A 72,089-nucleotide genomic window follows, 5' to 3' on the forward strand; every position below is an offset into this window, starting at 1 on the left:
CATAGCATCCTTTTAGATACCTGCAAATATTTTTTAACTGTGCTAAAAATATTTTTCATATAAATACAAAACCTACTTAAGATAATTGTTTTCTCTATCGATTCCTTACAAGAGATGCAGTTTATTTTACCACTATCTTATGAAGTACCTAGGTATAGTCAACACCTTTTTGCGTTTGCAAGAAAGCCAAAACGAGACATAACCTTGGTACTACCTTCTTTTCTCAAGACTTGATTTATTGGACTACGAAACTAACTGTTGTACTGTATTCCTGTATGTATTAATATTCCTAATTCACTCAAATACTGCTTTGCTTGATGTTGCATCCTCAGTATATATGAAAAAAAAAAAACATAAAGCAGCTACAGCCATTTACATTAAGACCTCTAATATATTTTACTCTTCAATGATGCATGACTGATGCCACAGACCGACGTTAATAATAAATTTTGAAGCGGATGATGTCAGAGACTTAGATTTAGAATTCATGATCAGAATAACTGCTGATATTTATAACATGTTTATTTATAAACATATCTATAAGTTTTTCAGTTTGTCTATTTCGAGCATTCATATGTCGGATAGTGAGCTGCAAATTATGGATGGCTATGTAAAAATTTACAAGAGTAAACAAATCTACAAATATAATTTGCAGAAACAATCAATTGTTTTCTTCTAACAGCCCCAACAAAAATAAGATAATTTTCAATTTCGATTAATTTTTCAATTCTTCATAATAGATAAGCACATAGCGAAGCAAAGTCATGGATATTATAAACGTCCTTAAGAACTTGACACTTCTTTATCGACAGACTTCGCAGCCGAGATAAGCACATAGGCAAACTGCAAATAAGTGCTTACTCAACAATCTTTTTTTAACATTACCTTATTCATTTTTAGTATGGCATACTTAGAAGGAAAAAGAAGTCAAACTCATTAGTAGATCAAACTAAAATCCACTCTAGTGTCAGATTAACAGTGAAAAATGCGGTACGTTGCATTAAATGATTATCACAGTAGTCTAAATAGTCATAAAAGGGGCAATATTTCTAACAAAAATTAACCCAGACTGTTTCCTGTGGGTTAATTAGACTTTAATTTGCAACATGCGGTACACCACACGACTTGTATTTGGATTCTACTTTAATCAATTAATTTATCAATCAGAACCAATTAATCAGAACCGATATATTGCATTTACATACTTTATTTTTGATGGTTTTTCTTTTTTAATCTTTGGTAATAACTCTCAACTGTAAAAAGACGGTTTAGTTTTGTTGTAATCTCAAGAGTATTGCGGCATTTAAACCTGCTTTAATAGCTCGAATCATTGCTGTGAGCACAGTGGTACACTAATGTGTTATTGATAGTGCATCAAACAGTACTGCTTGGATTCCAATGTTTGTCATTGCAGGTCAGATTTATTTACAAGAAAAACAAAATTTATAACACAAAAGCTAAAAAAACGGTAATTTTTCAAGGTGTACGAATAATCATGCTAGAACAGTCTTTGGTTAAGCAAAAATTAAAACAACACCCACGGAGTTTCTGCACGGTATATCGAGTTGTCGTATGATACTTTCCTTGTAGCATGGCAGTAATAGCCGACAAGAAAAGACAACACGGACGAAAATAGAGATGCCGTAAATCGGTTGGGCCAAGGCCCTGGAGACCGCGTTTGGTTGGGAGTTGGCGATGATTCTAGACTTAATATGCTTTCTTTGCGCCTTGTACTGTGACAAGATTTACGATATATGTACCTACTCTGATTTTAATTTCTTCTCACGTCAACTCCACTTTTGGTAGGTATATGCAAACACATCATCATTTGACCTAGTTTGCGTACACCGACACAGCACAGCCTGTTGGTAACATACGAGTTGGTGAAAACTTTAACCTCCAATTCGTGGTATTGAATATTTCACTGACTCTTATATCGTGTCACTTAACTTTTTCAATCGAATTCTAAATGTCTTGTTTTAACCTCAATAAGTTATCATCACCACAGAAAGCGATAACTTTTTATCATCGCACCCTTGAGTTAATACACACAACCCGGCCTTCCAGCAGTACAAATGATAATGCTTTATGTAAGTATACTAATTGGTTTAGGGTTTAGCACTTTTTATTACAAGATGACTAACCCGCTTTGCCACTCTAAATTTCCGAAAATTCAGTTCACATTACCAGTAAACACGTCATTTTTTGAACGGACGAGATACAACTGCTTGATGGTAGGACCCTCGTTGGGCCTGTTCTCTACTGTGAAAATTATACTGCCAAAAGAAACACACACCCAGCTTTTCTCTTGCCATGTCTACTGTTATTTGCACCACATTGTACACCAATCATACACATAAATAGAAGCGGTGATTCGACAATGAATGTTTAATTCAAAAACTAATTGTCAATACTCTTATATTCAAATTTTATTTAATTATATTAGATTAAATGGTTTCAAGTTTTATACGCAGAATTGTTAATTCAAAAATTACACCCAATCTTCAATTTTTTTTACTTTTTCAAAGGGATTTAAAACTAAATTTATAAGTAGGTATTCCTCAATGTGAAGCTTTCTGAAATTTTTTAATTAGATTATAAAAGTGCACGTGGCTCTTTGTTGCAATAGGTTTTACAATTTTCCAAATTTGTTATAATATTGCTAATTTGCGCACCGAAGCATGTATATGTACTCTACCATTCGCACAAGTGTTGAGCTAAGCGTTGAGCGGTATCACAAACTTCAAAAAATAAAATCACGACACACGCAGCGAACGAAAGAAAATACAGAAAATTCCTGTGCACACAAACGCCCCCGTCCCACTGACTTGCGGCGTAAAGTTCACTTGTTTTCTTGATTGAATTGAGTAATATTAGCACAGATAATAATGCCAAACTGAACACCGACCATACCTGCATAGTAAACACTCAAAACATACAACAATTTTAACACCTAAACTTTTAAAACGAACTCAAAACAGGATAAGTTTAATTTTAGTGTATTACGATCAATCCAAAAAAGGCAATGATCAAGTTGGGCTTGCCCGATGTGGCAAAAGCGACGATTGTGTTGGTATATTGCTTTCTGAAGGATGAAACGTTAAATGTAGTTCAATAATTCATCGTCCAGAGTGCACTGTGAAGCAGACATGATGACAGAATAGTCGGGTCATAAACCCATGCATAAACCTGTGTAGTTATAATTTTTCACAGCAAACGCTTGATAAAGCGGTGTTTTGAATGGACGGTTACCGTTATAACCAACCGGGTGTCATTAGAAATACTCAGAGGTGAGAGATACAAGGAAGCAGCCATCTTGGGAGCCAATCGAGCAGCGAGAATTGCCAAAAGGAAGCCAATCGAACACGCATACTGTTTGCTTAAATGTTTGATTAACAAGTATTGAAATAATTATGAAATCTACTTAAGCTATTGTCACGCACCTTGAATATTATACTCGGACACAGTGTGTATAAAGCTTTGCAATGCATTTTACACTGATTAAGTTGAAAGGTATATCGCTCTATAGTGCAAAATTGATGTAAATAAAACTGAAGCGGATTATGTTGAAAACAATCAAGTCACACTGCTACAGCATTTTGCTCCGCAGCAAGTGCTGGCAGTTTTTGTACACTGCTGCCAAATCGTTGGCTTTAGTTTCCGCGTATCTCTTACTGTGAGTATTTCTAGGTGTCATCTATCCAGCTTTTTACGAGCCATAATGGCGGACGTGTTCGTAATATTTGAACAGCATTTTTGACAATTCCCTAATACATCGCACGTTTTCTTTCCGCGCGTTCACCGTAAAACTAAAGGAATGTACGGAAAGAAAACGTGCGATGTATTAAGGAAATGTCAAAAATGCTGTTCACATATTACGAACCCGTCCGCCATTATGGCTTGTAAAAAGCTGGATAAGGTTTTGCACGGACGAGCATAACCTCGCTTTTTTGACGTCTATCAGTGGTTTGTTTACATCGACTTAGAATGCGGGTTTGATTTGATTTGTCTTTATTGATGTGTAGGCTTTGCCCGTTATCAGACTTTAAAAAAATATAAATACATACAAAAAATGACTTATCAACATTACATGGAATTGTTAAAATATTCCCTAAGACTAGATTTTAATTGAACACTAGACATATTAACAGAAACGACGGGATGAAGATTATTGTAAACACCCATTATCCGATACATGGGCTCGTTCCGGGCGTAATTCTGCGACCTGTTTGATAGGTGAAACGGCCTAACTCTTCTTAGGTTGGTTCTACCTTCGTAGTTCGTCACCTGGCTGCACAAATATGGAGCACTGTATTTTCCAGAAACAACGTCTTTGAGAAACAACACATCTATCAAAATTCTTCGATCGCTGAGACTGTTGATTCCTACTAGTAAGCATAGCGATCGGTAGTCCGGCATTTCGTCTCTCCAACCAAGATTACGCACAGCATATCGCACAAATTTTTTCTGTACCCGCTCAATTCGATTGATGTATACGTTATAAATTGGTCGCCACACCACGCTTGCGTACTCGATGGTCGTGCGAACCAAACCATTGTATATAGCGATTATCGTGTACGGATCATCTAGTTCGTGGCTGTATCGCTTCACCATGCCAAATAACGAGTTCGCTTTCGTTACAATTTTCTCGACATGTTTACTAAAGGTCAGTTCACTGTCCATTTCCACGCCTAAATCGCAATGGCACGTTTTCCTTGGGACTAAATCCGCACCGAGATGGTATTCATACTCAATTTTGTTAGAATTGCGACCGAATGAAATCACGTTACACTTGGCAACGTTCACTTTTAACCCAAACAGTTCAGAAAAGTGGAGAAAACGATTTAAATTCTCTTGAAGAATCGTACAATCTTTCAAGCCGCGCACTGGTATAAATATTTTTACGTCGTCAGCATAAATTAACACGAATACATCCACTAACGTATCTGGGAGTTCATTCATGACAACCACGAATAATAGAGGTCCCAAATGACTCCCTTGAGGTACTCCTGAACTTGTTACAAACACTTTGGAATCAGTGTTGTGTAGCCTTACATACTGCAAACGGTTAGTCAAGTATGAATGCATCCATTCTAAACAGACCCCATCAACTCCATATTTTCGCAAAACCGCAATCATTGCATTTATGTTGACCAAATCAAACGCCTTGGACATATCTGTATAAATAGTGTCCACTTGGTAACCAGCCGACATCCATTGCACAGTTCTGGAAACAAATTCTGTTAAATTTGTCACTGTTGAGCGTTTTTTAACAAATCCGTGTTGACAGTTTAGGATTAGAGGCTCGATCCACGTATACACATAATCATAAACAATGCTTTCAAACATTAAAATGGTTTGGGTTAAAATGATTAAAGTGAATATTGTTAAAGGCGTCTGCGGCAGGTCAGAAAAGCACAAAAACTGCCATTCCGAGTAGTTTAGAGGGCGACACTGCTGAACAATACGCTTTTAAAACGTTTAACTTTAGTTTATGCATATTGTGTTTGCCTAACAAATAGTAAACAAACCACGAGTGGATGTCAAATGGATGAATTGCGTTCATTCGTGACGTCACCTTGCAAAACCTTATTGTCTACTGCACCCCATCGACATCTCTATATCGAGCTGCAGTAAACGTCAGCGACAACATGTCCGGGGCTCAAAATTTGACAGCCGGCCCAAATCAGACTGCTCGCAGTTGAGTGAAACGCAGTGCTGACATGCTATCTCATTTTCGCACACACAAGATGTTGGCGGCGAAAACATAGTTGTCTGCCGATGGGGTGGTCTACTGTCTTACCTGACCTTTACAAGGTTTTGCAGGGGCGAGCATAACCTCACTTCTTTGACGTCTATCAGTGGTTTGTTTACATGGACTTGGAACATGGGCTAACAAGTTGAAACTGAATATTGCTTAAGGCCTTAACGGCAAGTCAGAAAAGCACAAAAACTGCCATTCCGAGTAGTTTGGAGGGCGACACTGTTGGATAATACGCTTTTAAAACGTTTAACTCCAATTTATGCATATCGCGTTCGCCTAACAGTAGTAAGTAAACAAACCACGAGTGGATGTCAAATGGGTGAATTGCGTTCGTTCCGGTTCATTCGTGACGTCACCTTGCAAAACCTATAGTGACTATATACAGAGTGGCGACATGTCATCCCAAATGTATGCAATGCGGTTTTTCCAAGGTTTTTCTTTCTCTTTCCTGCATACGCGTTGGATAGGTCGTCTGCTCGATTGGAATGACACTGACTGATAATTCTAGATAGAATTAACAAAAGGGCGAATGTCGCAAATGTAAACAAATCGGGCGAGAGCTAAAATAGTTTTTAATCTGAACACTTTTTAATTTGAACCCCGCTGGTTTGCACGATGTGCAAATTAAAAATGGTTCAAATGTCATTCTCAATATGGCATCATTTGCTAGGGTTGCCCAGTCTGAAAATTACAAAAACCGGCCGGTCGATCCTGCCTTCAAAAAATGCGGGGGGGGGGGGGGTAGTGGCAGCATGTAACGTGCGTTAGACAGTTTCCTGTGTAAATTATTGAAAATAGCTAGTTTTTGAGTGACAACTGCTTGCTTCTGGCGCTAGTGGACAATTTAATGTGTATTACCGCCAGAAGCAAGGTATTATCACTGCAAAACTAGCTATCTTCAATGATCCAATGTTCAGGATTGGTAATAAATTTATCAGAAAATTTAACAAACCAGGCAAAATGTACAAATCCGGCTTCATACGTCAGCGGTCAGTACGACCGGCCACCGGCTTTGCAAGTGAAAAACCGGCCACTTGGCAACCCTATCATTTGCCTTCGCGTTCGCAGACAATGCACATAAACACGATTTGTTTGTACTGAACTAGCGTGTTTGTTTAATCCTAGTTTAATCAGTTTTACATTTCGTTTCCCAACGATTACGATAGAAATCCGACGAAGAATAACATATTCGCTGCTTGCAATTACCAACTAAACGACACTAAATCAAACCACCAAAACAATAACAAAGAGCAGAGCGGCCAGTTCATACAAATTTCAGCACATGTTTCACAACAAAATTATTGCGTACTACTGGCATTTGTAATATAACTTGAAAGTACATAATTTTTAGTGATCAAAATTGACAATATTTTCGATACAAGGGCGATATTTTTCAAAACCTTTCTAACAAACACGATCCCGCGAACACAACGCATAAATTCGCAGTGTGTCAGGTAACACAGTACCGTGTACCCCTGTTGGTATGACCTTCTTTAAGCGGGGTAGGCTGCTGAAAACAGCTCAAGAAAAAATCTTGCTATTTACCGGGTAGCCCCCCCGCAGAAACTACTACTCTAAACCCCCGCTAATATGAAAAACACGGCGTTCAGATTAGGTGAATTCATTTTTAATCTGAATATTTGGTAATTCGCTATGTAAGCACAAATCGATCTCTTGTACTCTCATGGAACTGCCATATGGAAAGCTTGTGAAGGTTTGGTGCAAAGTTTTGTCTATCCTTTTCACTCTTTAACAAACCTGTGCACAGACTTCACAAATAGAACAAACTTGGGAAGGTGGCAGCACCGTTTTGCTCGCATAGCGAGTTCTATTCATTTTCACATACGCACAAGGCGCGCACCCTATGAACTTGTTGTTTTGGTTTGACGAAAACAAACGTTTCGAAATCATTTTTAGGTGCTGAAGAGACGTAAGTTGCATATGAGCTGTATTGCCAAAGCTGCTGAGCAAGAGGGAACGCATTAACTTTTTTTGCTTTTTTTTTTTCAATTTGCCCGGTCAACTTAACCGCCAATTGTGTGTGACGCTTGAGCAATTTTTAATGTGAACGCATTCATACCTGCGGGGTACAGATTAAAAATGTTCAGATTAAAGAAGTCATTCCAGGTTTACTGACTAGTAGGGATTATCCCTTAGTTAAGCCCGAACGTGCGGTAGCGAGTAAGGACAGCGTGTACCCAACGTTTGTGGAGATTGAAGGCCGTGAATATTTTCGGCCTAATATGAAGTTTGGCCATTCGTGTTTTGGCCTTTTGTGATTCGGCCATTCGTGATTCGGCCATTAGATATAATATGCCATTTGTTATTTCGGTCATTTGTGTTTCGGCCATTCGTGATTCGGCCATTTGTGTTTCGGCCATTCGTAGGTTTTCGGATCTTTATATAACGTTTATCAATTTATTCTGTAATTTTGCTATAATGGCATCTGTAAGGGTGTGATCCAAATCCTGGTTTTGGTCCAAAATTTTTAGACCGAGCAGAAAAATGTTTCCGCACCGGTGTTGTTAATCTAATTTTATACCGCAGCGAAATTGTAAATTTTTTAGATCTCGTATAACTTTTGGTTTATTTTCAGGAACAGCGAGATAGTTGTTTTAAATTTTGCGGGTATGGGTGAAGTGATGTTTGACAGATACCTAAAAACAACAACAAAATAAGCCGAAATTTACAAAACTATTGCCATTTTTTCAACAGAGTGATTGTTAAACTTTCAAGATATGCTAACCCTTTCTTTACTTACGGGGCGAATCATACGGTGAATGCTTATGGACCAGAAGATGGCGGGTTCAATTCCCGAAAAGAGACAAGCATTTTTTAGATAGCTTACTTATAGAAATTAAAGTTATTCTAAATTGAAAATATCGCATTTCAATGCTCATGGCATAATATAAATGACGCTTTCCATTTTTTAATTTTAAAATAGATGATTTTTTGGCCGCATAAAAGCCGGTGAGGAGCCGTTGATTAAGCGACTGGAAGAGCATAGCAAAACTATTTCTCGTCCTAAAAAAAAGAATTGACAGTCTTACGCAAATAGGCTATTTAAAGGCGCGGAACAGCCTTTATGAGGCTTCATTACAGCTTCCAAAGCAGTCATTAACAAGCCCGAAGATAGATAAAAGGTGAAAAAAGGTTTTTATTTCTAAAACTAAACCCTAGTTCAGCTACAGGTTATATAAGTTTGAATAGTTATAAAAGCGTTTGATCAGCCTTGTTACTTGGGATTGGATGTGCTTTTCTGTACGGGCAATTATCAAAGTTTTTCTTAACAAAAAGTTTCCCAAGAATATCCGGCGTGCAATAAACATATACTGAAGTCGCTTTTTACGCGGTTAGTTTTTTATCCGAATTTCGGAATTTACGCTGGTTTTTACGCGATTCTCGGAATTGCTTTATGAGTTTATATTTGCTCGTAGGTTTGAAATTCACGAGATTTTTTACGCGAATTTCGGAATTTCCGCAATTTTTTTAACGCGGTTTTCATTATTTATGTTGAAAAATAATGCCTAGAATTTTTTCGAGCAGTATTGAATTGAGCCATTCGAAAAATCATCGCGGTGCAAACAAAGCTTTCTTTCCAGTCCATAAAGTTTAATGTTGACAGTTAAGCTCGAGATAGTGTGTTACTTTGTCATTTTATTGATATCACTTGTCCACTATATGATTGAAATTATTTATCGATTTTGGGTATGTTGGATAATCTATTACATTTTAAAATCTTGCTAGATTTAAAATAATTATACGAGTATGCTATATGCATGCTCTGGTTCATAGACGGATCCATTTTTGTCTCATAAACTATTATTTGCTTTAAAAATGTTTAAGGGCACATTATAAAATGTGCTGTCTATTGAATAATAATTGGGTAATTAAGTTTAAGTTTTCTATTTTAACGTAGAACTACGTTAAATTGTTTTCTATATTGGAGTGCACTTTAGAAGCTCGAGAAGTGAGCATGTAACGAAAAGTGGTTATGATTTGCACGCTTATATCTCAGCCATATTTCAATGGATTTTAGAGATATTTGCAACAATCAATCAGAAATTTTTCTAAAAATTGATTAATATAGCAAATATAAAAGTAATTTCTCAAATCACTTTTGAAAAAAGTATAAATAGTAGGCATTGTCAAAAACGAACGAATCAGCCAATCGCATGGAAGCACTCTTGCTTCCCCGCTTCCCGATACCACAATCTTATACATTTGCGATTTTGTTTATTTCGATTGTAAAACAAAAGGAACGAACCCTTACTTTCCAATAGTACAGGTATTATTCATTACCAGTAAACCTGGACCAAATTGAAATCCTGAAGGTAAACAATTTCGTAAAAACTTCGAAACTACCCTCACTCTCGATGTTATTATTTAAACATTGAACCTAGACGAATTCGATGTCCTGAAAGGAAACAAGTTTGTAAGAGTGTAATACTATCCTTTCTTTTGTCCCTTCGATCGATCTTATCATTTGAACATTAAAACTAGACAAAGTTGATATCCTGAAAGTAAACCGTTGAAGAAAACAACGCACCTACTTCTCTTCTTCAAACCGATTATGTCGATATAGGGTAGTTGATCCAATAGTTGTGGTAGTACCCATAGTTGCGCTACTATTCATTATTAATGCATATTTTCGTCACCGTAGCATATTAGATAAAACAATTACGTTCATTATATAAAACAGGCCCTTAGAAGTTGGTAGTTAGACTACACCATTTAAAATTAAAGCATTATTTGCTAAAATGCCAATTTTCCAAAATCTAACGCAACTATACGCGCAATTGGAGCGCACAACATAGGCGCTCATTTCTATAGTTTTGCTACGATGTTTTGTCACTTAGCAACCTAGCAATGTATATGGAATAACACAATTAAAGGAACACCAAACTTAATTAAGGAAACATTAGCGCATTTTTTCTTTATAAAGCTTCTCGTACAATGAAAGCAATTATCTTGCCTTCTGACAAATACTTTGTATTTGATAAATTTATATCCCATTAATATGCATTAATTAAAGCATATACCTCAATAAACAAGAAAAATGAAGTTAGATTGTGCTTAGTGGCGCGACTAATGGAGCATCTACCCTACCTACTATAAAAATATATTCTAAACTGAAGTCTTGTCTAAAAACGTGGTAGAAGGAATATTCTAGCATGTGATACGTGGCACAAATTTTCAGTGTTTATTTGAAGACTAGCCATGAAATTGTTTACAAGCTGATGATTTAATTGCTGGAAAGTATAAAAATAATTGAAAAGCAGAGTGCCAAGCAAACCTCGAATGTACTTAGAACGACAATATTAATTGAAAATCTTCCAGCTTGCGTGATTTTAACTAGCATTTTACATGTTAGTTGAAACTCAACCATCGCATTAAAAACTCACAATTGCAAAACTGAAATATATGGCACATCATTCCCAAAATCACAATATGGCACAATGAAATCAACCAAACACTTCATGAAAAATACGATCCCATATGATACGAATCATTTCTTCCTACCAACGCAAATATGCAGAGATATAGCGCTCCGCACGATAAATGCAAGGAAGGGTTGGTTGTGCATATAAACATAAAAAGTGGAAAAAATTTACCTCTCTATTTATTTTATTATTTTTTGAAGTTACCATAAATTTATATTCTAACGTCCTTTATAATACTATTATAATGCATTGGAAATGAATTGGTTTATATTTATGCTATTTTGATGAGGACGTTAGGCTCTAAACCCCTTCGATAGTTTCACCCAGTAAAATTTCTTCCTCTAACACTAATTTCAATGTCAGAATTTATCCTAGATGTCTAGATAAAGTTTCGAGGTGGCATTTAGAGTTAATTGCACCTCAACCACTCTATTAATCATGTCAACCATTTAAATAGTCTTACATTATGACATGTTCAATGAATCAAAATAAGCCCGCTTCTCGCTGAAGTTGGTGTGAACTATTGATAATCAGCACCGCGCTATATGAACTACCCTGTGAGATCTGAAGCAGAGTGCGGAGTTTCAATTGATTAATTGCTGCCGCCTAAGAGAAGATGATACCTGCCTTCAGAATCGATTTATTTTTGCACTAATAAAATAAATAAAGTATTATGGCAAATTAACTTCCATTAATAATCAAGACGACTTCTCGTACCTTGAAAATTACGTATCTGTCTATTTGAGCTTCGCCCATTCAGAATGAATAGTATCGAGGAACTTAGTCGAGCTGTCTGTTCAGCATTTCTCAGCCTGTCTGACTAAAATTTATTCTTAAACACCACCACCCTCGCCGGGCTCAGTTGATCATATTTAATATTAAGCTGGTATTACAACCACCCCTCATGGTTGTCTGTTTCTCGTCATTAGCTTTGTAACTCCTCCTGCCAACAGTAGAAGCATCATCGGTAACCTATAGGTCCAAGTACTATTTATTAAAATATCATTGACAGCGGGTGTACGGACAGTTTGGTAAGCCACTGGCAAATACTAACCAGCTAGTATATCTAACGTGCAACAATCGCTATATAAAGCTTGAAAATCACTTTAATTTTTATGCAGTGTCGAGTCGAAAACCCAGTAGTGAACAAGGAAACCGGGCAAGATTTCAGACAGCACCAAACATTATCGTACAATCAAGATGTTTAAAGTGGTAATATACATTGAACATTGAAAATTAAAAATTAGATATTGACAACGTGTGGTGTTGCATTGCGTATTACATCCATCTTATGTTATAGGTTCTCATCTCAGCTATAATTGTGGCTGCTTATTGTGCTCCCGCCGATAAATCTGGCCAGGTATAAACACTAGTCCCTCCCTTATCAAGCATGTTCATTAATAAAAATAATAGAAACGAGATGCATAATTTTCATTTATTTTTATTTGATTTTGTTTGTGAAAACAATTATATCAATCAGGATCATCTGCAACCATCTGAGACCTCGTGGAATTCAGCTTGGGCAAATCCCGCAAATCCCAACGCCGCTTGGCAGAATCCGAGCGCGTGGGGATCGCAAAACTGGAATCGATGGAATAACCCGTCTGCTGATCCTCGCTGGAATCGTTGGGGAGCTGGAGCAGAACCATGGAACCGTTGGGGATCTAATACTGGATGGAACCAGTGGAATCGAGCTGGAACATGGCCGGCGACTGCCACTACTACTGCCAATCGTGGATGGAATAATCCATGGTAAGCAGTTACAATGCATACAATAGGACAGAATAATGCCAATCCTTCTAAAACATGGCTATGGTTTATGTACATATTTTTTCTTGAATATAAATTAGTTTTTCCCAATTTTCGCTTTTAATTTATGATAATTCACAGTGTTCACGTTACGTTTGAATAGTGCGTAATTTTCACAGCTGTATTTGTGAATTTTTTCACTTGGCAGGTGAGATAAGGTTTTTCAGATTTAAATCTTAATAGTTAAACGTTGATTAGTAAACAATTAAAATTTTATCCCGATTTCTAGAAATAGCTTGATTATGAGAAAATTTTTTAATATTTAACTCTCTGGTGCTCACGGCCGCTAGATATCCGTTAGATATTTAACATCTATTGACGACAATACTAGTCTTCCATTTTTCTGGTAATGGTAAATGCCAGATTTTTGGTGTGCTTTCAGCGTTTAAAGGCATTTTTTTAACGAGGTGGGGAAATCTGCTCAGCACCTTAGAAGATACAGTACTATCAGACACCTGAGAAGATAACTCAGGGAGTGGGGTTAGGTATCCCGACCCCTCTAATGGGACGTGAGAACCCACTAAAACCCTACTCGAGTCTCCAGCCTCGATCTCCCCTGGCACCACCTTATCGGTATTACTTCAGGGAGGGGCTATTGTGCTCAACGCACTCTCTTAGATAACCACTGGACTACGGTAGTTAGGCTATTTACTCGCCGTTGATCGGCTCTTCAGCGGTTTTGTAGCTCAAGTACAATCTGGGTAGCAGCCGCATTGACCGCTCCTTAGACATCCGAGCTAGAACACATCCTTTGGACTAAGTTGTCCGGAGTAGTGTCCTGTCTGCTCATTGCCTGCATGTTGCTTTTCGCGCCAACGAAACACGGGCATATAAAGAAAACATGTTCTGCAGTTTCTTCTACATCCACGCATTCGGGACACGCAGGGGACCCCGCATGCCCGAACTTGTGCAGATACTGTCTAATACAACCATGCCCTGACAGAATCTGTGTCAGGTGGAAGTTGACATCGCCGTGGCGTCTGTTGACCCACCCGGATACTTCCGGAATAAGTCGGTGTATCCACCGGCCCTTTGTGGAATCAGTCCATGCCCGCTGCCATGTGGTCATCGAGGCAGATCTTGTGGTACTCCGTATGCCTCTAGTTCTACGTTGGTTGAAGCACTCAACGTCCTCACTGATGATGATGCCAATAGGCATCATACCCGCTAAGACGCAGATTGCATCATATGAAACTAAAAGATACGCACTCGCCACTCTCAAGCACATGAGACGATAGGTACTTTCCAGCTTACCTAGGTAGCTTTTGGTTCCTAACGCCGATGACCACACCGGTCCGTCATACCTAAGTATGGACTGCACCACGTTGGCTAAAAGCCTTCGCTTGCTGCCATATACCGCAGAGCTATTAGACATCATACGAGACAATGCCGAAATAGCTGTGAAAGCCTTCTTGCAGGCATAGTCGACGTGGCTCCCGAACTTGAGCTTGTCGTCGACCATGACTCCCAGGAGTGCGTTTAAAGGCATAAACAACATGACATAAACATTTATTATTACTTTTTAGGTGTGCAGAATTAGGAACAAGCTTTCACAAAATTAGGATACGCAAGAAAGTGCGTAGAATTAGGCACCGTGGATAAGTTTACAAAACGAAAAATATACTCAATTGTTGGTCGACTTTTAATACCCATATATTTACCAGATATTATAGACCGTAGCAGACACGTTGCTGATATGAACGTTGTTAATACAAGTCTACAATACTTATAATAGCGGGAGAATTACAAAAAAGTTCGCGATCGAGAACGAAAAAATGTCTTTCGGTGTGGAACGAATAAAATATGTCCGTTTGCAACAATAGTTTTAATAGAACTGATCTTGATATGATATAAACGGTGTTATATAATCGATTTTGATATTGTTTAGCTGTGTAAAGGGATCATTCAAAACGACGTCCATTGCTTATGGGGGGGAGGGGGGTGCCAATTTTGTGACAGGTTGTGACAAAGGGGGGGAGGGAGTCTAGGCAAATGTGACATCTGTCGAAAAAAATTGCATTTTCATCAAAAGGCAGCAAAAATATGTTTGTCAGTCATTCATCACTCATCGACTCATCGAAAGTCAGGGACAATTTGACCAAACTCGTGACTTTAGTCATGACCTTGAAATGCGGTCAGGCATATATTAATATTTTTTTTTTGAAACGATGATTCTACAATTGATGAAGGGACGGTAAGGGAAAGTAATGAAGAAGGATTTTTTTTTCGGGAATGAAGGGGAAGGGTGGAAAGGAAGGGGGGAGGGGGGTAATAGGTAGCGCTATGCTTAACAAGTTGTCGTTGTGACTCCTATCTTTTGCCCAATGCTGGAAGGTGCATGGGTCGAATCAAGCTGTAATCAGAGATGAGGGTAGCATATTTTCTATGATGAATTAGGACCCCTCTCCCTTTTTAGGAGGGGGGGGGGCTCCCATACAAATGAAATACAAATTTCCTCATAACTCGAAAAGTAATCAAGCAAATGGAACCAAATTTGGCATGTGGGGGGTTTTGGACGCCGGATTTTTTTAATGATGGTTTGAGACCCTTCACCCCTGTGGTAGGTGGATAAGGACTATCATACAAATAAAACAGAAATTTTTGCGTAACTCAAAAACTAATCGAACTCGAGAAATTTTAGACTTTTTTATAAAACGTTAATCAATAACAAGACCACTAAAAACTATCAATAGTAACATTAGATAATTCAGCGCGAGACGGCCAAAAGCCAGCGTGTGTTGCCGGTGACCTGCCGTCGGATTCACCGGCCACTGCGGGGAGACAGCCCCCCCCGTAGATATCACCTCTATCTAGGTTTATTTATTTTCCTAGATCTACTGACCTCTATTATTTTCCTTCAGTTGGGTCACCCCTGCGAAATGGTACTTTCTACGAAAAGATTTTCCGTGAAATGGTACATCCCGCGTAAGGTTTTTCGCGAAATGGTATTCTGCGAAATTCTATATTCCGCGTTATGGTCAACCGAGAATTGGTGTTCCGCAAAATGGTATTCGGCGAAATGGTTTTCTTTTCTGTGAGGAAAATTTGTATATTAAAACACCCATGAACTCCCCAGAAACTTGCAAAACTCAAGATAATGAGAAAGGTCATCCGAGATTCACGATTTATGTACAACAAAGTTTAATTTGTGGCAATACGAAGTTTGTCAGGTCAGCTAGTAACGCATAATTCCGTCTACTGCAGTTAACTGTCGCCGAAATCTATTATTGTTCTGTTAAGCGCCCTCAAACGTTTTCTCTCTTTGTGCATTCGCCCATTATTGATTTGAAATTTTGCATGTTGTTTTTTTGTTGGTTTATTAAACAAATAATTTTTTTACACTTTCGGGCACATTTCCTCTATCATAATCAGAACTTTGTTGTGATTTCAACCGTAATTTTTTAATTTAAATTTGATATTCATATGTATGTAATGAGAATGTCAATATTCATTAGATCTTTGAATTAATTTGATTTATCAATCGATTGGTAAGAATTTGTTTAATGAATTACACTACTGAATTTCAATAACTTATTCTCAAACAATCACCTTTGTTAGTATATTATACCAATCCGATAGGCTATATAATTAATTTCATTTCTTGCTGGGCTCCTCAAACATACGAAAATGCAAATAAATGTACGCTTTGTTTTAAACCCTTTTTTGTCATCTTTATTACTTTGGTACTTCAAAACAATTTGGAACAGAACCAAAATTTTATGAGTCTTTTTGCACTTTTAAGAAGTCTAATTAGAATTGAAAAGGACAAAGATTACTTAACGTTGTTTAAAAGGTATTTTTTTTAAATTTTTTTAGAGTGGTCTTAACCCAAAGGGTCATTCACCACTTAAATACGATTTATTCTAATGGGTTACATACACTTTTAGTGCTAATTTATTCCAGCTAATATTCTTTTCGAGTATGAAATGGGGAAGGCAACTAGGAAAAAGTGCCTAACATAGCTCTAGCCATCCCAAGCCCCTACCTAGCGGCTCCACATGGCCATACCTGGTAATACTTCAATTTGTATAATTGATTAGCCAAGCTAGGAGGTGCGGGGTCGTGCGGTTTTCAGTTCCTAACCTTACAGATGTAGTTTTAGGCAACCATTAAACCACTTGACTTCATTTTCAAGTAATATATGATTTAAACTAATTTTTTTGGCACACTAATCTATTTTCAGAGAGCGAAATAAGGCGCTATTTCCTTGGCCAATTGGTCTGGCTTCTGGTCTAAATGCCATTAGTTCATCCCTGAGGGTCTGGAATATCACTTAACCTTTGTTAGCAAAGATACTCCCAACGACTGTAAATAAATCATTATCTATGTATATGGAAAGCGTTTGATACGGGAGGTCCACGCTTTCTTCCTTCCCCTTGATTTCAAGGAGTTTAATGGAATTAGGTATTTTTTCTGGTTCCACTTGATTCCTTGGAATTCTCTCTGCGGTACATGCTGCGCAGTTGGCCTGGCCGTTGACAAGAAAAATGATTGATTCAAGTAATCGTCATTTTCCAGGATGCCTTCCAGAATTGGCTGCGTTAGTGTGAGATTAGATTAAATTAGATAATTTATTCCAGCTAATATTCTTTTCAAGTACAATTTTTAATTCATTTTTATAATACATAGAATGGATTCTTCCCTTGACGGTCATGTAGCTTTATGTCTAATTTATTCAGTTACTAGCTGACCCGACAAACTTCGTATTGCCACAAATTAACCCGTGTTGTACATAAATCATGAATCTCGGATGATCTTTGTCACAATCTCGAGTTTTGCAAGTTTCTGAGGAGTTCAACCTTAGATGATTCATTTTGGCAGTTACGTAACTATGAAAGCATCCCAGGTAACCAATAAGCATCACCAATGCTATTTAAATATAGGCCAATAAGCATTTAAGTCGCCTTAAATGCTATTTTGGCAAAATATACAGCAACTTTACTGATAACCTTCTTATAGTGCTGACAATGCTAATTTACAGCTAATTACCGACACGAAGAATTTGAATACAATTTTGGATGCCAATTTACAAAACCTATGCAGTCAAAAAGCTAACATACAATAACGTGCAGTATAAAATACAAGATACGCTGATTTGCTGCTTACGTTAAGGCTTATTAGTTACCTGGAATGGGTAGTTTAATATACAAATTTGCCATTTTTCCTCACAGTAAAGTAGAAAACAACTCCCCTGTCCACTCATCGCATCGCAGTGGGCGGCGCTTCCGACGGCGGGTCGCCGGCAACACTCGAGGCCGTCTCGTCCTGAATGATCTAGTGTTACTATAGATAGCTTTTGTGGTCTTGTTATTGACTAATGTTTTATGGAAGAGTCTCGAATTTCTCGAGTTGGATTAGTTTTTGAGTAGTTTCGATATCCCCCTACCACAGGGGTGAGAGGTCTCTAACTATCATAAAATAAATTCAAGACTCAAAAATCTCCTACATGCTAAATTTGGTTCCATTGGCTTGATTAGTACTCAAATTATAAGGAAATTTGTATTTCATTTGTATGGGAGCCCCCCTGTTAAAAGGGGAAGGGGTCGTAATTCACCATAGAAAAAATTTCTGCCATCTAAAACTCCCACATGCCAAATTTGGTTCCATTTGCTTGATTAGTTCTCGAGATATGAGGAAATTTGCATTTCATTTGTATGGAAGCCCACCCTCTTAAAGGGGAGATGGATCATAACTCGCTTTCTAAAGAGGAGAGGGGTCTCAATTCGCCATAGAAAAAAACTTGCCTCCTCAAATTTGGTTCCATTTGCTTGTTTAGTTCTCGAGTTATAAGGAAATTTGTTTTTCATTTGTAAAGGAGCCCCCCCTATTAAAGGGGGGAGATGTCCTAATTCACCATATAAAATATTCTTCCCTACAAAAACACCCACATGATAAATTTGGTTCCATTTGCTTGATTAGTTCTCGAGTTATGAGGAAATTTGTATTTCATTTGTATAGGAGCCTCCCCCCTAAAGTGGGGAGAGGTCCTAATTCATCATAGAAAAAAATTCTTGCCTCCAAAAACACCTACATGCCAAATTTGGTTCCATTTGCTTTTTTAGTTCTCGAGTTATGAGGAAATTTGTATTTCGTTTGTACAGGAACCCCCCCTCTTAAAGTGGGGAGGGGTCCTAATTTATCATAGAAAATTTTCTTGCCCTCGAAAACTTTCACATGCCAAATTTGGTTACATTTGCTTGATTAGTTCTCGAGTTATGAGGAAATTTGTATGGAAGCCCCCCGTCTTAAAGGTGAGAGGAGTTCTAATTCCCCTTATAAAGAGGGGAGGGGTCTCAATTTACCATGGAATAAATTCTTGTCACCGAAAACACCCATATGCCAAATTTTGTTCTATTTGCTTGATTAGTTCTCGAGTTAGGAAGAAATTTGTATTTCATTTGTTTGGGAGCTCCCCCCTCTTAATGGGGGGAGGGTTCTCTAACCATCGCTAAAACCTTTCCTGGCCCCAAAAACCTCTACTTGCAAATTTTCACGTCGATTGGTTCAGTAGTTTTCGATTCTATAAGAAACATACGGACAGACAGACAGACCGACAGACAGACAGACATAAATCCTTTTTTATAGGTATAGATTGAAACATTTGTAAACATGGATTAGAAACGCATACAACGTAGAAAGTTTCCAGTTCTGGATAGTTTCATTCATTTGATAAATGATGTGAAAAAATTAGCTTTAGATTGTTAGGCTTTTTGATAAATTGATCCCACAACGCATTATACAACGTTTGTTATTTTTTAAATTCGCTAGCCCATAAAACTGTTTATTAGCAAGAATAAAGATTCTGTTTGAATATATGTATATTGCATATCATATTAACTGTCAACTACAGCAGATGGAATTAGGCGTTTTCTAAAGCTATCGAGTTTACGTTTACAAAAAATAAATTAACAGCCAGCTTAACTGTTAAATGCTATAAATTGAAAAATCATCATTTTCCCTTTGTTTGCAATGAATATTTGGCAATAAGTTTTAGGATTCTAGAAAGATTACCATTTCTAACCAATGGTTGTAACGAACAGATGTTCTGTGAAAATCCGGCACAATTGACCATTAATCATAGTTACCCTCATCAACATGTTTGTTAGCCCAGCAACGACGCTGCTTCATACTGAATGCGACGCCGGCTGATTATAATCGCAGTAACCTAAAATATAACGTATACGATGAACGATGGGAAAAGTAAAATAACGGTTTTTTACTATTTTCCAGCTTATCACGTGGATTTTTATTATTTTTTTTGCATATAAACCTGACGCAGACCAAAACACAACAACTGAAAAAAGAATCCGTATTTCCGTCCAGCCGTTCTTGAGTTTATCCCTTACAAACAATCGCACCAACTTGGTTTTATTATATAGAATAGTGCTACCCTTTGTTATTTGAAATTAATTGAATTTGCAAAGATAAAATTATTGCAAATTAGAGAATACGCAGAAAGAAATAAATAGGTACAGTAATCTAAAACGGAGTATGATAATTGGCTCCATTAAACATTTATGAAAATCTTCTGACGATTTCATTACTGTATTGTACGTAACATCGATAGGATATCGGATTTTTCAATTAATTACTTTTAACTAGGTTCATTCAAACTTTATTAGCTTGGTTTTGTTTTTAATATCCATGTTTTTTATATCCATGACCATGACCATGTTCCTGAGAAAATTTTTAATAATCAGTTCAAAGTATTACTTCAACTCTGATGATGATATGAAAATTCATCAATTACAAATTGACTTACATGTCCGCCATCATGCTGACCATGTCCAAATCCATGACCGCCGCTCTGTCCATGTCCTCCTCCTGCGCCAAATCCTTGTTGCCCATGGCCACCTTGGCCGAATCCTTGTTGCCCATGGCCACCTTGACCGAATCCTTGTTGACCATGACCTCCTCCGTGCCCGCCAAATCCATCTTTACCATGTCCTCCACCTTGACCAAACCCTTGTTGACCATGACCTCCTAGTTTTAAAGGAAAAAATATGGAGTTTTATAAACATAAGTTAATACTTCAGCTACTACAAAACCTATCAAACAACATGAAGTTAGGTGCCTCTCATGAATATTATATTTTTAAACATCATTTTCGACTGTTAAAAGTGAATAATTCATTTCGGTTAGTGACAGTTAAAAGAAGACAGTTGATACTACGAACCTCCACCTAAACCTTTCTTCTCATAACCACTTTTACCATAGCTACCTTGGCCGAAACCGGCAGAACCTCCGTCATGATGATCAGCCATTACCACAGCCACGAGAGTGAATATCGTCAAAATCTGTAAATTAAAGTATATGTGATTGTAATACAAATTATAGCTAGATGCTCCACTGTGATTAAAGCAAGCAATCAACGTGTTTTAGCTTACTGCAAGTTTCAATTGTAAAGGTGATTTTTTTTGGAAATATTACAACCTGCTTAAGGTTAAACGACAATAACTTGTTTTAGTGGATTTGTTGCCCACTATAACGTCATTTGATTAAATCATTATCGTTATGCACAAGGATAGATAAGTACAATTTAGCGATTAACTGTGTTACCACGGTTTATCAACGTGTATCATCCATTCAAAATTAAAGATATCGCATTTACAGTTAATCACATTTTCACACTTAAGGTTCATACACGGGGCATTGATTTCTGGGATTTCAAAAGCAGTTTTTATGCTCAAAATAATAATTATGTTTGTGAAACTGTTTTCACTTCATTCTTTGTGTCTGTCAGAACACAATGATTCATTTTCGTGAACATATCTTTTGTTTTGAGTATAAAAACTGCTTTTGAAGTCCCAGAAATCAATGACGCGTATTTGAACCTTAAGGTCTTTTGAATTTATTCATCAGTGAACGAAACAATAGAAAATTCAAGATTAACAATATCTAACGTTAATCACTGATTATATTCGAGTCACTGAATTTTATCGTAAATTAGAAGTTGTGTAGCTATCACTATTTTATTTTTCTTCGGTATGACAATGCTTCAACAATTTTTTCATAATTGGTAAACAGTTATTACATCAGGCTATAAAAATGTTTATGCCTGCGATTGAATTTAATAATCAAATCGCCAAAAATGTTGCTGATTTAACCAAAACACATTTCATATGAATCACTGTAGTAGTCCAAACACTAAATCGATATATCCGAACAGTTCAAATTTTGATATCCATCGTTGCGTTGTCTTTATGTTCAATACGTTTCTGTGAATATTATGGTTGCTTGTATCGGCTACAGTTTTATCATAACTATTTTTTTTATTAATATTGACGTTAGATTTATGCAATAACTGTTTATCTTTATTATCCAGTCTCAAATTCGATAGGCTAAATTTTTCCTCACGTTAAACTACTTGCAGTTAATGTTACTTGAACATTAGACAGAATAATTACTGTACCGCGAGTTTGGCCATTCTGGTGCAATCCTCCAACAGAACGATTTTTTTTTCAAGAACAGTCCGACACGATCGAGGTTACTTTGCACTGTGATCAGGTCTGCTCGGAATGATAGTGCTTTTTATAGGAAATAATGCAATCAAATCTTGTTCCTGCAATCCGGTTAAAAATATTGGGATTTCCTTCACTAATACGAATATGCAATCTTACAGTCTACTCCTTAAGCGAATTACGATTATTACTGTTGTAATTCTTCCTCCATACAGCAGATTATATGAATATAAGAGAGTGTTGATTAAATAAACTTGTAAGTATTTTTACGATCCCGTGCCATCTTTCGATTTTCATTCCAGTTCCAGGTTATCAATTTTGGAGCCTGTGGGTAGCGAGTCTTAAATAATGTAAGGCTATTGAACTTGTATTTAATTTTATAAAACTGGTTATATAGGAAGATCGAAGAGAAAAAAATTAATTTAGCAATGTTAAATAGCAAAATATCGTGCAGCCCAATGTTTACTCGCTGTTACTGTAAACTAATGTAATCTAATCTAATGTGTGATTTGGCCGTCTTGAGCGCTACATTTTTTACTTTAGGGCTACTACCCAAAAGATATGAATATAATTTAATTTTAACATTTGGCATTCTAGTACTAATGAGTCCGCGTTTCTAACTAAATACTAAAAAGTTTCATTAGAACATTAGTTTATATGAATTTTGCGTATATGTTCAATTTTTATTTTAATTGAAATCATATAAACAAACCTTGATTTATTTTATCAATACAAGCAATTTTAATCAAACTGAGGCTGTAATTATCAGTAAAAACTATCTGGAGTTAAATCTACACGATTAACCTGCACGTATATTACTTTTGAAATTTGTTTGATGATAGCTACCAACGAGCTGTTCAATCAATTTAAAAAAATGTTTCAGTCGTTTTGGAAGCAGAAGGCCGAATTCCATCGGAATGTAACGACGACACTTTGCATTGCTTTGCTAAAGAGAATGGAGAACGGAAATTGCACCAACTGAAACAACATGCTTACTGATTTTGAGGACATCTAATCTGTAGTGCTCCGGCAGGAGAAGAGAGATGAAACAAATTCACATATCTTGGGTTTTGGTAGGCAAAGCACCGCAAAAAAGGGCTTCATTTTGCGGAGGTGGCCACGTTAGACGGAGACAAAAAGAGAAAATCGATTCCTGTTCTGTGATTTACAGTAAAACGCTGCGAATTAAGATTATTTGTAGAGTACCTTACTTTAGGAGCACCATCATTTCCGAAGGATTTGTAGGATCGGAGTGTGAACATTTGATCCGTAGTAGCAAGGGTCTTCTTGATATTGGGGATTATAGCAATCAAGCCGATCAACCTGTTTGTAGATGAGACACACTACTGCTTCCATCTATTCCTCTGGTTGTGTCTCCTCCTACCAAATCCTAGCAATTATCCAATGAAGTACTAGTAGTTCCTTGTCACACTTACAGATTTCTGCTGGTGGTCGGTTCTTTCTTTGTCAATTTTTCACTGAATCTCTTCGAGGTCAGGAGCCGGGGCGCTGCTATCGTTTATGGGGATACCAAGATGAACTTCCGTTCCGCTTCCTTGTACATATAATATCACCATTGAAAAGCTCTTCGAAGAACTATTTCCACCTGGCGACGGCGTCACTTTAGGAATTTTGAACTGTATTGAGACTATCCGAAAATGTTCATCGTGCGACACCGTGATTAAAGGTGTCTAGAATAAAAAAACTGGATCAATCAAAGCCTAAGCTGCTATTTCGAATAGTCACAATACAGCTCAAAGCTCCTAAAATAGTCACCAATTGGCATATGTTGCAAAAAATCAATAAGGTTAGGCGGGGCAAAACCGCCCACTTAAGCAAAACCACCTGTGTAAAAAAAAGTTGTAGCTCAATTTCTAATTTATCTGCTTTAAATGAACAATTGATCTATTACCTACATGTAAAAAATAAAAGCATAATTATCTGTAATGATTTTCTATTTTTTATTGCGATTTGAAAACACGTCCAAAAATAGGTTATTTTTCCATGCGGGGTGAAACACGTCCGCTAACGGGGTAAAACCGCCATAGCGTATAACTTTAACAATATTCAACCGATTTGAACGAAACTGGTGGCATTGGATTCGTGAATTTATCTAATTTGAACAAACTAAATCAGTTTGACATCAAACAATACATGGTTCCCCGAAATTCGCAATTTCGAAAGAGTGTCCGGCAACCACTCGTATTGGAAGAATATCAGTAATATAGGTACCAACAGTCTTGAAATTGATACCGTGTAGTTTCCTTAGACAACAAGATGGATCGGGTTAGGTATCCTGGAGTCAATCTTTAAGGACTAGAGAGAAGATAAAATATAACAATATGGGTATTAAAGTTCTTGCAAGACATTTTTGACATTTCAAATTGTTCTGATTGATAAACCAGATACATAGTATTTTTGCATTGCTAAGAAAATTTGCTATATTTTCATAGAATAAAAATGTTTATTCTATGATATTTGTTCCAAGAGGGAGGAATTATTGAAAAAAGCTATATCCGAGAAAACAAAGAAATGTCCATAGCGCCCGTAGGGAAAATTGGCGATTTAGATTTTTTCAAATAGTCTACCAGCTACAAGTTAAGCATATTTACATTGTTTTATGTAAGTCTGAGATTCTTTGGTCCAAACTATGCAATTATTTTAAAAATCTCCTTATCGCGTCTTGCGCCGTTCGTTGTGGGCGGTTTTACCCCCAAATAACCGATTTACACATTTCACTATTTATTTCAACAAAACTGCATGAACAGTTACCTAATTTAGGTACTGTCGGATGAAGACAGGATCAGAGATGCGATATGGGTTGGATTTACTAAAAGTTTTAACGTTTTGAATAAAATAAATCCTAAGTTCTGCGGGAAAAAAAAGTTATAAAAAACGAAACGATTATAACGAAAAATCTGTTTTTATTTATTTCTCCGATAGTTTATACGATATTACTGTACAAGGTATTGCAAAATATTGCGTACGCATTCAGTAATGTGACTGTCATCAACATTTAACACCAATTTGAGCAAGGCCCTGTAAAACCATGGAGGGCGGCTTTACCCCGGCGGGCGTTATTACCCCGTTTACCCTTACCAGGTGCGATTTATGTTCGTTTTGTAAGTGTCAGAGGTCGGACAAACACGTGCGTACCTAACCTGTAAAAGTTTAATCTATGAACGAAGCAAAAATGTTTAATGTTAAATTTTTGCTTCGGCAATTTTGGCCGTTACTTTAGATGGAAACCTTCTTATGTGCGTTGGTGCGAAGAATTTTACAACATGAATAGTTTCTGTGCTTCACAACTAATATTAGTATATGTACATACTACAGTACAAACAGTTCAAAGAGATAGGATTGTGTGATAATATTTGTTTGTTCGCAGGAAGTTTACATTCTGTTGCTTATTACCTGCTGTAACAATATCTAGCTCACGTTTTGTATTTATTGTCTTTCCGTGGCCGTCCACATGTCTTGCATATATCTATTTGTTTTGAACAGATTTTGATAACTAATTGAGTTTTATGTACCCAATGGAACATTACGTAATACAGAACAAACCATTCCTTCCTTTCAGGATTTTGTAACATATTCCAAAGCCCATCTCCCACCTCATACGTGGTTTTCTGACCGAATTATTCACGAAATCTTGTACTTGTTAGAGTGACAACGTATCTCAAAACGAACCGGTAGACTCACTGTTACCAATTAACACGGATCTATTCACAAATACGTCACAAACTCACCGATAAATTGATTAATAATAAATTTAATTTGAACGAATTAGTTTAAAATACTTTAGTTATTTATTTCTTACGTATCTATTTCTTACAACTGTGCTAAACCACCTAATGGTAATCTTTCCGAAATCTTAAAATTTATTTACAAATTATTTTTCAATTCTTAGTATTCAACAGTTGTGCCGGTTGTTATTTTATTTTTTGTTAAAGTAAGCTCGATGACTTTAGATTAGAGATGGTCGGGTAGCGGAAAATTTACCCGAAACCCGCACCCGTACCCGTACCCGCCGGGTACGGGTCGGGTTCGGGTATTGAAAAAAAATAATTTGCGGGTTCGGGTCGGGTACGGGTTTGGTTTTGAAACCGGGTACGGGTCGGGTCGGGTCTATTGACCTCGTTTAACACTAAAGATTGTCGGGTATCCGGACCCGTACCCGTGCCCGACGGGTTGCGGTCGGGTTCGGGTATCAAAAAAAATAAACTTGCGGGTTCGGGTCGGGCACGGGTTTTTATTTTTTTTCCTAATCGGGTACGGGTCGGGTTCGGGTATTCAAATTTTCATACCCGACCATCTCTACTTTAGATAACGCCTAATTGTTTGCTGCAGTTGACTTCTAAAATAATAAGCAATACCTATATAGGTATTCAAAATTTTTTGAGAACAGAATGCAATGATTCCAGCTATTCCGAAATCTATGTTTGTTCTGTTAAACAGCATCAAACATTTTCTATTTGCCTTTGTGCATTCGCCCTCTTATCAGTTGCAATTTTGTAAGTGACTATCATAAAAATTTCGCAAAAAAATAATAAAAAATAAGAAATTAAAAATAAAACTATAGGTCATTTTTTCGGAATTCATTAATTTCATGTATCTAAATAGAATTTCAATACATATATTTTCTTCGATTTTCAGTGGTAGCCCTTAAAATCTATACAATATGGTCCTACTTTGACAACATTTTTTATCTATACGTATACCTTTTTTATTTTTCAAGTAATCATTTTAGAATTTTCCTGAAATAATTCTACTTAGACCTTTGCAACGATGTACACTGAAGTAAGCGTGTATGGCGCTAAAACTCTGCATATTAGGCAGTATGAATGAAACAGTTTACTTTGCTTTTCCCGTTTAAATCGTATGGGAGCATTTGCGATAACTCTTTTATTCATTAGCATTAGTAGGAGGAAAGGCTTATCAACGTAAGGACTATTTGGCTCGCTTCATTGCACTTGATTTTTATTTTCAGATATAAATAATTCATCGATAGAAGTTAACAAATTATGGCTTTTAGCCACTATTCCCGATCAGAATGAACTAACAAAATTATAACAAGTTATGTTACCAATGGACTAGTTTGTTACCAACTTTTCTAACAACGGTTGTTATAAATTAGGTAAATAATAACAACCGTTGTTATAAATGAGCGACAGTAGTTAAAATAACAAAAATTCTAACTAAATTTATTCTAGTCAATATCTGATTCTGAACAGGCATGGATATGGGTTTATCTAAATTTTAACACATTATGTAAAGAATTATTTTTCTAAATTTCCAGATATTTCAAAAACATGACAGTAAATAAAAATATTTTAACAAATACAATAAATGTTATGCGACGAAATTTACATATAACCTGATATAACCTTGTTATGACCTCCTGATCGGGTTACCATTATGTTCAATTTATAAAAAAGGTAATTTTTTTTTCTTAATTTACCGGCAATTACCGGCTTTACAAGAAATTTTTTCGAATATCCAGGTTAATCTCATATAACCGGTGCTTACATATTGAGTATCGTTTCGTATAGCAAGAAATTAGCACCGTTTGCTTTCGTGTTTCGCTTGTTGCATATTTCCGACAGCGGTTATTTTTGGTGGTCATTTTGCATTCACTTTGGCACACTTAACAATGCCGCGTTTACAAACCGGGACTTACATTGAAGCGTTATAATCGAGATACCTTGTACATTCGAGGGCGCGCGCGTAATTTCCATTGTATGATTATCGAATATCAAAAGCTTGATAGCTTTTGTACAGCCCCCTGATAAAGTAGTCAGGTATGATAAAGTATGTTTTCTGATCGAAGGAAGTCAAAAGGTATCTCGTGCATATCAACAAATCAGCTTTGCTATTGATCATTACAATTAGGTTTCATCGCTAAAGTCGCTCGTGATTTCAATGATCCTCACTGTCTGAAGGCACTATATTGTTCATTAGTACGTCCACTCATTGAAAATGCTTGCTTGGTATGGTGCCCTTACCAGCTGGCATGGAATCTACGCATCGAACGAGTTTAAAAACGTTTTGTGAGGCTTGCGTTGAGAGATTGACCTTGGCGTGATCCAGCAAATCTACTGCCGTACCCCGATAGATGTCGTCTCCCGGGTCTCCAGACACTCGAGCATCGCAGGCAAGTTCAGCAAGCAGTGTGTGTGGCGAAGATATTAAATGACGAGATCGATTCACCGACAATCCTGTCTGTCTTAAGCCCCAAACACAATGCATACGGATTTTACTACGTTGCGGCAATTTGGCAGTTTTTCCATGGGTTTTCTGTCAAATTTCCGCAACGTAGTAAAATCGGTATGCATTGTGTCTGGGCCTTTAAACTTTCGTGCGTCGCAACGCTCACTCCGAACGACCGGATTACTGCAGCCGTGATTCCACCGGACAACGTTTGGATCTTACGAACCAATAACGGCCTGCATTCGAACTTTCTCCGCCGTTGAAAGCCTTTTTGAGTTCAACGAACCGTCGTATAAGTTTGTACAAAAATTAAATAGTGTTAGATTTTTATGACCATGACTTAGAATATTCAATAAGACATTTTTGTTAGTTGAATTTTAATTAAACAAATAAACAAAGAATTGGCTCACCAAAAAGTGCACATTGAGAATGATCTGCTACTCCCAAGCGTCATTCTGATGGCTCTTTGTGCAATTTTAGCTGATGTAGATCAATCGCAGGCAACTCACGGGCGGTCAAGCTATGTTATGCTGCTATGCTTTGCAACGATGTACACTGAAGTCATTTCTTTCGCGAGTATTTTCACATTTAGTTTTGGACTTCACGCGGTTTTTTGACGCGAGTTTTGGAACTTGATTATTTACACGATGTTCGGAATTTAAGCAGTTTATTACGGGAATTTTAGAATTCAAAATTTCAGAATTTATGCGGTTTGTTTTTACGCGTTTTTGATTTACCCGGTATGTATCTTGCGCGTAAAAAGCAACTTGAATGTATTTAGATTTACAAACTTTCTTTTCTTTTGACAACGGATAAATGAGGTAAAAGAAATTTAACATCAGGGTTTAGGCTGTTAAGTTTATCAATAAGTTGTACGTACAAACCAATATCTATTGTTCATTGATTTTCAATTGCAAACCCACAAAAATGCAAAAATAGCAAAAACATTTTGACAACTTAAATCAAAAAACACATCTTTCTAGTTTTTCGTGTAGATTTTCAATATTTTTTAGTGTGCAAACCTGAGATAAAGCAAAGCAAAACAATCGAAAAAAGAACCAATCAATTCCGTCTAGCCGTTCTTGAGTTTATCTATGACATACAAACACCATCTTGGTTTTATTATAATAGACGGGCATAAATTATTAAATAAAACAGCCATCTTATAATCAACCGCACGCCGGTTGTACTCCAAGTCATTTCATATACTGTTTATTGCAACGTTATCATGGGTAAACTTAGATTACAACTTTCATAGTTTATGCTGGTAAGGAAATAACTAGATCAAAAAATCATCTTTTCCATCGCAATCAAATTCAGGTGACTTTTACTAAGAACTTCTTCATTCAGTTAAGACATCCAATGGCGTTAACATTACATTTATTCAATTTTCATATATTTATCTAATGCCTGCCGTGCCCGTGACCATGTCCGTGACCGTGACCGTGACCATGACTTTGACCATGGCCGCCATGTCCCTGGCGTCCTCCTGTGAACAGTGTAACAGTTTTGGTTGATAAATCGCTTTCGTCTGTCTAGATTACTTACCTCCATAAGCTTGGGCTCCGTGGCTTCCGAAACCTGGGCCTACTCCACCGTGCCCACCAACTTGTCCATGTCCGAAACCACCCCCGAATCCTTGTTGTCCATGTCCATGCTGCGCGCTGGTCAGCGCAACAATTGCAACCAGGAGCGCAAGAAGCTAATGTTTTGATTGAAAGGTATTCTAAATTAATTTTATGGCAAAGTAATTGACTGCATATTGTAGAATAAATAGAATAGTTAATACGATGTTGATGATATGTATTGTGATAGCATAATATTTTTACGAGCTTTATCAGACATATATGATATATCATAATGCAAATCTTGGAGTGAGAATTACATACTTCGACACATGAATGGTTGAATACCAAACTTTGAAAACAAATATTCAATAGGAAGTTAAACATTTGAATGGCTGAAGTATACTAAATAGAAGTGAAAGAATATTTTACCTTTAGTTTTTTTTTGTTTTTTTTTTTTTGCTTGATTATAGTCACTTTAACCAGCTTGGGTCATTTGTGACATCTGCGGGGTTGAGATTTGAACCCAGGGTCCTCGGCGTGAGAGGCGTGAATGCTAACCACTACGCCGGGATCGACCCTTTTTACCTTTAGTGTCGACTTTCACAAGTGGCAATAAATATTTAATCGAGAATCATCGCAGATGAGGGAGAATTACTTTTGCTTCATAAACTCTAGTCGATTTAACTCAATAGTATGAGCGTATTTTGCATATTGTTGGTTAAATATATCAATCCAGTATGCTTCGAGAAAAACTGAAAAAAATCTAGACGGAAAAACTGGGTCTTCGATTGGTTCGGGAATCGAAATCGATTTTACTGCCGGAAGAGCTACCTGATCAATGTCGCTAAATTACCGAGCATATGTTAAAACCGTTTTATCTATTTCTTTAGTACCATTTGATATTCAAGCAATTTAGTTTCAATTGCAATTATTGAATGAATAAGCCTTAAAGGTATTCACGTGTTTAGCAAACATTTTTGGATTGAAATTTAAAGGGTTGTGAAAAACCTTAGAAAATTAATGCTATTACTATCATATCATGTAGATGTAGACTGTAGTCAAATGAAGAAATAAATAAATGTAAATGTCATTAAATCATTAAATTGAATGTTGGCAATTCTACAAATGTCCGACATACAACCTTTTCCAGTATGTTGCTTAGCTGAGTTGGTACAGTTGGTACATTATTATGTACCTAGTATTAAGAATTGAATGTCTAAAATGTTTAAAGGGTTTAAAATTGATTCACGTTTTTATTCACAAAATAGCAAGTCTTCACAAGTCAGATGTAAATTTAAAACTCTACTTTTTTCATAAAGGCACCTAGCACAATCACTGTGTAAACTATTCTTAAAATTTCTCAACGAGACCTATTGTGTCGAATAAGAATCATCTTACTCAATCAACCTCACTGTTCTGTTCTCAGATGCGGCTGAACAGGTTTGGGACTGATTGTATGTCGTCACAGAATTACTCAGATTGTGCATGCCACATAAAATAAGTTTAACACTTTTATCAAGTCATCGTCGTTTACGCAATTTCTTTGCGTATATACACCATAAACATATAATGAAGTGAATTTAAAAAATGTATGTTTCGCACCAGTATGATGCTAGAAGTTTAAAGGAAAAATTTCGTGTTTAGGCCATTTAAGTAGAATACAAAAATTATAAATAATATTGATTAAAAATTTTCTGGTTAAGTAACACGGTACACTACTTAATATAACGCAACAAAAACTAAGATTTAATTAAGATTATGCGTGATTTTGGTTTATGTTCGACTTTTAAAACAAATAACTGTTTAGATGCTGTTGCGATAAACATTTTCTTCATATTCCTACCATAATAAACTTTGCCATTGTTAGTAAATTTCCGAAAAACTACACGAAACACTTCTAATTACTGCAAATTTTAGATGCGTACTGATGCTGATTCTATGTCGGAACTCGTCTTTTATACGGCCGGCCGGCTTATTTTTCATCAACTCGGTGAATTTCGTGGTTATTCTAGTATTTGGCGCGCTGGTACGGAAGAACATCTCAATAACATGCCGTATTCGAAAAAGTACGCTGTTATTCCACTCATCGTTCCGAAATATTTTGATTGTCTTTACCCGGCTCGCCTAAAGAGTGCCGTGGTCAATAATGTTATCAAAAATTTGTCTAGCTTTGGCTACATGGCAAGTGGCTTTGGCAATGGTTGACGGCTTTGGTTCCAGTTTTTGCCGACATGCTTCGACGATGTTTTGTTTACAAACAGCCGAACTTCGTAAGATAACCCCACGTTGTTCTGCACACAAGCAAACTATGCTTCTAGCGATCATCATTGTTTGATGATTTGTCCATGATCGTCATAAAGTAAACCCCACGGTAGGTAAATATTATACTGTCACTTGAATTTTAGTTTCAGGAAGATTTCTGCTATGCACTCATTTCAGAGTGTGCATTTAGCTTCAAATCTTCAAACAAATATCTTGAAAGTCTGACTCCTGCTTGTGAACGACTTTAGAGCAAATTTAGCACACATAACACAGTAATAGTTTATCGAAGTTGGGAGTAGGTACTTAGATACTCTTCTAACAAAGTAATTGAAACACATTTTTTATGCATACAGTGATATACGAAAGAATATGACCACAAAAGTATTCAAGAAAATTTAATTTCAATCCGTTAAACATTTGCGACGTCACACGCACGTTTCTAGCGGTATGTCAGAGCGATTGTAGAAGGAACGCGAAACTTGGAACGCCGCGTTTTTTTTTCAAAACTGTTTTCTTAAAGTCGGCGAGCAAGATTTCTCGAAAACGGCTGAACCGATTCACTTTAACTTTTAACATAAACTTTTTAATATTTTTTTCTTAAATTTTATCGTATGTTTTTCTCCACCGATAGAAATTTTTCCTTTTATTTTTTGACAATTTAGTTCATGTCAAAAATAAACTTTTTGTATTTGACAAGCTGCTATTCGGTCAAAAATTATTATTTCGCTAATTCCTTCGATCAATTAGGGTAAGGGCACTATAATTCGACCTATGAAACCAACGCATGGCTAACAAAATGCAATATATCGAGGGTTGTTTAAATTGATGAATTTAATGCAAAAAAAAAAAATAACTGCAACATTTCTGTAATATAAATTGGTATTATTTTTTTATTAAACTAAACCGTAAACCTTTTTTGTAGACTATTTCAATTACGCTTCTCCTTTGAATGAATAGATGGAAAATGTTTGAAACGCAATCTTGGAAAACGCCTGAAATCATACAATTACTTTCGGGTCTGGTTCAGGTATCAGGTATCAGCATCTTTGGCTCGAGCAGCACGTTCCTCCCAATCATGTGGAAGATTTGTGCCTTGCCCATCTTGCCCGTGTCATCATTTACCTGATGAGGACGGGAAGGAAAACAGAAGGAATAGGAAGGGGTGGATGAGGAATTTGGACAAACACAAACATATATATACCGAGAGATTTTTGTACCCCCGAAGGGATACTGCAATCCTTGGTAGTTAACTTATCAATAGTACACCCCCTGGGGGGTATACTCATGATAAATAAGAGCTTATAGCTCAATACCGCTTTCGGTAAGGAACATCAAAATGTCTCGTAATTTTAGTTTCCTAAAATCCGATTCATTTAAGACGTAGGATCCAAAGATCCTATGACGCAATTGTGCTACTGCAGGACAGTTGAAAATTACATGATATGGTGTACCGTAGTCGGATTCACATAAATCACAATGAGACGATTCAGCTCGCTGAATCGTAGCCGTATGATAATTTAGTCTACAGTGACCAGTGATCTGACAAGAATACTGCAATTTACCTTTGAGTGTTGCAAAAGAAATTTCGCAACCTTCCCACAAGGCTTAACAATAAACCTTTTCGTTTGACGACAAGTTTTTTCCCAATCACGTACATGTTCAGATGAAAACCAAGATCGAATCTTTTGTATTATTCAACATGCCGCAATTGGTAAAGCAGGTTCCGGTCCGAAAATCGACTTTTCTGCTCCAGATCTTGCTAGTTCATCAGCCCATTCATTTCCGGTTATACCAGAATGGCCAGGAACCCAAACCAGATGAACGGCATTTAGAATGCTTAGTTCTTCTAATTGGGTGTGGCAGGCGATGACTGTTTTAGATTTAGAATTAGCCGCACAAAGGGCTTTTATAGCGGCTTGACTGTCAGAACAGAAGTAGATAATCTTGCCTATCAGTTCTTTCTGAAGTGCAAACTGAGCTCCGCACATAATTGCAAAGATTTCAGCTTGAAAAACGGTGCAGTAACTACCCCACGAATAGGATTCCTCCAATTCTAGCTCACGGCAGTAAACACCAGCACCCGCGCGACCTTCGTACAAGGAACCATCGGTATAACAGACCACATAGTCGGAAATTTTCCTTTCCATGTAGCCTGACATCCAATCCTCTCTAGGAGGGAAGTCACTTGAGAAAGTCCTATACGGGAAAGTACGCATGAGCGTTACATCGCTAGGAGCAAGGGCAAACTTGTCCTCAGCAACAATTTGCGACCACAATCGAGTATGACCAGTGGAACCGTCCACAGACTGCCAAAGGCCAATCGCGTGTAGTCGATAAGCACATATTAGTGCCTCTTGCTTCAGGTGGAAGTGTAGAGGTTTAATATTGAAAATAGCTTCTAGGGCGGCAGTAGGAGTTGTAGTAAATGCACCAGACATTGCCATTAAACACATCCTTTGAAGATGATTTAGCTTTGTCTGGACAGTCACAACTTCCCCTCTCTGCCACCATACAAGACAACCATACGCCAGTATTGGTCTGACAACGACCGTGTATAACCAGTGTATGTATTTGGGTTTAAGCCCCCAAGAGTTGCCAATTGCTCGTCTACATTGCCCAAAGGCCATGCACGCTTTTTTAATTCGGAAGTCAATATTTGTGGACCAGTCAAGCTTGGAGTTGAGAATCAACCCCACGTACTTCACTTCGTCCATAACATCAACATCCGAATCGTAAAAGCGCAGAGCGCGAGCTCCATTGGTATTTCTACGTCTTGAAAATAAGACGATAGATGTTTTGCTCGGATTTACCGAAAGTGCAGTTTCTTGGCACCACGTTTCCACGACGCGTAGTGCCTGCTGCATTAAGTCAAATAATGTGCTTATGCACTTTCCAACTACTAGGATGAGATAGTCATCCGCAAAACCATATGACGGATAACCTAGACCATTGAGTTTCCTCAATAGGCCGTCCGCCACAAGGTTCCATAAAAGAGGCGAGAGAACGCCACCTTGTGGACATCCACAAACACTTTGCTTCCAAATGCTTACTTGCCGTAAGGACGAAAAAAGCAATCGGTTACTAAGCATTTGTTCTATCCACTTTATGATTATTGAAGGCACATTATGATAACGAGCAGCCTCCAAAATGGATGCGAAAGATACGTTATCAAACGCGCCTTCAATATCCAAAAAAGTTCCTAAGCAAGATTCCTTTTGTGAAAAAGCAACCTCAATTTTATCCACCACATCATGTAATAAAGTGGTTGTAGATTTGCCACTTTGATAAGCATGTTGTGCTGAATGAATGTGGTGATCAACAATCCGCTCAAGTGATTTAAGCAAGAATGACGTTAGACTGATTGGTCTAAAACTTTTTGCTTGCTCGTATGTCGCGCGTCCACCTTTAGGAATGAACTTAATGGTTATTTCACGCCATTGAGGTGGGATGTACCCAATAGCAATACTACACACAAACATCCTTCTCAGAATGTGTTTGAAGTACTTGAATCCTTTCTGCAGTAGAATAGGGTATATTCCATCTGTTCCAGGAGATTTGTATGGAGAGAAGCTGTTCACGGCCCACTCAATCGCTTCAGTTGTGACAAGTCTCCGAGCAAAAGCCCATGAGTCTAAGCCACCTAAAACGATTTCTGGATCGTTTCGAACTTCAGGTTCCACACAGCCCGGAAAGTGACTATAAAAGAGACATTCCAGGATTTCATTGTCATTCGAACAGTATTCACCGTTCGAACTTCGAATGTTATTAACCTGATAATCTTTCGATTTTGACAGTATTTTATTAAGTCGACTTGCCTCGCCGAAACTGGAAACGTTGCTACAGAACCTGTGCCAGCTCGTGCGTGCTGAAGACCGTAGAGCCTTTGCATAGGTTTTCCGGGCCTGCTTGAAAGGCTCCACGCCATCCCTCCGACGTCTATTCCAGGCTCTCCTGCATCGTTTCTTTAGTTCCGCGAGATGAGAGTTTCACCACGGTGTTCCTCTAGTCGTTTTAATAGTTTTTAGCGGGCAAGCTACTTCAAAAGATTCCGCAATAAAAGATGTTGTGACATCTACAGCCACATCCAAGTCGATCGATGACTCAATCGTCGGTTCGAATCCTTGAAATTTCGTCGCCAGTTCCTCCTCAAAGAGTTCCCAGTCAGAAAATCTCGGATTGCGAAAGGTTGCAGCGTTCAAGGAGACACCCAAATGATCAAAATATATAAAGCAATGATCAGATATTGGTGTCTCATTTGAAACATGCCATTGTGCCAACTCATGACTGATCCTGTTAGAGCAGAGTGTTATATCTAACACTTCCTCTCTACCAGCTCGTATGAAAGTTGGACAGTTGCTAATGTTGAGTATTCCAAGGTTGGTACTACTCAAATATTCCATCAAATCAGAGCCTCTCAGATTGATATCCTAGCGCCCCCAAATGATGTGATGGGCATTGGCATCACTGCCTACAAAGCCCATTAGATTGGCAGTATCTCACCACATTTCTGAAATCGTCGCTGGGAGACGGTTCATCGTGTGGTAAGTATGCAGAACAGTAGACATAGCGCCTATGGACATCATCCACGACGAGTTCTACTGTGACTGCACAAATATCTCGAGTAGTCAACTCAGAGATAAGGCATGCACTTATTGACCTATGCAACAATATGCATGCCCTGGGCATCAAACGAGGATTTGTCATACCAGTTTTGCTGAAAGCAGCAAAGTTCTGGTTTCCAATATCCGTCAAATGAAAGTACCCCTTGCGAAAATATGGCTCCTGAACCAATGCGATGGTGACAGAGCCATTAAAAAGTTTTTCGCATAAATACAAATTTGCTGCCCGTTTGTGTTGAAGATTTATTTGTGCGACCCTAACTATTTGACTAGCGGAGTATATGCACAAACAATCTCCAACACAGATCAGACAGCAAATTGTAAGCGAAGCCAATTATATTGGCCAGAACTCACTTGGCGTAAAACCCATAAGGGAAATTGGGCAGGACTACTATGCTGTTCCCACGAAACGCAAGGGACAACAAAGATCGACCGTACCAGAGCCCCGCATGGCACAGTAGGGGCAAGATGCCCAAAGCACTCCGTTCGCGACTGGCATGTTTTCACCCCTCCAGCCATTCAGTCATCGGCACGGAGGTAGACCTTGACTTAGGGGCTCCTGATTTGCCGACTCCCGGCAGGATCAGGTCCCGTGGCTCAATTTTTGCCCAAACGAACAATTCGGCACCAACCGCCAAAGGGCCTAACTGCAGATTGTGTAAAACAGACCGATTTAGAGTCTCTCTCTCTCTGTGCTAAGCCAGCTGAGAAAATAACTCTCTCCCGGTGTGCCCACACCCCGCAGCCGCGCCCTCCGAAAAACCTGCGCCGAACTGCATGATTAGGTAGCCGGAAACCACACGGCGAGTGTTCCACCTTCTCTGTCTGCATACGACAACCAAGGTTGCGTACCACCAGGTGCGCAACTTTGGCTACCGTACCCCAGCCGGCACCTCGTGGAGGTAGAGATAGGAGTTAGAAAACAGAGGTGATATATTTGCACATGTTCACTCATTTGCCAGCCTCGGGTCTGGTTACTTCCATGTCTTTTTAACAAGGTCGAAAAATGAAACAAGCGTCTTTGAAAGCATACAGCAAGCTATTTCGACCGGTCGAAATCTAGAACACAAACAGTTTCGCGATTCAATTTTCGTACTTTTTTAAACGTCTTTAATTACATCATAAAAAAACAAATATGCACTGCAACAAAAGAAAATTGGACAGAAATATTGCCTTTTCTTTGTATAATAACATATTGCATGAATTCACCCAAGTAACAATTTCAATTTTAAGGTGCACTTGAAGAGGTTTCCAGCATTTGCAGCTTAAAACCGATCTCAAAACTTGTAATTCTACAAAACTGCGATAAAACAGCCATAAAACCCTTATAAGACGAGGGAGGCCCACACTAAAGAAGGTTCTCAAGAAAATTTCCTAAGATCCTTTTAAAACTTGTAATTCTTATCGATATCTATTTATAATGACTTCCAAGAGTCGCTAGAAACAAAAAGAAAACTGCCACAAGTGTTGATGATTTTATGGTTGTCTCTTCAAAGAACACTTGCAAGACATCATTCACTTCACACAGCCTTAAATGTTTTAAATTGAACAAGAGCTATAAGCTATAAGCATTCACAGATATTGCTATTTCGAAATGGGTATAAATGAAAATTGAAAATAAAAATGGTGATAAAAGCATCTGCTTTGTTGCTCATAAATGAGAAATTTTTCATGCCACGCTCGGTTTGTCGATGTTTTGTGATATGAAAGTTAGAAAATTTTAACGCGCCAGTTATTTTTGCTAGATTATTGAAAAATTAAACTAATAAAAAAAATTAATGATTTCATGAAGAAGTTGATGGCTACCAAATTTTTAACTAGTTGTGGCAAAAAGGCTTTTATATGTCTAAACATTTATTTAAAAAGATAAGATCACTAATAGTATTGCATAATACCATATTTATAAGCCCCCATATGTAATTGACTACAATTTCAAAAGTAATCAAAATATTCCTGTTCGCCATTTTTTCAATGGTTTTATCTAAATCAACCCGAAAGCACTTATGAGACTAACATTTCTTGCACAAGACAAAGAAAATTTTTCCAAGAGCGCGATAAGTTCATCAATACTTATTGTATTCTTGAAGAAGACAAGTTGCGCTTGAATAAGAATTGTTTGAATTACTTGAGGGCACCAAGTTTTTGCAAGATAACCATTCTAGTATAAACAAAGAAAACATCAACGAAGTATCGACGTAACGTGTTGTTTGTGTTGTTTGTGCTGTTTGGACTGCACGACAGTTCCAAGCGTTTAATTTACAATTGCTATTGGTACAACTGTTTTTAAAAATTATGCTTCAACTGCTTCAGTGCCTTCAAACATTTTCCATACAAAGACATCTGACTTATGAACTCTATATTTAGTTTAAAAAATACGAAAATCTCTAGAGGCAACCCGCACCGCCACTGGCAAATGCATCATTACCGGCACTGTTCTTCCCCAGTTGAGTTAGTCCTGAGATCTTTATTGTTTTGTGACTTCGCCGATTGTTCATATGAAAGAGTTTTCAAAATATTACACGGATTTTAGCTTAATTTACATTTAAAAGATCTGTATTCTCCAATTTGCTCCAGGCTCAGACGCCCATTTTGACAGATTAGTTGTTTACGTTAGAATGTTCTTATTCAAGAGTATAATTTCTCTTTCAAGAATATACGATTTTAAGAGTGTTTTGTGGCAGTATTGTTCAGATAAACGAATCTTGAAGAAGAATGTCATAAGTTTTTGTCAAAACTATTGTTAAGTTTTAAGGAGCGTCGTTTTTAAGCAAAAATGAAGTATCCTTCAAAACCCCTTATAAGGTGAATTACACTTATTGATAATTTAGTTTTATGGGTGATTCTTCAAGTCTCCTTCAGTCATACTTCAGAAATGTTAGTCAAACAAGATAAAATTCACTTGAGGAGGAACATTATAAAACCTAACAGACTTTGAACTGCTCTGATAAAACTACTATAAGAAATGAATAAGACCAATTTGCTATTGGATTGTTACTTGGGCAGTGTCCTAATATACACAATTTATGGAAATTTTGATTCCGGTTCTGTTTTCGCTACACGAAAAATAACACTTGAACTCCAGTCCCAGTTTAAAAAACTTGATTATTTGGACGTACAGACGTAATTTTGATGGGGTATTGCATAATTTCTAGCGAAATAACAACCTTGACAATATCCTAAATAATAGCTTTTCTTTACCTTTTTCTTAGGAATCTATTTGATGAATGTTTCAGCAGTGGTGCGAAAACTAGCACAGGGTCGAAAACTAGATCCCTTACCCTAAAAACTAATTATTCAGTCCATAAATATCGTGTTCATCACGAAACTCCTTTTTTAAGTGTTCCAGAAGAATAACTATAGCAGCTATTTAAATATCCATTTTCATAAATAAAATATGTCGAGATAGACTCCAAAGCTGCTGCAACAAGTGTACAAATTTTCACATTAATCAGCTCAACGATTTTCAACGGTTCGACTTTTTAGGTCTGTGTAATGTATTATAACCCATTAATAACCTGTATCATTAATTTGGCTTACTGGGTTCATGCAAATTCTAACTTGAACATAATAAACATTTTCTATGTTTTTACGGAATAATGTTCTAATGCTAGCATACAGTGATCCAAATTCGTACTCGTACACCAACATGCAGATTTCGTTTTTGTACATGTGATAGTTTAACAGAAGTTTAAGGGACATATTATTTAGGTAAAATCATAGTGTCTAATGTTAATATTAAGGTATGATATTTGATTTTGGAAAAATGGTTTTTATTTATCTGAAAAAAAAAATATATAAATTGGCGCTTGAAAAAATCCACTCACATTCATATTCATACGAGATTCGAATTAACAGTTTTGATTTCGCATGTGTGACCTAATTTCAAGGATTAGTATTTAGTATGGTATTGCCTTTGTTCGTTTTGGAATGCTGTCTACGAGTTTTTTCGTGTATTCGATGGGAATTTTGTCCCATTCGTCCATCAAGTGTTTTCTAAGATCGTTTTTATTAGAAATCTGAGTGTATATGTTTTAGCGATATCTTAGACATATGTATATGTCTTAGCGGAGTTACACGAGGTGTTGCACACCTTCAAAATGGCCCTTGCTTGCAGCTTGTCGATTTGCCCAACTACAGTAAAAATTTGTACATCGTGCTTAATTCGGACAGTACTATAGACAGCACCATAGCGTCCCCACCTACCACCGTGACCCAGCGCCAATAAAGATCACCAGCACCGCTTTATTTTCCTCAGGTAAAGCCAAGGAGGGTATACGTCCTCCCGAATTTAGTTAAGATACTACGCACCTTCAAAGTGAACCTTATTTGCAGCTGTCTGATCTATACAACTTTAATTATGTCAGCGAAGTTCATCCGTCCACCACATCACCATGTCACAGCGCCAAATTGTACATACTGGAAGTAACGAATCGTGTTCGTCAGGTAAAGCCAAGAAGAGTATATGTCCTTCCGAAGCTATACAAGATACTGTGCACCCTCATGTTGGCCCCACTTACAGCCTGCTGATAATCGCAACATTCCTGACTACATCGTCGTTGATGACAGCACTGCTCCGAAAACCGACGCAGCGGCAACCGATCACAGCTCAGGATCTACTACCAAAACCTGAGGGGATTACGAACGAAGATAGACGAACTATTTGTTGCTGTCTCCGATTCAGAGTTTGATGTAATAGTGGTGAAACGTGGCAAAACGATCAAATTTTGTCACCTCAGTTATACGGGCTGATTTACACGGTTTATCGCAACGACCGTCAAAGTACCAATTCTGAAAAAACGCGAGGCGGCGGGGTCCTTATCACGGTTCGTAACTGGCTCTCATCCAACCAAAAACCGGGCGTCTATAACTATCTTGAGCAATTATGGTAAACATCCAAATCCTTTACTCAAATACTTGTATCGGTGCAGTTTATCTCCCTCCGGACGTTGCCTCTGATGTTAACGCTATCGAGAAGCACATCAATTCAGCTCTTACCATCGTCAGCTCTTTAGAACCAGGAACGACTCACAGTTTGAGGATTACAACCAACCTGGGCTTTTTTGGAAAATCACTCACTCTGTATACACTGTTCCTGAACTGAACCACTGAATCGAATTTCTCCAGATCAAGTATAACGCTCCTCGATGGTATGTCTTTACTAAATATGCTCTACAGATGTGTGCAGTTACTAATTGTCGGAACCGAGTTCTTGACCTTGTTTTCATCGATGAAGACTCTTCATCGAACTGCAAAGTCTTGGAAACACTTGAACCGTTAGTACATACTGACGTATATCATCGTCCTTTACTGGTAACTCTCGCCTGTCCTTGCCCGGTACACTTTGAAAAGATGTCCGATTATAGGGAGTTTGATTTCTCGAAGATGGACTTTAGCGGTCTACAAGAATCTTCAAGAAATAATGACTGGGAATTACTGCTGGATAACGCCGCCGATGTCAACGAAGCAGCCGAAAGATTTACTTTTACGCTGATCGAACTTATCAGAAATTACGTTCCCGCACCCCGTCCTCGCCTAAAGCCTCTCTGGTCGAATAGAATAGACGGCTACGAGAGCTGAAACGATTAAGAGCCTGTGCCCTTCGTCTACACGTATCGGCGTGACCCCCTAGCAAAGATCGAATTTAATTATGCCAGTAATTCCTATAGGAAGTATAATCGCTTTCTTTACTCAAGATTTTTGCTGCATACCCAATTCAAACAGAATCTAAAAGAAACAGAATCTTGAGCAAAATCCTAAAAGTTTCTGGTCGTTCTTGAAAGGAAAACGAAAAGAGAATGGAATCCCAGCTAACATGTTTCTTGATAACGAATATTCAAATACAAGAAGCGTTCATATCTGTAACCTGTTCGCGAAACACTTCTCCAGTGTGTGGAATGTTGCTTCTGCTAGCTCCTCAGACGTCGAGATCGCTCTCCATAATGTTCCCTGCAACGTGCTGAACATTGGTAACATAACTCTTTTCGATGATGATATTATTGCCACGATCGGTAAACTGAAATCATCAGTCTCATACGAACCTGAGGGAATTCCCGCAGTAGTATTAAAAAAATGCGCGACTGCCCTATGTTCCCCAATAAGAACCATTTTCAATAAATCGTTATCGCAAGCTGTGTTCCCGCTTTGTTGGAAAAAATCTGTAATGTTTCCGGTCTTCAAAAACGGCGATAAGCAGAACATTGCCAACTACCGAGGGACTACTTCTCTGTGCGTTACCTCCAAGCTTTTCGAAATATTAATAAGAAACATGAAGCTAAATCCTATATATCCATCGATCAACATGGTTTCTTCTCTGGTAGATCGACAACTACTAATTTGGCGCAGTTTACCTAGCATTGCATTAAACATATGGAAGACGGCGCTCAAGTAGATACCATCTATACAGATATTAAGGTTGCATTCGACCGAATCGATCATTTCATTCTGGTGGCGAAAATTGCTCGACTGGGCGCTTCGTTTAGCTTCGTTGAATGGCTTAAATCATACCTGACTAACCGTTCACTCATTGTAAAGATCGGAAATAATGAATCGTATAGCTTCGTCAGTTTATCAGGTGTACCTCAAGGAAGCAATCCACTGGACCACTGCTATTTTCTATATTTTTCAACGATGTTTGTTTTGTCATCCCGGCAGGACTCAGGCTACTATATGCCGACGACCTTAAGTTGTTTCTTGCGATACGATCCATAGCAGACTGTATTGAACTACAGAGATATCTCGACGATTTGTTAGACTGGTACTCCTATAACCCGCTGGTCCTCAGTATAAGTAATTGCTACGTAATCTCTTTCACACGCAGAAAGTCAACTTTGACTTGGACCTGGACTTGGACTTGGACTTGGACCTGGACTTGGACCTGGACTTGGACTTGGACTTGGACTTGGACTTGGACTTGGACTTGGACTTGGACTTGGACTTGGACTTGGACTTGGACTTGGACTTGGACTTGGACTTGGGCTTGGGCTTGGGCTTGGGCTTGGACTTGGACTTGGACTTGGACTTGGACTTGGACTTGGACTTGGACTTGGACTTGGACTTGGACTTGGACTTGGACTTGGACTTGGACTTGGACTTGGACTTGGACTTGGACTTGGACTTGGACTTGGACTTGGACTTGGACTTGGACTTGGACTTGGACTTGGACTTGGACTTGGACTTGGACTTGGACTTGGACTTGGACTTGGACTTGGACTTGGACTTGGACTTGGACTTGGACTTGGACTTGGACTTGGACTTGGACTTGGACTTGGACTTGGACTTGGACTTGGACTTGGACTTGGACTTGGACTTTGACTACGACTTTGATTTCACTAGTATGAGAACCAACCGAAAGCAGAAACTCTGAAACTCCGCTTCTCCGTTGCAGACGGACGTGCAAGGTATAAACAATTCTATTATCTTATAGTAGAATGCTACATATATGAAAGGGAAAACAAAACCATGAAGATTTCATGTACAAAGATTAATTCACAGCAGCTAGCTCGTGTATCAATGTGTAATCTGTGTTTGAGAAGCGATTTATACAAAAATGCTGGTAATCTTTTCAGCATTGAAAAAGTGAAACGGTAAACGTTAAAAAAACACATTTTTACTTTTCAGTTATTGAATGCCATACTGCCCATGGATGCATAGTCGACGTATCGACCAGCACCATGATTGTTGAGAAAACGCATTTTGTCAATTTAGTAGAGTTTATTAATCAAAACAGAACTGATGGGGTTTTATGATTCATTCCTCATTTATTGTCTAATCTAATCTAATCTAATCTCACACTAACGCAGCCAATTCTTGAAGGCATCCTGGAAAATGACGATTACTTGAATCAATCATTTTTCTTGTCAACGGCCAGGCCAACTGCGCAGCATGTACCGCAGAGAGAATTCCAAGGAATCAAGTGGAACCAGAAAAAAATATCTAATTCCATTAAACTCCTTGAAATCAAGGGGAAGGACGAAAGCGTGGACCTCCCGTACCAAACGCTTCCCGTATACATAGATAATGATTTATTTACAATCGTTGGGAGTATCTTTGCTAATAAAGGTTAAGTGATACTCCGGACCCTCAGGGATGAACTAATGGTATTTAGACCAGAAGCCAGGCTGCAATTGTCCAAGGATATAGCGCCTTATTTCGCTCTCTGAAAATAGATTAGTTTGCCAAAAATATTAGTTTAAATCATATAATACTTGAAAATAAAGTCGTGTGGTTTAATGGTTGCCTAAAACTACACTTGTAAGGTTAGGAACTGAAAACCGCACGACCCCGCACGTATGGCCACGTGGAGCCGCTAGGTAGGGGCTTGGGATGGCTAGAGCTATGTTGGGCGCTTCTTCCTAGTTGCCTTCCCCATTTCATACCCTGATTCATTCCTCATTTATTGTGTTTAAAAAATGCGAACGCCAGTTTATGCGAATAAACAGACGGTATTTTGAACGATTATTCACATAACTTGGCGTAAAGCTACAAAAACAAATAGGTTACTATGCTGATTGATTATGCGGGGAATTACGTCAACCATTAGCATTACGTGAAACCAATAGCAGAGTAGCTCAATTTACCTAAATTTCTCGAATATTTTCGAACAAACATATGTTGTTTGATTATTGGGCATGCGAACAACATAGTTAAGAGTGCGTAGGACCGAAAAAGTACATTTTGGTTATTTTGATTTTTACGTCAACTATGCATCCATGGGCAGTTTAGTGTTATCGATGATTGTGCGGATGTGATCCTTCCGCGTGGAAACCCCAACGCTCCCTGCCGCCGCCCTGCTGGATAGGCAGAATTAATGCTGTACAGTCCAGATTTTTGCATAGTGCTCTTAGATCTCTGCCTTGGCGTGATCCGAAACTTACCTCCATACGCGCAGCGTTGTCGGCTACTTAATATATAAACACTTGCCCAAAGGCGCGAACCGTCCAGTTAGCTTCGAGGTACGATGCTGGTCTGACAAGTCAGTCGTCGTATGTTCGAATTCCGGCTAAGTGGTGCTTGCTATATAGAGTCAGTAGGATCGTTACACTGGCCCCGTATTTTTCCTGTACTCTATACAGTCGGCTGCGAGGTCTGTCGATAAAGAAGGGTAATGTCTAATGACGGTTTATACCCACGGCTTTACTTTTTGCGCAAAGCCGTGATATTTCCAGAGGCGTGTTTATTGGAAAGCTAATTTCTGGCAAAATTGATGCTCCTCATCTTCTTCAATAGGTCAATATTAATGCCCCCACTAGAAACTTGAGGTCACGGGACTCTGTGAGGCTTGAATATCAGCGCACTGAATATGGTCAGAACGAACCCATCCGGGCGATGTGTAACGTTTTGAATAGATTCAATGTATTTTTTGGCTTTAATATTTCAATTAATGTTTTTAAAAACCGTATGAGAAGACTGATTAGTTAAATGTTTATTGTTTAGCTGTAATACTAAGATTATAAGACTGACAATGTATGTAAACAGAATTAGTGAGTAAGTCGTGATATTTATTATTGTGTGTAACTAAATGTTTGTTATCAAAAGTCAAAAGATGATGGGGTTTTTACGTCCTCTTAAGGAGCGTTTCCCCATCCTATCACAAAATCATGGAGACCAGATGGTCAGATGAATCAAATAAATAATTAATTAAAAAAATGGCTTGAAAGCAAATAACAGCATGTAAAACGTTCTGTAGCTGACGATTAGCCCTATTAATCCAGATGTTGATTGTTGCTTATTTTAGGTGAACAAAAGGTTTTTAATAGCCAGGATGGTGGAAATATATACGTGGCGAAAACAATCACATTTTGATCAAGCTCCAACCAGTTAGCAAACACTGCTCGTAAACTGGCATAACATTTTCAAAATGCTTTGTCACTGCTAATCATCCAGGAATTTGTGATTGCAGTCGAGAGGCTTAACTCTTGGCCATTCTACGCCACCTTGTCAGGAATCCCATAGAGATGTACCCCAGCAGATTAGTAGATGATTTTTAGTTATTTCAATATGTACTTTGTGGTGCGGGCTGTGCATGTGACTGAATGTTATAAACAACAAATAAAAAATACAATATATTTTCTTTTCAAATGTTTCAGACTGAATTTATTAATTGCTATCACAGGTTACATTACGCGTTCTGTTTTGCATTCGGGTGGTAAACATAATTTTGGTTGATCGCGTTTACTAGAAATATACTTGATCTTTCGATTGACCTACACTTCTCGACTTATCAATTGTTGATAGCGGAAACAACAGCAATCGTGGCTTTTGCAATAACGTCTGACACAGTTTTAAAATGTAATGTCAGAGATTTGTAACTTGCTTTAGTTAGTTTTTCTTAGTTCTGTACATTGTATCGTACAACTAATGAACATGATTAAACCCAATTATCCATTATGGAACTGCGTATGTCGAAGAAAAATAAAAGAATAAAGTTGTTGATGAAACCTGAACAATGATAGTATGAACTGACGGTTTATGTTTTGTAACCAGACAGGTAGCAGTGCGGTGGAATTTCCAGTTTGCAAGATTGAATGACTTGTGTATTCATTTCATTAGTTTTCCTTTGAATGCACTTTGAATACTTTACATGCTGGTTACTTCCGAACAACTTAAGGCAGTTTAATTATATAAACTGTAGCAGGAAGCAACTGCGACTGTAGTTGGGAAAGTTACAAAATTGTAGCATTTATGAAGCAGCATCATTATTACAATAGTGCGTATTTAATACAAATATAATGAGTTGCTAAAGGGAAAAAATTAAATTTATTGGAATTTGCCTAAATTAATTTGATTTAAATCTCATTCTTGCTCTAAGACCACATCTGTCATTATTAGAGCACTATTTAATAATTCCAAAGTTACGCTACGATACGTTAATCGTTGCGTTGCAAAAATTTAAAAACTTGTTCGGCTTTCTTTGCTTACTTATTCCTCATTTGAATGTTCCGAAATGCAGGTAATAAATATTTGGCTGTCACAAAAACGGCTCTCAGTTGAGTGAGAACGTTGTTTCAATTTGTATGACTATATTTTAAAGATGAATTTTAATTTATTTGTGTTAACGATATTGTTGAGCTGGTCGTGTGTATTCCAAGCATCAAGCGGATGGATTATTACTAGGGCAATAGACGCTCAAAAGGCTCTAATCGTACGCGAAGAGGCTCTTGTAGATCAAGCTAGAACCGCAATCAAGGAAAGGAGAGACAATGCACTAAATTCTGCTAAAGAAAGCTTAATGAACGTTGGTGAACAGATACACTACTACGTAACGTTTCCCTTTCGGATAGGCGATCGAGTAGTGCAGCAATCCAGAGAAATGTTGAATGACGCAAGAGATAAACTGTTGCAATACTTTTTCATCACGGAAAACCAACACTCAAAAGCAGCGGAGCCTAACGAATCGAATGAAGAGCTCAACAATAATGTTCCCTTCCTGCAACGGATGCAGCAGCAGATTGCAAATGTGTCTGAATTGAGCGCAGTGCTAAGCCCGACTTCAACCTCTCAACCTTCGTATGAGTAAGAAATATAAAATGTGTGCATTTGATTTATTTACAAAATATGTTTTATTTTTTAGAATTGATTCTAATGAAGTGAACTCAAACTGAGTATAAGCCGACTGATTGAAATGCCATATACACCACCGATACATAATTACAGAGCGATTTTAAATTATTTATTTATATATTTAAATATAGCCATGGTTATGCATGGTTCTTCGAAATAAGATTTTATTATTATGGATACTATTTATGGCCTTTATAGAATAATGTATTAGTCTTTCTAAAATAAAATTTTTTAAATTCTCAACGTGAATATAGCCTTGTTCTGTATTCCGACAGATAGTTTTTTCGAACAAGAGCAGAGTGTATTCTCCATTCCGCCAGCAAGATAAAACAGGCAATACAACTCGTTCGAAACAACTAGAAAGAATAAATCGGAATAAAATATGAGGCTGATTACTTTAACAATCGTATCAAAAGAAAACTTTAAAAGGCAAGTAGGTATTAGTATATAAATAGTAGTATATAATAGTATATAAATTAATTAAAAATGTCTTATATTCAAATCATTCTATTAAATAACGTAAAACGTCCAATTACATAACCGTAGCTCTCGACTTTGCAGAATTTTGATTTGTACTTGCGCCGAACACTACTGCACTAAACAATACTGGACACTTCATTATAGGAGGAGGTCAAATACGCGGATAGAGTGTTCAGATCTAAATGTTGACAACCAATTTCATAGCTGGAACGTATCCTTCCATTGAAAGCGCCCAAGAGCAAGGCGCATATATTTCTGTTGTATTCGTGGTGCCGATGGGGTTCTTGAGGAGAAGGGATGTCACTGTACAGTCGTCCGGCATCATTGTGACGTGGCCAGCCCACCGTAGTCTCCCAACTTTCGCCATTTGATACGATGGAAATCTCCAAGTAGTGTCTGCAATTCGTGGTTCATACGCCTACGCCACTCTCCGCTATCCGTTTGTACACCGCCAAAAATAATCCGCAACACCTTTCGTTCAAATACGGCAAGTGCACGCATGTCTTCCGTAAGCAAAGTTACTGTCGCAAGTCCGTAGAGAACTACCGGTTTGAACATCGTCAGCTTTTTGAGGTGGCGAATGCTTCTTGATCGAAGCGTCTTGCAGAGAGAAAAGTATGCACAATATCCAACCTGAATGCATCGTTGAATCTCCTTATTCGTATTATTGTCGGCGATGAGCAGAGATCCTAAATATACGAATTCATCAACTACTTCCAGTTCATCGCAGTCAATAGTCACTGTCCGTGGGAGGCAAACGTTGCTTTCACTGGACCCTCTTCCTACCAGATATTTGGTTTTCGACGCATTGGTAACCCCACACTCCGTTTTTAGTCTGGCGTAGATTGCCTCCGCCGTCATAAGGTTTCGACTTTCGAGTAATAATGTCGAGGTCGTCTGCAAAGCGTAGGAGTTGGCTACTCTTGCTGAAGATCGTACCTCTCGTTTCGATGCCCGCTTATCGGATTTCACCTTCAATAGCGATATTGGAAGGACTCGAGAGTGTCCCGAAACCCGCACGTAGCACAACACTCGCTCCCGGGATATCTTTGATCAGCCGCGTCAGTTTGCCCGGAAAACCATATTCGTGCATTATCTGCCATAACTGTTCACGTTCAACTGTATCGTATCATGCTATGAAATCCACGAAAACATGATGCGTGGGCACAATTCCATTTGGCCCAGACCTTAATACACGTTATCGTATTATAATATGTAAGAAAGCGGAAAACCAGAGCGGTACGCATCCTTGCGTACTTTACCTTGTAAAATGTTTTTAAAAATCACGAGTTTTACTCGTGGCAAGTCTCAATAAACACACGATAATGTGATCCTTCAAATGTATTGCCGTCCAGTTGGCTTCGAAGTACAACACTGGTCTAACAAGCCAGACATTGCATGTTCGAATCTAGACTGCGACAGAAGAGTTAGTAGGACCGTAGCAAGGTCAAGTTTCGAAACGGACTGTAGCAATTAGGCTTCGCTTTGATCCTGCAAAATATCCAGTTGTCAGGCCACCAGGCATGAATGAGACATCGCAGCTACCGATTAATAAATACATGCTGTTTTTGCGTTGGCTCCGCTGAGACACACCACGTTTCGCAGGCATACAGCAATACGGATTTTAGGTGAAACGGTACTGCATCCAAACATGGCCGGAAAGATGGCGCCCATGTGAGGATATGACGCCATTTTTCCGGTCATGTTTGGATTCAGTACCGTTTCACCATAACGTTTGAGTTTGAAATTGGAGTTTTCGTATGTAGATTGATAGATAGATTGATTGATTACTACAAAAGTTCAATTCAATGGACAAAGTAGGCTAAATCCCCCCTAACAAAAAAATGTAGATTGATCTGGTTTGAGTGCCAAATATTTCGCAGACCTGCAAGGGCGCCTCTAGCTTTACTGATCCGTGTGGCTGTATCAGTTTTGGTACCACCATCGGGCGTTGTCTGGCTGGCTACCAAGATATTGAAAGGCGTCCACCTGCTCAACTTATTATCCTGCTACTGCGAAGTGAGTGCGACTGTCAGTGTTCACTACCATAGACTTTTTTCATGTGTGGGCTCATCACTGCGACCAGTATCATTGATCTATTGTGATATCGTCCGGGTGTTTGCTGTATGACTCGCACTGCATTTCTTTTTGCTTTAATCGCTACATTGAGTAAGCGATATGCTTATTAATTTTCATTCGTGCTTGTGTGTACTGGGGTTTTACCCTTCCTCTCTACTTTACCTGCTCGTTCCACGCTGCCAGTGCTAACCCATATTATAGCCGTCCCTAGCGAGGACTCATTCGTTCCTCTAACCAGTACACTTAACTATAGGAGAGACTTTTGCACTGTCAAGAGGCTTCAGCGGGTAAAATAGGAGTCAGTATGTAGGAAGGGTAAATGAGGGGGCCAGAGAATAAATCCATGCTAAAGGCACTTGACAACGAGTGGCCTGATTCTACCAAGATTCGAACCCACGACCGCCCTTGTCAAAACAGACTCGGTAACTTTGCTGCCACGGAGCCCGCCTTTACCGTAGACTTCGTTTTTACTACATTGACAGTGAGACCTGTTGCGTGGGAGCTCTCGGAGAGGTCATCTAACTTGCTCTGCATACCGTTTCGGCGTTGTGCGAGCAAGGCAATGTCATCGGCTAGGTCGAGGTCATTTAGCTGCTCCAGCGTTGGGGGCCGTGCAATTTTTGAAGACCCCCCCCCCCTATATAACAATTTGAACAATCCCCCCCCCCCCCCGTTAAAAATCTTAGTAAGATTTTTTTAAACATCAAAATTAAAGTTTTATTTGAAAAGTTAGACATTGAAAGAATATTGAAACAGTGAACAAAGTTCAAACAAGTTCATAGAATCTAAGGTTCAAACAAATTCATAAAAAACAAACAATATCAATTATCTCTTTATGGCCCATTCACGAACAGAACGTATTTCAGCATTGAGGTTGTTAATAAATGTTGGTGTATGCTCAGAAACTCACTAGCGTTCACTTAATTCGCATTGATCCACTCTAAATCGTCTGAACACGTGTCCTCGTCAAGTAGCGTACAAATAACTTCTTTGCCTCTTCTAGATGACACGCGACATGTTCTTATCTTGGTATTGGTACTGCATTGCGTCTAATGTACAGATTTGTAATGATCCACGGTTTCCTTTGAAGCAAAATGCTGACCCCAGGCTGGGCACACCCAGCAGGCAAGATCTTTGAAAACAGTAGAACAATACATCCCAAGAAACATTTTTGCTGTATAGTAGCTTATCAAGCTCTTGTTCCATTGGTACAATTATACTTTAGTTGAATAAGCTTCTTGTACACAAAAATGTTTCTTGTGATACCATAATGGATTTTGCGACTTCCTTGCGGGATTGGAATAGGCAATTGCAACGAAATATGTTGGAATAATAGTATAAACCGATGACATCAGATGGCTCTGGAACAAATAGGTCGACTACTGTTTCCCTGATTGGGCAAGGCTAAAATACTTAGCAGATTCCTACGCATTTCCTTGCAGCATGAAGGATTTCGACACTTCACAACTTAACCCATCAATTTAAAATCTTTTGTAATAAGTAACATGAGTTGCTATTAAAAAATGTGAATTTTCATAATATTTTCGTGTAATTCGTAATGATTAAACCCCCCTCCCCCTATTATACCTTACATAATTAGTGTACGGCCCCTTAGGCTTAGAGGATCGCAAGGGAATCGCTGATTTGGTTATCTGCTCCAATATAATACAGCGTTGTGATATTGTCTATACATGATCGGCCAGCACGGAATCCAGTTTGCTGTCGTCGGATAGAAGCGTCGGTAATCTTCTGGATCCGGTACCTTTCAGAGTACTGTGAAAGTAATACAGATCAAAGTGATATAGATCGGTCAGCTTTGAGCATCTCGGCTGAAATACAGTCTATACCTGGCGCTCTATTGGATTTCATACTCTTGATGGCTGCTCCAATTTCATCTAGTGATGGCACCTCAGAGTTGACGCGATTAATGCGACGAACTGTTTGCGTCATACACTGCTGATTTTGTTGGTCTCTGACATTTGAAACTCGGAAGAGTTGTTCAAAATCCATCGTCCATCGTTTAAGCTATTTTGTACGTTTAGTCTTTTAGCGACGTCTTTGTATTCATCCTGGCACCACTAAGGGGGCGAGAAATATCGTCCAACAAACGGATATTATTAACAAGTAAAAACATCATGGCAAATACATTAGAAGCAAACCTTTAGACACATTTTTTTCAACTCAATGCAAGGGGTTTCCGACAGCAATGATTACTACGCACCTTCGAAAAAAGTTACTTTTGATTACTTTACTGATTATCTCTGATTACCAGTAATCAATCTCTTGTGATTACTATAAATTAATCATGATTACTTACGGTTATCATTGATTACTCTACTGATTACCATTGATTACCTAATTAATTCGTAAATAATTACAAAAGTAATCTCTGATTACTACGCACTTATACGCCTTACTGGAAACCCCTAGACTCAATATTTATTCATATAGGACTGATATGCGATGACTGAATGAGCGCTATTATTATGCTTGGGGTATTGTACCTTGCAGCAATTTTACGAGTCCTACGCAAATACGTTTTTTAATAATAATTATCCTGTACCTACTAAATACACTGAAACTATGCTTGTCAAGCAAGGAGGGGTCCAGTGGGGAGGCAATAATGACAAACTGATGGTTTAAATTGCTAAATTGCAAATATCTGTGGTAAACGCAGAAAATACCCACGCTAATAATTTTCGCGTGGGACTCTAAATAGGTGGAAACTCCGCAATATCTTCAAAATTGAACTTTTAGCGTGTGCCAAGTATAATACCTTCAATAAATGAAGATTGTAGATTCTAATATTTTGACGGAGGGCTACATCTTACGGCAAGGTTTGGGATAGGGTGTCATTCCGAAAAATCGAAAAATGCGAGCGTCACGTAAAATGATATGTTTTGAGCGCTAATAGATTAGCGGTTTTCCGATCGATTTTCAATATTTTTGCACCAATCGATCGGAAAATCTTCTACGCATCAACTCCAATATAAAAACCTATTGATTTCTAAGTACGCACTATTGAAAAATTGAAAATAATGAAGCATTGTCCAACTTGCAATCCTCGCTTTGTGATTGGTTGCAACCAATTTTTTTAGAAAAAAAAAGCAAATCCCCCCGTCTCAACAGGTCGAAGATTCTTTGCGACGATAAAACCTAGACTAATTGGGGAAGTACGCCATAGTGTTCCAGAGGGAAGTACGCCAGAGTGACAAAGTCTCCTCGTCCTATAAAATTCCTTACGAACGCGATTAAACCTAATACAATTTGATATCTGTGCTTGGGAAGTATGCCAGAGTGCCAAACCATCCCTCTTCGAACCGGTGTTATCGTTTAAATTGATATCCTGAACGTAAACAATTTTGTTGAAGTGTAAAACCACTCCTTGCATTCAGCCGATATTACCTTGAAACATTAAATCTAGTCCAATTTGATGTCCTGAAAGTGAAACTTCGTAGAAAAGTGAGCGGCCACCCTTTACTTTTGCCAGATTGCATCCATATACTGCAAGCATTTGTTCGGAACTGTTGTCTTGCTCGGAAACAGGGCTGAAGGAATATTTGTACATGTGACGTGGCGCAGCAATTCTCAAAGCGAGGAAAATTACTAACTCTCTTATCCGAGAATAGTTTTGAATGTTTCATTTGCTATAGACCAACCTCGAGTTTTTAGTCTTGACCTTGAAATGCGGTCAGGCATATATATTAATATTTTTTGAAACGGTGGTGTACATACATAGTGTCGTCGTCCTGACAGTAAAAACAAGTTAGATTAAAACTTCTCGGTCGGGTGTTTCTACAGTATACGGAGGAAGAGGCACTATTTGTGTCTATGAATAATCCAACCAGATACGTCGCTAGCTTAATAAGAGGATTGTACAGTCTCCTTTTGTCCAGCGTCTCTATGCGCGCCACATGCCCTGGCGGGTGTTATGGGTTCGAATCCAGTTATAATCCGAGATTATAACTTGGTTCGACCCATGCACCTTCCAGCATTGGACAAAAAGTCAGATATCGTTCATCTTCCGAGCTGAACAGACGCGTTTTGCAATCGTTCCGTGGAAGTCGAACGCAAACCAATCTATTAGTGCATTGTGAACCTCTTCTTGCTCATCGCTGAGCCGTTTACGGGTCGCTGTGCGTGCAAACGACTCCGCGATGGGCCGTCGAGAAAATACCTTCCGTATAGACTTTGCAAATGTGCCAAAGAGACCCGATAACGCAAAAGTGCACCGTTTTTGTGCGACCGTATTGGGATTAAAGCAAGGTGAAGTGCTACGAATCCAAAATAGTAGAACCATCGGTGCTTCATTCGTGAAAGTCGTTAATTTGGAATTAGCGCAACGAATTTGTGAAGAACACGACAACAAGCATGAGTTTACTATCGATGGGAAAAATACCCGCTAAGAATCACTCTGGAGGAGGGGGCAGTGGAAATGAAACTTTACGATTTGTCTGAAGACGTATCAGACCAAAAAATTGCTGATTTCTTAGGAAAGTACGGAGACGTTATTTCAATACGAGAGAAAAGTATCGCATTTGCAGCGAAACAAAATACTACCTCAAACTGCGTCACTCCGAGTGAGTCAAAAACTGTTAATAGTACAGCCAATGTGGACAATATGCCGCCACCGAAACAAACACCCCGCCGACAACAACAGAGTTGGTTGGCGCCACCAATACTGACCGAACAAAATTTTCCTCCGTTAAACTCTTCCTCGATATCGACTCTACCCACGAACAGCGGGCTAATGACCTCGTCAACAGGTCAACAGCCTCCAGCTAGCAGTGGAATTGCACGCAAAACTGCTGGTAGTAAAGTCGATGGAAATGAAACAGATTCGTCTGTCGGCTCATCCAGCTCCAGAAGACTCCGAACCCGTCACTCCGCAGTAAGCAAGAAGGCCCGTGTGGAAGACGACGACGAAGGCGACATGCGTGATGAGAGTAACCAACTATTCTAATGGCTGAGTTCTCTAGCTATAACCTCGCAACCATTAACATCAACAACATAACAAACACCACGAAGACTAACGCACTTCGCAATTTCTTACGAACGCCAAAAATAGACATCGTTTTCCTACAAGAGGTAGACAATGAACAGCTCTCTCTGCCTGGCCTTAACGTAGTCTGCAACGTGGATCAAGCAAGACGTGGAACAGCAATTGCGCTAAAAGACCACATCTCATTCTCATATGTGGAGAAGAGCTTGGATGGCCGACTTATCGCTTTTCGTGTGCAAAATACGACTCTCTGCAATATCTACGCACCATCGGGAACAGCTGTTCGTGCGGAAAGGGAGAGATTCTTCAACGGCACGTTCGCTTACCACCTTCGGCACAATACGCAACATGTCATCCTTGCGGGTGATTTTAATTGTGTGTTACATCCAAGCGACTCTACGAGCCCCAACTCAAGCCCGTCTCTCCAAGCAACTGTTCAGCAATTGCAGCTGCACGACCTGTGGTTGAAACTGTATCCCACTACTCTCGCACCGACGTATATTTCTCATAATGCGGCATCCAGGCTAGATCGGATTTACGTCAGCAGTGGATTGTGCCAACAGCTGCGAAGTGCTGCCACACATGTATGCTCCTTTACAGACCATAAAGCAGTATCAGCCCGACTCTGTCTGCCCAATCTTGGCCGCGAACAAGGACGTGGTTTTTGGTCTCTCCGCCCTCACCTCTTAACTGCAGAAAACATACAAGAATTTGAAATCAGATGGCAGTATTGGAGTCGTCAACGCAGATGTTACTCCAGCTGGATGGCTTGGTGGCTGTCATATGCGAAGCCAAAAATCAAATCATTTTTCCGCTGGAAATCGAACGAAAGCTTTAGAACCTTCAACGCTGAACATCAACAACTTTATACACAGTTAAAACTCGCGTATGATGGATATTACCAAAACCCGGACATGCTTCTGACTATCAACCGCATAAAAGCGCAAATGCTACTGCTACAGCGCCGCTTTGCACAAAATTTCATCCGCATCAACGAGACGTTTGTTGCCGGAGAGAGCCTATCCACCTTCCAGTTGGGCGATAGAAGACGTAAAAAAAACAACCATCTCAAAGCTGGAAAACGAGCGAGGAGATCAAATTCAAGGTTCCCAGCAGATCGAACAACACATGTACCAATTTTTCAGAGAGTTGTATACGGCGGAGGAGACGAGGCAGAATGGTCAAGAAAACTTTCAATCCGAGAGAGTAATACCGGAATACGATGAGAGCAACGCTGCTCTAATAGCAGAGATCACCATTGATGAACTAAAAAAGGCCATAAGCTCGTCTCAGAAACGAAAATCTCCAGAAGTTGATGGCCTACCAATTGAGTTTTACTCACGAACCTTTGACGTTATATATAGGAAGCTCTACTTCGTTATCAATGAAGCGATGACGAATGAGCTTCCTGCAGAGTTTGCCATTGGCACAATCGTGCTAGTTGAAAAGAGGAGTGACGACAGAACAGCGAGAGCGTATCGTTCGATCAGTCTACTCAACGTAGATTTCAAAATACTCTCCCGAGTAATGAAAACCCGTTTAGAACAAGTGTTGCAGACGAATAGTGTACTGAGCAGTGCACAGAAATGTGCAAATTACGACCGCTCAATCTTCCAAGCTACTCTCTCGCTCAAGGATCGCATTGCCGAACTCAACGCGAGAAAACAGAGAGGAAAGATGATCTCGTTCGACCTCGATCATGCATTCGATCGAGTTTCGCATGAGTTCTTGCATCAAACCCTACTCTCGATGGGATTCAACGAAGGCTTCGTCGGCTGGCTCTCCAGAGTTGCAGATGCTTCCTCGTCACGGCTTCTAGTAAACGAGCATCTCTCACAGCCGTTCCGAATCGAACGATCGGTTCGTCAAGGAGATCCGATGTCGATGCTGCTCTTTGTGCTCTATCTGCATCCCCTCCTGATACGAATAGAGCGTGTATGTAGTGGAGATCTCTGCGTCGCATATGCCGATGATATAACGATAGTGGCAACCACAACACAAAAAAATCGAGCGGATATATCAGCTGTTCGACAACTTCGAGAGCGCAGCTGGAGCAAAGCTCAATCGACAAAAAACTATTGCTATCGATGTCGGTTTTGTGAATGGTTACCCACTGACAATACCAGGGCTACGAACGGAGGAGAAAGTGAAGGTGTTGGGTGTAGTTTTTACCAACTCAATACGACTGATGGTTAAACTGAATTGGGATCCCTTAGTGTCCAGAATAGCACAAATAATATGGTTGCATAATATGCGTTCCCTGAACCTACAGCAGAAAGTAATACTGCTGAACACTTTCATCACTGCAAAAGTGTGGTACATGGCATCAATTATCCCACCGCAATGTTTTCACACCTCAAAATTAACGGCGGTTATGGGCAAATTCTTATTTCGAGGACTGCCTGCGCGAATTCCAATGCAACAACTGGCGCTTAACAGAGAGCACGGTGGTTTGAAGCTACAGCTTCCAGCGATTAAATGCAAAGCACTCTTGGTAAATCGCCATCTACATGAGATCGAGATCCTTCCCTATTATCAATCCCTTCTCAGCCAAAATATCCCTACCCCCGCCGATCTTCCTTGTCTTAAACTGCTCTCACAGCAGATTTCTTTGCTACCTGGCCAGATCCAACAAAACCCTTCCAGCAATGTCATTCACCGTCACTATTTGGAGAAAAACGAGCAACCACGGGTGGAAAGAAACCATCCAGGGCTGAATTGGAAGCGAATCTGGACGAACATAGCATCGAAAGGGTTATCGAAAAACCAGCGCACTGATCTCTATCTGCTGGTAAATGAAAAAACCGAACATCGTAGCCTGATGAATGTCATCGGACGAGCAAGCGACCACTTCTGCCAGCACTGTGTAATAAACATAGAGAGTTTGCAACATAAATTCTGCGAGTGTCCTCGAGTAGCGGCGGCTTGGACATACATGCAACGGAGGTTAACGACGACGCTCGGGGGATGGCAACGGCTCTCCTTCGATGATCTTATCCGACCAATACTACAAGAGAGACTAAAAATAATATTTTAAAAATGTTCATTAAGTACATCCACTTTGTAAATGCTAATGTTACAAACAGGATCGATGTGAGTGAGCTAGATTTCGTTTTGAATTTGATAGAATAATTAATACTTTTAATGACTTAAATATGTTATTTAATCAAAGGAACTAAATAAACTATATTTTAAAAATTTAAAAAAAAAGTAGGAGTCACACATAGCTACCGCGAAGCTCCTCTAATAACCAGCTTTCCGCTCTTTACCCTCCATTCCAAAAAATATTTCATTACTTTCCCCTACCGTCCCTTCATCAATTGTAGAACCACCGTTTCAAAAAAATAATAATATTTCATTTGCTGCTTTGCGTCAGTTAGTTGCCTGTAATTCTTTACATAGTTACCATAGTCAAACATTACATATAAATTAATTTCTTTCGAAAATTTTGGACAAGACAAGGCAGGAGGGATCCGTAGGGATGTCAATTTTTATTTGACCGTCAACTCGGTATAAAACAGTCAGGTACAAAACGTTGTCCAAACAATTTTAACTTACTTCAATTACGTAGTCGTGCTAACGTAAGAACTAGAATGACTCTTAAATACCTTTGGACACTTTACTTCTTGTTCTTACAAAGTATAAAAAATGGGTAACTACTTACCCGAAACCGGTCGGCAAGAAGATAATTTTTATACTTTGTAAGATCAAAAAATAAAGTGTCCAAAGGTATTTAAGAGTTTGACTTACTTATATAGAAGCTTTTACTCATGAAAATGAATAAAAATGTATGCAGAAAATTATCGACTTGCAAAAATTTGAATTACTCAACCTGCAACACAGTCAAGCCATTTTAACATAACAATGTTTTGATGTCATCAAAATACATATATATGTTAACTAGCTGACCCGACAAACTTCGTATTGCCACAAATTAACCTGTATTGTACATAAATCATGAATCTCGGATGATCTTTGTCACATTCTCGAGTTTTGCAAGCCCCCCAGTGGGCTGCGCTTCCGACGGCGGGTCACCGGCAACACTCGCGACCGTCTTGTCCTGAATGATCTAGTGTTACTATAGATAGTTTTTGTGGTCTTGTATTGAGTAATGTTTTATGGAAGAGTCTCGAATTTCTCGAGTTTGATTAGTTTTTGAGTTTCGCAAAAATTTCTGTTTTATTTGTATGAGAGTCCATATCCCCCTACCACAGGGGTGAGAGGTCTCTAACTATCGTAAAATAAATTCAAGACTCCAAAATCTCCCACATGTCAAATTTGGTTCCATTTGCTTGATTAGTTCTCAAGTTATAAGGAAATTTGAATTTCATTTGTATGGGAGCTCCCCTCTTAAAAGGGGAAGGGGTCGTAATTCACCATAGAAAAAATTTCTGCCATCTAAAACTCCCACATGCCAAATGTGGTTCCATTTAATTGATTAGTTCTCGAGATAAGAGGAAATTTGCATTTCATTTGTATGGAAGCCCACCCTCTTAAAGGGGAGATGGGCCATAACTCGCTTTCTAAAGAAGAGAGGGGTCTCAATTCACCATAGAAAAAAATCTTGCGTCCAAAACCACTTACATGTCAAATTTGGTTCCATTTGCTTGATTAGTTCTCGAGTTATGAGGAAATTTGTTTTTCATTTGTATAGGAGCCCCCCCCTCTTAAAGTGGGGAAATCCATAGAAAATATACCATAGAAAATATTCTTGCCTACAAAAACACCCACATGCCAAATATGGTTCCATTTTCTTGATTAGTTCTCGAATTATGAGGAAATTTGTATTTCATTTGTGTAGAAGCACCCCCTCTTAAAGTTGGGAGGGGTCCTAATTCATCATAGAAAATATTTTTGCCTCCAGAAACCTCCACATGCCAAGGTTGGTTCTATTTGCTTGATTAGTTCTCGAGTTATGAGGAAATTTGAATTTCATTTGTACAGGAGCCCCCCCTCCTAAAGTGGGTAGGGGTCCCAATTCATCATAGAAAAAATTTTTGTCTCCAAAAACACCCACGTGTCAAATTTGGTTCCATTTGCTTGATTAGTTCTCGAGTTATGAGGAAATTTGTATTTCGTTTGTATAGGAGCCCCCCCTCTTAAAGTGGGGAGGGGTCCTTATTCACCATAGAAAATATTCTTGCCCTCGAAAACTTTCACATGCCAAATTTTGTTCCATTTGCTTGATTAGTTCTTCAGTTATGAGGAAATTTGTATTTCATGTGTATAGGATCCCCCCTCCTAAAACGGAGAGGGGTCCCAATTCATCATAGAAAAAATTTTTGTCTCCAAAAACACTCACATGCCAAATTTGGTTCCATTTGCTTAATTACTTCTCGAGTTATGAGGAAAATTGTGTTTCTTTGGTACAGGAGCCCCCGCTCTTAAAGTGGGAAGGGGTCCTAATTTACTATAGAAAATATTCTTGCCCTCGAAAACCTTCACATGCCAAATTTGGTTCCATTTGCTTGATTAGTTCTCGAGTTATGAGGAAATTTGTATGGAAGCCCCCCCGTTTAAAGAGGACAGGAGTTATAATTCCCCTTATAAAGAGGGGAGGGGTCTCAATTTACCATAGAATAAATTCTTGTCACCGAAAACACCCACATGCCAAATTTTGTTCTATTTGCTTGATTAGTTGTCGAGTTATGCAGAAATTTATGTTTCATTTGTATGGGAGCCCCCCCTCTTAGTGGGGGGAGAGGTTTCTAACCATCACTAAAACCTTTCCTGGCCCCAAAAAACCTCTACATGCATATTTTCATGCCGATTGGTTCAGTAGTTTTCGATTCTATAAGGAACATACGGACAGACAGACAGACAGACAGAAATCCTTCTTTATAGGTATAGACACTATCTATGTTGAAGTAAGATTTGAGGCGCTATTAACATACATTTTAAAACAATCGAATTTTCGCAACATGCAGTTAGTCTCAACAAATGCTGCATGTAACATGATGTACATCGTACATGTAGAATCGTATTATTACATGCGTGGATTCATGCTACTATCACTACAAAGAGACTTATGTAGTCCTGTGTGTTTTGTACACAACCCCTCTGGTTTTTTAAATTAAAAATAACACCCAATCACATTTTAGATCATCCTGTATATTGTCGTAAATTTTATAATGAAAAAGAATTTTTAACAACATTAACAAGTTCACTTATGATATTTAATTTGAAGCTTACGTTTTATTCCAAATGTACATAAAAATCAGTTAGAGCGACAAGTTATTTACAACTTATAATGTATGCGTAATTCATTTTTTCATGCAAGATGCTGACGTACATCATTGTTTGAAGGTCGTTATGCAGAAATGGAAGTTTGGCCATCAACGTGAACAGCGTCTAATACTTTTATTAGTCAACCTTTCAAACTTCAATGCAATATTGATTAACACTTCTCTCAACCAGTTGGTAGATTTATTCTCACGCATCGTTTAAAGCACGATTTCCGCTGGTGGTGTCAGCTTTTTTTAGTTGTTGAAGCCTGTAGACGAAAATTGGACGAAAAATTATTGCACGTCTGGACCGAGATGATATGAGTTGTTCGGATTCAATACCATTATTTGCACGTCTGCGGATTTGATGCAATGCGTCCGTAACGGGGTCTCTAGGAATTGGAACCTTCTGTCCAGTTATCCAAGGATCAAACCGTTTAAGTTCCTTTACGAAACTATTATAATCGTCGTTAGCTGTAGGATTATAGGGATTCGGATCGCTGAATTGGTCAGCGAAATGTTCTTCTGGGCTTATTAAAGATCTTTTGAAAACCTGATGTAGAACATCCGTTTCGGGATTGGGAGGAATAGGAACTTTTTCTCCAGTTACCCATGGATCAAATCGAGTCAAAACCTTCACGTATTCATTAAACGCCGCATTTGGTGGGATATTTGGTTTTCCATCATTGAAAGGTATTGTTTCTTGATTGTGAACCTTTGAATCCGAAATAAGAACATTGTTTTCAGAATATTTATTTTGGTTTTGTTCATTATTAACGATATTTGGTAGCTCTTGCACATTGCTAATATCAAAATCTTGATGCAATGCATCCGTAGTTGGGTCTGCCGGAATCGGAACTTTTTGACCGGTAACCCACGGATCGAAACGAGTCAATACTTTAACATATTCGTTGAATTGCTGATTGTTTGGATCCACTTGCGGTTTCAGATCATTAAATTCGTCATCTGGCAACACTTCCTGTGGACTACGCACATGGGAATGACCGGTAACCCAATCATCGAAACGTGTCAACACACTTACGTAATTCTTGAACTGTTGATTATTAGGGTCGGGTTCCGGTTTTTGATCGTCAAATGCGCCATTTGGATACTGTTGGAGACCTATCGGAGAAGTTGTCAATTCGGTAATAGCACCTTTAACAAACACCACCAATCCATAAAAGAGAATAACCTATAACGACATTGAATGTAACATAATTATCCAGTAAAACACCTATTTAACAGTAATAGTAACAATATTCATATGAAATGACGTGTATCTTTTAATATATGAACCGAATGAAAACTTGCTAACAATAAACTTGTATTAATCTCGAGTTTGAAATTATTATTTTCAAGATTTGTTAATGACAATTAATATTATTTAAATCTGTGTCAAGTCAGCATCTATGTTATTAAAGAAAGCTGGAGACTACTTTGTTGAAAAAAAACAAATACAAAACGAAGTTATTCAAATAAAAAAAACTAGAAATCAACAAAAATAAATGAACACATCCAAAACGCAGAGGAATTTCATTGACAATCACTATTAGATCGAAAACAGAAACTATGGAAAATGCCAATAAAAGATATCGAATTACTTTCTGTACGTATCTGGGTACATCTAGCCTCAAATGCTAAATTGTTAATTGACTAAAAAGGAAAATACAACCATGATCCACTAATGTGGGAATATGGTAATCTCAAGTTAACAGCTGTTGCGAATCCAGTTTTTGAACAGAAACCACGCGACATTTGGTCTTACAATCTCGTTTGCATAATCTCAACGGAACGATACGAGTTGTAGTTAAATAATTCACTCTGCGACATCTAAGAGAAAATATCTTTGTTTCGAATCAGCAATCCAGCCAATCCGCTTTAAAACGCCATACAGAAAAGAGTTTCGTTTCAATAGAATCCACCTTTTTATTACTTTAACGAAAATTCTGTTTACTGTAACTCTAGCCAAAAAATGGAATATTTTATGTGCGCTGTAAAAACTATCCGCATACTCAAATAATTAAATGCCGCTCAAGAAAAATAATTTAAATTGCAGAAATAATTTCAAATCAATTTAATGTAAAGGTGCGTATATGCGAGTAATTTTAAATGTTTACTTTTAAATTTGGCGTTAAAAATTACAACATTTGATTTCAAAAGCTATTCGTACGCCTATTGTTCTAATAAAATAAACCACAAAATGAATAATACTTTGTCTTGTCTCTTATTTTACTGATTTTTATATGCAGATTCTGTTTTATTTTTATCTAATACAAACAAATGTACGGCAATTAATCTTTGAGTCGATAAAATTAGTAAATTTAACGATTTTGTAAGAAAAAAGGCTTAGACGGCGTATACTAACATTTATAGTTTTGCACATCTCGATTCGCAACTTTTCAAAGTAGCGAAGCACCTACGAATATTGGGCGATTTTCACACTCTATAGGTTTGTAAGAGTAAACTTTTTAGCAACTTTTTTCTTATATCAAAACATGAATGTTCGCGAACTGCACTCCGTCCGGTTGTCACAACGTATCCGCATGAACTGAAGATCAGCAAGAAATTGGTGACAAATTATATACATGTTTCTGTGCAATGGCAATCAAGAAGCATTTTTCACACGTTTCGACTAATATGCGATCCGTAGGAGAGATGTGATGTTTTAGCATAACTTAAATGCATTGGCATGTGCTAATGCCGGGATGCAGGATATATGCTTAAAATACAGGCACAAAACAGAATTAATAACGATTTTTTCTTACGAGAATTATTATTAGACATGCAAGCGAAATTTTCCATTAATGTTCCCTAATTTTTTGTAAATGCTTCAATTTAACATTTATATTTTTAAAATGTTACGTGCGATAGTGCTATGAAAAAGAAGAAAAGATGAGCGTGGGGTAAAATTATAAATGTATTGACAATTTTGTTCAGATTTACCTAGTTATAAATGAATTTGTATGCATCATAACAGATTTGGTCCTCCAAAATCTGACTTTAGAAAGTTTTGCAATATCTACTTGTTTGGCTAGTTGCGTTGCCCAAAAAAAAAAAGAAAACGATTATCACACCTACCACGTTTTTTAGATGGTTGAAAATATAAAATTTCATCTTTTTTACTATACTTTGTACCTACAAGGCTCAAAAGCTATCTTCTCTAAACTTCAACCAACAAAGCAAAAAAAAGTTTGTTTCAATCCGTTGATCAGTTTCTGAGAAAAAGGTACATAATGTTTGAAGATCGCCTTTGTAAAAGAGCGGCAATTATTGCACCTGGCAGCAATTTAACGAGTCCGACGCAAATTCTTTTTTTAATAATAATTATCCTGTACTTACTAAATACATTGAAAATATGCTTGTCAAGCAAGGAGGAGTGCAGTGGGGAGGCAATAACGACAAACTGATAGTTCAAATTGCTAAATTGCAAACATGCGTGGTAAACGCAGAAAATAACCACGCTAATAATTTTCATGTGGCACTCTAAATAGGTGGAAACTCCGCAATAATTAGGTGCATCAAGTTTGTTTCGCGCCGCACTGGAATACTTATGTAACGTAAAAAAGCAAAGCAGGCATACTGCCTACTACATTCCGTTATCGAAACTTGACCTTCTGTTTTTATATGGCAGACTTCGCAGCCAGTTGTTAGAGTACAAGACAATTGCAGGGTCAGTTGCTACGATCCTAGTGACTCTAACAGCCTCTCCCAATCGAGATTCGAACATACGACGGCTGGCTTATTAGACCAGCATCATACCTCGAGGTCAACTGGGAACAGCGACGTCAGATCTACGGATTCTTGTGCATGCTTAAATTTGGGACCCTTCAATTTTCTCAATTTCTGTGAGTTTAGAATAGAACAGCAGACTTTAAACAATGAATACTTCATATTATGTACATGTTTAGACTGGATATTTTCTGTGGTCTCGAGTAACAGAGTGGGTCCCAAATTTAAGCATGCTCAAAAATCCATAGATCTGACATCGCTGACTGGGAGGCCTTATGTAACGTATGCATTAAAAATGGACTTTTTTCGGATGGTGATAACTAAAAACTAAGACGACCAATTGAGTTTGATAAATTTTCTATGGAAGGTAATTATATTAGCTTACTTGCAAAAAAATTCTACAGCTCTATCAGTCGAACTCTAACCGTGATGGCGAAAACAGCGAAGCTACTCCGTTCAGAAGTGTGCGCGTTCAAGCAACAGTACTCGTCGCATCGAAAACGGACATCGTGCGGCACTTTGTGGACGCCGGATACGCCCTTTCCGGCATCTACAACATCTTGGCACTATTGGACAATAATCAGAGCTTCGAAAGAAAGCGCGGTTCCGGACGGCAGACGACCCTGAGCGACAAGAAGCTCTAAAGGATGCTGAAGAGGAAGACAAGGAAAAGTTGCTACATCGCCGCGTACGCTTGGCCGGGAGGTCGGTGCAACCGGCCAAACAGTAAAAAAAGTACCTGGCGAACATGGACATACATGTCAGGAAGCGACAGTCCCGTCCACTGGTCTCGGAGCTGCAGGCAATGACGCAACGGCAGCGACTGAATAAGATGGACAAGAAGATTTTCCCGGCGAATCGCGATGTGGCGGTGGTGATGGACGATGAGACCTGTCTCACCCTGGATGGCAGCGACTGGCAGGGTATTTCGTATTTTATTTCCCTCACGAAGGAAGTGAGCTGCGAGTTGAAGTTTATTTCACACACCAAGTTCCAAGAAGGTGCTGCTGTGGCTGACAATCAGCGAGTAAGGGATAACAAAGCCACTCTTCCTTCGCTCCGGACTGGCCGTGAACGGGGAAATTTATAGTACGAAGTGCCTGCCAGAAGTTGTGTCGTTCATAAAGAAATACTATAAGGGCAAAGACGCGGTATTCTGGCCGGATCTGGCGTCGACCCACTACTCGAAGCGACCGTTGGAGGAGATGGAGCGGCTGAATATCGAAGTCGGCGAACCCGCCCAACGTCCCCTAGTTACGTCCCATCGAGAATTTCTGGGCAAACCTGAGGTGTATGATCTATTAATAAATTAATAAATAAAACGAAGAAAGAACTCAAAAACATGCCTAGATGCATGCTTTCGTCTACCAGGGCTAGATTTTTAATTGCCGGAAGGCCGCTAGCAAGGGCGTAGATTTTTTTGCTAGTAAGCTATTATAATTACCTTCCATGGGAAAGTCATCAAACTCAAGTAGCTGTCTTATTTCTTTTTTTTACCGCCTTCCGAAAAAGTCCATTTTTCGATCGAATCATTACAAAATTAGTATCAAAATGAGCGGAAAATTCTGTAGAATTAAACTTTTAAAAATAAAAGAAGTAATTTTTTTCAAACTTTTTAGTCGTTCTTGTCCCCTTAACTAGTAACAGTATTTCGATATCAGTTAAGTTTTCTGGTAAATAAACTTACCCAAATTTTACGATTCTAAACCTCATACAAAGCTTTATTCTACATTTAGTACACACGCAGGTCTTCCGGAATCAGGTCTAGGTTAACCAGAAGAAGAGTCACCCAAAAAACATCTTTGTTGCATAGTAGCTAATCAAGCGCTAAAGACAGAATAACCGTTTCATACCGATTGGAGTAAATACTTATGATAGCAAGATATAGCATTTTGCAGGGCTTGGTCCCGAGTGTTTCAAAAAAATTACATTCAAAAAATTACTTCAAAAGTTTCAAATATACAAGGAAATAAAATGAGTAAATGAATGCACACAATTGGTTCCCAAGGACATCGACACTGGATTATTAAAAGCTCTGATTTTTGTTGCAGATATTATCGATCAGTCCAGCAGTCCATCCTTCTTCCAATATCGCATGCACGGCCTTTTTTTGTACTTCTCCAATCTGAAATCAATTAGATTGTAGAAATGCTTAAAACCAACCTGTTCATTCCACTCGAATTTTTGTTGCTGATTTTTGTTGCAGATATTATCGATCAGTCCAGCAGTCCATCCTTCTTCCAATATCGCATGCACGGCCTTTTTTTGTACTTCTCCAATCTGAAATCAATTAGATTGTAGAAATGCTTAAAACCAACCTGTTCATTCCACTCGAAAAACTGTCCTTTTCACCTTAAACAACATGCACGAATATAAATACAATAGATAGCATTTAGGTTGATAAACGACTAGATAATGCGTAAAATAAACCACATAATAGTTCTCATCCTCTTATCCAGCAACTCCTAGCTCTACTTCCTCGTAGTACCAGCCGGAATACGAGCAACCTTAGTGGCGATCGGGTAACCCCCGATGAAAACTAAGGTCGTATGCTGACAGAGAACTCGATCCAATGAAAATAACAAATTTATAACAGGAAGAGCTCTAAATATCAAGTGTTTTAAAACAAAACCTCCTTTGCGTTTTTTTTATAAACTTGGTCTCGTCAGTAGTTAAAATAACAAAAATAATAACAAAAACTACACTACGCATATCACATGATATGATATGATAATATATGATAATTATGGTATAATTTGATCTAGTTTATATCAAGATGTTCACAAAAACCAGAACTCTGCTCTGCTTTATAACCAAAATGTAACAAAGCATGTTATAAGTATCGGAACGAGATATTACTCCTTGTAGAAGTTTTACGAGCCCTGCGTAAATTCATATTTTAATAATAATTATCCTGTACTTTACCTGTGTACTACCATTTACATTGAAAATATGCTTGTCGAGCAAGAAGGGGTACCGAGGGAAGGTAATAATGAAAAACTGATGGTTCAAAATGCTAAATGGCTAACATGTGTGGGACACGCAGAAAATATCTACGCTAATAATTTTCACGTGGGAGTCTAATAAGGTAGAATCTCCGCAATAGAATCTTTATAAAACATTTTGCGTGTCGTACATTTTTCTATCACATTTACAACAAAGTTTGATAGAAATATCACTTGGAGCTACAATTCTGGAATATTTTGTTAGAATCATCAGATCGGGAAGGGGAAATCATCGTCCTCGTGTCAGTGTGGAATGATAAACAGTCGCGACGGTCCTCCGGCGACACAGGGGATTGATGCAGGCCTTATAAGCCATCCGTAAAATCGCCAGTACAGGAAGCATATAATGTGAATACGGACCGGAACAATCGGAAGCTTGTAACATGGAATATACCGTCTGTAGCCATTACCAGGATTATTCGATTAGAAACATAAATAGCAATGCAATACGAAACATTAATGAATATGAATATGTGAATAAAATTTCTAACCAAAGCATTTTCTGCAGTGAATGTATTTTTTTTTAATTCTGTCGGCCGTAGCCATGACTAATGCTTCTAGCAACGTGCTAATTGCCGAAATCTACACAGTTACGGATGAAACACCTGTGTGCAATTAGAAACACTCTCATAACCTTGAACTTGACGGCAATTCTGCAGCTATACTAGGTTAAAAATGTTAAACAGCGAGAACGCCAAAAAGTGTTTGACGTAGGATTACGTTTATGGGTGTAAATGTGATCAATTTCATGCAGATTTTTGTGGCAAACATGTTGCTGGTTCATGTCTTGGATACGGGACATCACTGTCAGATTTGGTTTTGCAATATGACAATAAAGCTCCCGTTCGAATCTTCAGCACTCACAAATATAAGCGCATATCAATGTGAATACATAATCTTCAAATGTTTGATGACCACGCGCACTGTAGCAACGCTGGGATATCCTCTATTCATTTTACTGAATGGTATGAAGTTAACTCGACGCATTTTGTCCCCAAGGACGTGACTCTTGGGGCATTGGAACCATGATGAAGCAGGAACTCAGAAAAACTAAGGAGAAAGATGCTGTGGAAGTCAAAAAAATCAGAAAAAGGTAACGGATACGACTGATCAAACTCTTACTAAGCGAGTGTCGAGTATTTTACCAAACAACCTCTAATAATTCAACACCCGTGTCATCGTCCGAGTCATCATTTTTCACCACCGGGACGCTCATTGGACTGCACTTTGGAAGCTCCTGGTTCCTCTAGCCCAGTCGTACCGTCCCCTGCCAGTATCCAGCTAAGTCGTCCCGGACCTGTGGCTAGATGTGGATCAGGGGTCTTCCAACTTGCCTCCTCATGTAAGTATAGTCACGATATTGTTCATTCGCTGCCTGATGTTGATCCGATTCACAGTACTGTGGACTACGTTAATTTTCGCGAAAATGGTCCAGTTGCGCCATCTTTTGACAAGAGGATAGCCCAGCCCGCCGACGACGGCGAGAATCCTATTTGCTTCAGCATCGAAAATGGACAACATCCACCTAACGTATTTGTCAGAGAAACGGATTGCTCCACTCCGAGCTGCAAGGAAGATATCATCGTCATCTACCAAAACGCCGGTGGAATGAATTCTGATGTTGAAGAGTACCGACTAGCTGTCTCAGATCGCTGCTATGATGTCATTGCCCTTTGCGAAACATGGCTCGATTCCCGAACAGTCTCCAGTCAAGTGTTTGGATCCGATTACGAGGTCTTTCATTGCGATCGGAACCGGGTTAGAAGCCAGGGCTATCGAGAACAATGCATGGAACTGTGTAGAGCAAATTTGGACGGCCATCAAGCTAAGTGATCGCACACTTTTTCTTTGCGCTTTATACATCGCACCTGATCGTGTCCGCGACAACGATCTTATTGATGTCCACTGTCAATCGGTGTACTCTATTATGAGAGGGGCGACTCCTCTTGATGAGATCATCATTCTGGGCGACTTTAACCTGCCAGGTATATCATGGAAACCTGTCCATAGCGGATTTCTCTTCCCGGATCCTGAAAACTCGACGATTCACGCTGCTGCAGTAAACCTTCTCGACAATTATAGTGCTGCAATGCTCCATCAAGTTAACCATGTAGTTAACGAAAACAACCGTTGCTTGGATCTCTGTTTCGTGAGCTCATTAGAAAGGTCCCCCTTCATCACCGCAGCTCCATGTCCGCTAATTAAGCCAGTTTTGCACCACCCACCCCTGATAGTCTGTATTGAGGATAAGCCCCTTCGCGACTTCATTGAATTTCCCGCGGCTATATCCTACACATTCCGTAAAGCTGATATGCATAGTATTAATGACGTATTGTCCAGTATTGACTGGGCAGAGATACTTGACCTAGAGGACGTTGAAGCTGCGGCGCAAACCTTTTCACATGTTCTGTTATATGTTATAGATCGACACGTCCCGAAAAAAAGTCACCGCAACACTTCTCATCCCTCTTGGTACACGAATGAGTTGCGCAAACTGAAGTCATTCAAAGAGCAGCATTGCGGAGATTCACGAAGCATCGCACGCTTTCGCTAAAACGTCATTATGCGAGAGTGAGCCACTTATATAGGCGAGCCAGTAGGCAATGCTTTTCACGGCATCAACAGAGCAGGGTGACGGAAACTAAAGCGTCACCCGAAGTGCTTCTGGAACTATGTAAACGATCAACGCAGAGAGTCCGGCCTCCCGTCTTCTATGGACTATAACGGGGAAATCGCTGCCGCACTTCAGGATATATGCCGTTCCTTTTCCAGCAAATTTGCAAATGTTTTCACTAACGAGGTATTGAGCGTTGAACATGTTGCCCTAGCAGCATACAATGTTCCAATTTATGGTCAAACACTAGGTGCCATTGA

General features: G+C 38.6%; 5 protein-coding genes across 9 annotated transcripts in view; 1 reads left to right on the plus strand and 4 right to left on the minus strand.

Annotated features, from left to right (window-relative positions):
* LOC128734453 (coronin-1C-A) overlaps nt 1–3,018 on the minus strand; it is a 22,908-nt gene extending 19,890 nt beyond the window's left edge. For 2 of the 4 annotated variants that reach the window (XM_053828663.1, XM_053828660.1), the window contains exon 1: nt 2,914–3,018. The gene's annotated coding sequence lies outside the window, so the exon portion shown is untranslated. Of the gene's footprint in view, nt 1–2,144; nt 2,284–2,913 lie in introns of those variants that run through there. The other 2 variants (XM_053828661.1, XM_053828662.1) reach the window with 2 other exon arrangements.
* A 9,321-nt stretch (nt 3,019–12,339) lies between these two features.
* LOC128738012 (bifunctional endo-1,4-beta-xylanase XylA-like) lies at nt 12,340–13,012 on the plus strand. The gene is made up of 3 exons (XM_053832811.1): nt 12,340–12,420; nt 12,509–12,568; nt 12,689–13,012. The coding sequence occupies exons 1-3, from the start codon at nt 12,409–12,411 to the stop codon at nt 12,962–12,964; spliced, it is 348 nt and encodes a 115-aa protein (XP_053688786.1). The 5' UTR covers nt 12,340–12,408; the 3' UTR covers nt 12,965–13,012.
* A 7,602-nt stretch (nt 13,013–20,614) lies between these two features.
* On the minus strand, nt 20,615–22,547 carry LOC128737668 (uncharacterized). 2 transcript variants are annotated; one of them, XM_053832345.1, is made up of 4 exons: nt 22,430–22,547; nt 21,239–21,314; nt 20,780–21,000; nt 20,615–20,694 (listed from the first exon to the last, which is right to left on the minus strand). In XM_053832345.1, exons 1-4 carry the CDS (start codon nt 22,442–22,444, stop codon nt 20,653–20,655), a joined length of 354 nt encoding a protein of 117 aa, XP_053688320.1. In that variant the 5' UTR covers nt 22,445–22,547; the 3' UTR covers nt 20,615–20,652. The 2 variants fall into 2 exon arrangements, with proteins under 2 accessions (XP_053688320.1, XP_053688319.1); XM_053832344.1 differs by having other exon boundaries at nt 21,194–21,314; nt 22,430–22,546.
* Nucleotides 22,548–30,091: 7,544 nt separating this feature from the next.
* LOC128736055 (holotricin-3-like) lies at nt 30,092–32,157 on the minus strand. Its single transcript, XM_053830538.1, has 3 exons — nt 32,100–32,157; nt 30,237–30,390; nt 30,092–30,177 (listed from the first exon to the last, which is right to left on the minus strand). The coding sequence occupies exons 1-3, from the start codon at nt 32,115–32,117 to the stop codon at nt 30,092–30,094; spliced, it is 258 nt and encodes an 85-aa protein (XP_053686513.1). The 5' UTR covers nt 32,118–32,157.
* Nucleotides 32,158–62,689: 30,532 nt separating this feature from the next.
* Nucleotides 62,690–65,265, minus strand: LOC128736056 (uncharacterized). The gene is made up of 2 exons (XM_053830539.1): nt 65,247–65,265; nt 62,690–63,603 (listed from the first exon to the last, which is right to left on the minus strand). Exons 1-2 carry the CDS (start codon nt 65,263–65,265, stop codon nt 62,690–62,692), a joined length of 933 nt encoding a protein of 310 aa, XP_053686514.1.
* Nucleotides 65,266–72,089: the final 6,824 nt, after the last annotated feature.

The sequence above is a fragment of the Sabethes cyaneus genome, chromosome 2 (assembly GCF_943734655.1).
Source record: "Sabethes cyaneus chromosome 2, idSabCyanKW18_F2, whole genome shotgun sequence".
Taxonomy (NCBI): domain Eukaryota; kingdom Metazoa; phylum Arthropoda; class Insecta; order Diptera; family Culicidae; genus Sabethes; species Sabethes cyaneus.

Coding starts and splice junctions, on each gene's coding strand:
- LOC128738012 (XM_053832811.1), top strand. Junction 12,569..12,688: donor CCGCCGATAAATCTGGCCAG/GTATAAACACTA, acceptor TATATCAATCAG/GATCATCTGCAACCATCTGA.
- LOC128737668 (XM_053832344.1), bottom strand. Junction 21,001..21,193: donor GAAGAAAGGTTTAGGTGGAG/GTTCGTAGTATC, acceptor CTTTAAAACTAG/GAGGTCATGGTCAACAAGGG. Junction 20,695..20,779: donor GTCAGCATGATGGCGGACAT/GTAAGTCAATTT, acceptor AAATTTTCTCAG/GAACATGGTCATGGTCATGG.
- LOC128736055 (XM_053830538.1), bottom strand. Junction 30,178..30,236: donor CGGAGCCCAAGCTTATGGAG/GTAAGTAATCTA, acceptor CACTGTTCACAG/GAGGACGCCAGGGACATGGC.